Source organism: Nerophis lumbriciformis, linkage group LG12 (assembly GCF_033978685.3).
Source record: "Nerophis lumbriciformis linkage group LG12, RoL_Nlum_v2.1, whole genome shotgun sequence".
Lineage (NCBI taxonomy): Eukaryota > Metazoa > Chordata > Actinopteri > Syngnathiformes > Syngnathidae > Nerophis > Nerophis lumbriciformis.
The window spans coordinates 890,001-960,000 of NC_084559.2; the positions used below are offsets into that span (position 1 = coordinate 890,001).

General features: G+C 38.7%; 3 protein-coding genes across 5 annotated transcripts in view; 2 read left to right on the plus strand and 1 right to left on the minus strand.

The window, feature by feature from the left end:
- The window catches only part of LOC133623010 (ankyrin repeat and LEM domain-containing protein 2), a 57,113-nt gene extending 47,424 nt beyond the window's left edge, over positions 1-9,689 (plus strand). For both annotated transcript variants that reach the window (XM_061985902.2, XM_061985903.2), the window contains exons 11-13: positions 2,121-2,916; positions 5,062-5,193; positions 9,054-9,689. In XM_061985902.2, coding sequence (XP_061841886.1) covers positions 2,121-2,916; positions 5,062-5,193; positions 9,054-9,276 — 1,151 coding nt within the window. In that variant the 3' untranslated portion in view covers positions 9,277-9,689. The remainder of the gene's footprint in view (positions 1-2,120; positions 2,917-5,061; positions 5,194-9,053) is intronic.
- Positions 9,690-21,554: 11,865 nt separating this feature from the next.
- Positions 21,555-43,992, minus strand: LOC133623015 (serine/threonine-protein phosphatase PGAM5, mitochondrial-like). 2 transcript variants are annotated; one of them, XM_061985911.2, is made up of 6 exons: positions 43,510-43,992; positions 34,702-34,874; positions 33,218-33,343; positions 32,517-32,605; positions 29,778-29,908; positions 21,555-21,934 (listed from the first exon to the last, which is right to left on the minus strand). In XM_061985911.2, the coding sequence occupies exons 1-6, from the start codon at positions 43,725-43,727 to the stop codon at positions 21,784-21,786; spliced, it is 888 nt and encodes a 295-aa protein (XP_061841895.1). In that variant the 5' UTR covers positions 43,728-43,992; the 3' UTR covers positions 21,555-21,783. The 2 variants fall into 2 exon arrangements, with proteins under 2 accessions (XP_061841895.1, XP_061841894.1); XM_061985910.2 differs by having other exon boundaries at positions 29,778-29,911.
- Positions 43,993-55,046: 11,054 nt separating this feature from the next.
- Positions 55,047-70,000, plus strand: part of LOC140679235 (palmitoyltransferase ZDHHC8B-like) — a 196,926-nt gene continuing 181,972 nt past the window's right edge. Inside the window, exon 1 of the mRNA XM_072914231.1 lies at positions 55,047-55,380. Coding sequence (XP_072770332.1) covers positions 55,277-55,380 — 104 coding nt within the window. The 5' untranslated portion in view covers positions 55,047-55,276. The remainder of the gene's footprint in view (positions 55,381-70,000) is intronic.

Here is a 70,000-nt window from a genome sequence, read left to right on the forward strand (position 1 = left end):
AGCCAACATTCACCAGGAGATGGCAACAGACAAACATAGATCACTATTACATTACTACCCTTTTAGAAATGTATAGAAGTTACTCAAAATAAATAAACAACCCAACCAAAAAATGCAGCAGCTCAATTAAAAAACTGTACTTAAGCCACATTCTTTTCTTTTTTTTTTTTAGTACTGAACTCTTAACCCTCATTTGTAAAAAAATAACATGCTTATTATACAAACAGTATTTGTACACCTTTAACACAGATTTTTATACTGTCTTCAGAGATTCCGTTTTTTTGGTGGTACTCGAAACCTTTCTGGGTACCTGCGAAAGGGTGTTCAGCATGGTTAGAAAAATAGTGACAGAGAATAGAACAAGGATGGACAATTCAACCCTTAACTCAACAATGAGTAGATGAGTGTTGTGTGTGTGTATATGTGTAAATAAATGAACACTGAAATTCAAGTATTTATTTTATATATATATATATGTATTTATATATATATATATATATATATATATAATAAAATAAATATATATATATAGCTAGAATTCACCAAAAGTCAAGTATTTCTTATATATATATATATATATATTAGAGATGCGCGGTTTGCGGGCACAACCGCGGAATCGGGCGGATGAAATTTAAAAAAATTAGATTTTATCCGCGGGTCGGGTCGGGTCGGGTGGTTAAAAAAAAATTAGATTTTAAATAGATTCAGGCGGGTGGCAGTTAAACCAATTCGGAAATATATATACATAGTTAAATGTTGTTACCCACATACGAAAAACGAGCAGGCACCTGCAGCATATGCCACAACAGAAGAAGAAAAAAAAAGAGATGGACACTTTTACGGAGCGGAGAAGGGACGCCTCGCCGGGGTCCGGGACCGAGGCCCTTTCCCCCGAGAGGGCCCCACCGGGAGCCGTAGCTGAGGCGATCCGCGAGAAGGGCCCGACGCACGTCCAGGGTCACCACCGCGCCCACCGCACCGACACCCCGCCTCGTCCGCCTTCGCCGCGGCCGGCGTCACGCGCAGCAGGTAAGCAGCTTACCTGCCCGCCACCCCCGTGGCCGGGGGCTCGTAACAGGGGTCACTCCGCACGCTCCGCCCGCGCAGCTTACCTGCCCGCAACCCCTGTTGCCGGGGGCGCGTAACAGGGGTCACTCCGCGCGCAGTGCGCTCACGAAAGGGGTGGGGCTCACCCTGGTTGATATAGACAGCAGCTAGGACGGTGGCCATGGAAGTTGGAACCCGCTAAGGAGTGTGTAACAACCCACCTGCCGAATCAACTAGCCCTGAAAATGGATGGCGCTGGAGCGTCGGGCCCATACCCGGCCGTCGCCGGCAGCGAGACGCGCTTGGAGGTGCGCTCAGCGCGGCTCCCATATGATTGCGCACTGGTGTGCGTCTGGGTCGTGACAGCGTGGCACGCGAATGTCTGTGCTGCATTGGATCAGTCTCCTTTCTTTAACAGGCAAAAGCTTTATAACCTCACTAATGCCTTGCATCGTCTATATTAGATATATAACAACGAGCGGGTGCGGGCGGGTGCGGTTCTGATCAAATGTTAGATCGGGTGGATTGCGGATGGTTGACGACTTTCTGATGCGGTTGCGAATGAAATAATTGCCTATCCGCGCATCTCTAATATATATATATATATATATATATATATATATATATATATATATATGAAATACTTGACTTGGTGAATTCTACCTGTAAATATACTCCCCCCCCCTCTTAGCCCCGCCCCCAACCACGCCCCCGCCCCACCCCCCACCTCCCGAAATCGGAGGTCTCAAGGTTGGCAAGTATGGCATTTACTTCATTTAAGAATATTTTTCAACATATTGAGCAAAAATGTCTCTTTTTTTTAATTTTCTACCAAGAAAAGTGCACTTGTTATTAGTGAGAATATACTTATTTTAAGGTATTTTTGGGTTCATTGAGGTTAGCTAATTTTACTTGTTTTGGAAAGTCTTGACAAGCCAAATTTTCTTGTTCTATTGACAGATAATTTTGCTTAGTTCAAGTAAAATACCCCTCATTTTTTTCCTTGTTTTCGAACACTGACGTTTTGCAGTGAAGTGACGACCTTGCATGATTTTTTAAATCCCTGGTTGCAGGCAAGCCCAAGAAGTTCTGCAACTCCATCTCCGTCGGTGCCTTCCTGGATGAAGGCGAGGACATCAGCCTTGAGGAAATCAAGAACCGGCAGAACGCGGCGCTCACCAGCATCACCTCCTCCGCCGCCTCCAACGACAGCCTTTTGGGAGCGGCGGGAGGTCACGACTTCCGCATCATGCCCATGGCGCTGCAGTACCGGGGGGCCGACCTGATCGAGACCGCGGCCGAGCGGGACCCGCTGTGCTGCTGCGACCACGGCCTCCTGTCTCCCGGCGTCGTCTGCCAAAACGAGGTGTGCGCCTCCTCGAGAGAGCGGACGTTCAACGGCGAAGAGATGTTTCCTCAAAGCTCCCAGTCTTCCTGCGGCCTGCTGTCGCCCGTCTCCAACCTCATGATGGAGTTCGAGCGCATGTCGCTGCAAGAACCCTCGGACCACACCGACGCCGCCTTCAGCGCCGACCTGAGCTGTGGTCTGAAGGGGCTGTCTCTTGGTCACGGCAGCCCCAGCAGGGAGGTCCTGGAGGGAGGAGGAGGTGCGGAGGAGCGGCACAGCAGCAGCAGCAGCTCAGAGGAGTTCTTCCAGGCGGAGGACGGAAGCTCGGATACAATGAGCAGGACAAGGGGGGCCACTTCAGGGGTGCGGAACGTCTGCGCCAGATCGAAATCGTGGGACCACGGGGGGAGGGACCTGAGCAGCTCGGGGTCTTCGACGTCTTCTTACAAGTCCTTGGACAACTCCCATGAGTTCCTGCCGAGGACCCCGCCTCACGTCCGGAAAGGACTCTTCATCATGGGGTGAGTACCACGCTTGTCAATTTGGTTTTGTCGTCAGAGAGACTAATTCTGTCTTGCCTCTGGTGAGGGCAGTCGCATTTTTTTCCGCTCCCTTCTTCTCCCTGCTTGCAGTGTTTCCCACAGGACAGGCATCTATTTGTGGTGGTGTGGTCGGGGGGTGGCGGCGGCAGCGGCGATGACAAAGAAGAACGCGGAGTTGGAATATAATTACAACATTTTATGTACATATTTATATACAGATTTGAACAATTAGTGATTCACTGAAATATATTTATTAATTGTGGTTCTTACAAAAAATATATCTTATAAAATATAAAAGCTAAAATGTCTCTTAAAGCTCTGCCCCTTTAATTAGTGAATACTAAATAATTTAACTTTAGCCTACTACTACAACCATATTATTTACCAGCAACATGAAGTGAAACAGAGGCAGAGGTGTCCTGCCACAGTCAGTCAACCTCCTCCTCCTCCTCCTGCTGCTGCTGAACAGGTCGCACCTGTGGTCCGGACTGTAGGCCTACCTCCTCTCCAAGTCGAGCCCTTTTCGGCCGTTGAAAATAATTTTCTATACTCATCTGTGTGAAGGAGTGAACATCCAACATTAGAATTTATTACTAACGAGCAGAAGCGCTCTATGTACAGTGCCGTCTAACCTTAAGCGGCAGCAGCTCAACACATGCAGGGTTCCACGTTAAGGTTTTTTTTCTACTTGCCTGACTTCTCAAATCTACTTGCCCCAATATTTTTACTTGTCCTGCCTAGGTTTTTTTCTGGCTGTGTAGTGCTCATGGCTTATATCTTACTAAAATCCTTCCCATTGACTATTTACAACACTACACAGTATTTATTATTATTATTATTATTATTATTATTATTATCTATAATTACATTTAAATGGCATTGCATACATGTAAAATTAAATGCTATTTCACATTATTTGACCAGTAGCAGTTACACCCATCTGAACAGGTCAGCCACCTGTTTAAAGCCCGATCACAGTTGAAATCTTGAAATGAAGGGCCTTTAATGGCCAAAACATTAACCTGGACAACATTTTAACAGCTGGTTGGCTCACATTTTATTATTTTCATTGCATTCACATGCTGCAGTGGACAGTGGACATTTTAGCTTGAGTATTAATGTAGTATCTGAAGCATCGTCTCCACGTGTGTTTATTGACAACAGGGTTATAACCTGGACACGTTAGCTCGTCGGTATGAAAACACGTGACTGTTACTACGTGCGTCTGCCCCGGCCCCCGAGTCAAACAGCGGCGGTGTTAATGAAGCAGCGTCAGGCTGCTCACCGTCAGTGAAACGCTCGGTGAAATCGCGGATTAACGTTAAATATATGACGAGCCGCGAGCGATGCAGCTATAACCTATCTACCTATATTACCCTCGTATTTTGATCCCGTCCGTCCGTCCCTCTTCTTCTTTTTCTTCTTCTTCTTCTGGCCCACCAGGTGAATGAAGTGCTATTGGCGGAGTTACAATGCATAGTAGGCTACCGCCACCACTGCACCGGAGTTGTAACTACAAGGTACATTCACAGACAGAGTCCCATTGCTTTTATGAGCAGTCGAGCGAGTCAAAAGCTGAAAAATCCATTTGTGGCGGACGTAATTCTTTCGTGGCGGGCCGCCACAAATAAATGAATGTGTGGGAAACACTGGCTTGCTCTTTTTGTTTTGTTTTGTCTTGTCTGCACTTTTTTGAAGTCTCTTTCTTTGCGCTGTCCTCCCCCACCCCACGCTTTCACCACCGCTTAATTCCCCTCGGGGTGATGGACGGCTGGCAGCGCTTCATAGCAGCAGTCGACCTCCAGGGCCCCAACTCCCCTCCCCCCTATGTTGCGAGTTGTCGTGATTAAATGTAACATGTTTATGTGTGCATGGCATGGAGGTTTTTTCCCACTCCAGACTAGGCCCCCTTAGGAGCCCAGTCTAGATTGTATTTTTTTTACTCCTCTTCTTCCCCAGCGTTTTACCTTTTTTCCCACCTTTTACGGGGCCAGCGTTCCTGTTCTGTAACCCTGTACACTGTTTGTTTGTCTAATCTTGAACATGTTTGTGCTGAAAACAGTTTTGTTGTACTTGTGCAATGACAATAAAGTCCAATCCTACCCTATTTTGGAATTCCCACAGAGCGTCTCCGAGCAAGTTGGACAGGCAGGTGTTGTCGGCCATGGAAGGTGTGGAGGTGGAGTCTCAAACATATCCCAGCATTCACAAGTGGATGAGCACAATAAAGTCCTTCTCTGCCTCAGACATGCAAAGGTCAGTATGTTTGCCTTCTACAAACCCCGTTTCCATATAAGTTGGGAAATTGTGCTAGATGTAAATATAAACGGAATACAATGATTTTTTTCAACCCATATTCAGTTGAATATGCTACAAAGACAACATATTTGATGTTCAAACTCATAAACTTTATTTTTTTTTGCAAATAATCATTAACTTAGAATTTCATGGCTGCAACACGTGCCAAAGTAGTTGGGAAAGGGCATGTTCACCACTGTGTTACATGGCCTTTCCTTTTAACAACACTCAGTAAAGGTTTGGGAACTGAGGAGACACATTTTTGAAGCTTCTCAGGTGGAATTCTTTCCCATTCTTGCTTGATGTACAGCTTAAGTTGTTCAACAGTCCGGGGGTCTCCGTTGTGCTATTTTAGGCTTCATAATGCGCCACACATTTTCAATGGGAGACAGGTCTGGACTGCAGGCGGGCCAGTCTAGTACCCGCACTCTTTTACTATGAAGCCACGTTGATGTAACACGTGGCTTGGCATTGTCTTGCTGAAATAAGCAGGGGCGTCCATGGTAACGTTGCTTGGATGGCAACAAAACCTGTATGTACCTTTCAGCATTAATGGTGCCTTCTCAGATGTGTAAGTTACCCATGTCTTGGGCACTAATACACCCCCATACCATCACACATGCTGGCTTTTCCACTTTGCGCCTATAACAATCCGGATGGTTCTTTTCCTCTTTGGTCCGGAGGACACGACGTCCACAGTTTCCAAAAACAATTTGAAATGTGGACTCGTCAGACCACAGAACCCTTTTCCACTTTGTATCAGTCCATCTTAGATGAGCTCAGGCCCAGCGAAGCCGACGGCGTTTCTGGGTGTTGTTGATTTTTCACTTTGCATAGGAGAGTTTTAACTTGCACTTACAGATGTAGCGACCAACTGTAGTTACTGACAGTGGGTTTCTGAAGTGTTCCTGAGCCCATGTGGTGATATCCTTTACACACTGATGTCGCTTGTTGATGCAGTACAGCCTGAGGGATCGAAGGTCACGGGCTTAGCTGCTTACGTGCAGTGATTTCTCCACATTCTCTGAACCCTTTGATGATATTACGGAGCGTAGATGGTGAAATCCCTAAATTCCTTGCAATAGCTGGTTGAGAAAGGTTTTTCTTAAACTGTTCAACAATTTGCTCACGCATTTGTTGACAAAGTGGCGACCTTCGCCCCATCCTTGTTTGTGAATGACTGAGCATTTCATGGAATCTACTTTTATACCCAATCATGGCACCCACCTGTTCCCAATTAGCCTGCACACCTGTGGGATGTTCCAAATAAGTGTTTGATGAGCATTCCTCAACTTTATCAGCATTTATTGCCACCTTTCCCCAACTTCTTTGTCACGTGTTGCTGGCTTCAAATTCTAAAGTTAATGATTATTTGCAAAAAAAAATTTTTTTATGAGTTTGAACATCAAATATGTTGTCTTTGTAGCATATTCAACTGAATATGGGTTGAAAATGATTTGCAAATCATTGTATTCCGTTTATATTTACACAATTTCCCAACTCATGGAAACGGGGTTTGTATTTACTGACTTTATAAACATAATATAAAGACTGGGTACTTTTTAGAGGCGGTATAGTTCCGAATATGAATCATTAGTATCGCGGTAATATACTAATACGGTACAACCCTAGTAGTCACAAGGTCCTGCCACAAATAACGCTCTTTTGTTGGGTCTCAGGATGTTGAAAATTGGAGGGTAAATACAAAAAATACCATATTTTTCGGACTATAAGTCGCAGTTTTTTTCATAGTTTACTCAGGAGCGACTTATGCGTGAAATTATTACCACATTAGCGTAAAATATCAAATAATATTATTGATCTCATTCACGTAAGAGACTAGACGTATAAGATTTCATGGGATTTAGCGATTAGGAGTGACAGATTGTTTGGTAAACGTATAGCATGTTCTATATCCATCCATCCATTTTCTACCGCTTATTCCCTTTGGGGTCGCGGGGGGCGCTGGAGCCTATCTCAGCTACAATCGGGCGGAAGGCGGGGTACATGTTCTATATGTTATAGTTATTTGAATGACTCTTACCATAATATGTTACGTTAACATACCAGTTGGTTATTTATGCCTCATATAACGTACACTTATTCAGCCAGTTGTTCACTATTCTTGATTTATTAGGGCCCGCATGGCCCATTGCATAAGGACTCCCAAAGGGAGTCCTTATGCAATGGGACATAAGGACCTATTGAATTTGTAAGGTTTTATTCTTTATTCTTCTGCCGCCACTTTAAACTGTGATTTGACCCACTTAACATGCTTCAAAACTCACCATATTTGATCCACACATCAGGACCTGCGAAAATTGCCTTTTTAAAAAAAAAACCAAACCACAAAACTCAAAATTGCGCTCTAGCGCCCCCTACGAAAAAAAAAACTAGACTGCCTGTAACTCCCACTAGGAAGGTCGGAGAGACATGGCGTAGTGGGTAGAGCAACCGTGCCAGAAACCTGAGGGTTGCAGGTTCGCTCCCCGCCTCTTACCATCCAAAAAATCGCTGCCGTTGTGTCCTTGGGCGGGACACTTCACCCTTTGCCCCCGGTGCCACTCACACCGGTGAATTGAATGATGAATGACAGGTGGTGGTCGGAGGGGCCGTTGGCGCAAATTGCAGCCACGCTTCTGTCAGTCTACCCCAGGGCAGCTGTGCTATGAAAGTAGCTTACCACCACCAGGTGTGAATGATTGATGGGTTCTAGATGTAAAGCGACTTTGGGTACTTAGAAAAGCGCTATATAAATTTGTTATTATTATTATTATTATTATGAAACAAAAACCTCTATGTAGGTCTGACTCAGACCTAACTTTCATAATGGTACATTCTCGGGCTAAAATCAACAGGAAGTTGGCAATTCCCCCTTCAAGACAAAAAAGTACTAAAAACAGTCACTTTTGCCTATTTGAGATGTAATTTGACCCCCTTAACATGCTTCAAAACTCACCGAACTGAACGCACACATCAGGACTGGCAAAAATTGTGATCTAACAAAAAAAACTAACCCCAAATCTCAAAATTGTGCTCTAGCGCAATTTTTTTATGAAACGCACAAAAAACTGCTCCTCGGATGAAAAAACTGACAAAACTGCCTGTGACTCTCCCTGGGAAGGTCGGAGAGACATGAAACAAAAACCTCTATGTAGGTCTCACTTAGACCTACATTTCATAAATTGACAACCCCCAGCAAAAATCAACAGGAAGTTTGCTATTCCCCCGTCAAAACAAATTTTTTGTAAAAACCGGTCACCTTCCTTCAAAAACGAACTCCTCTGAGCGCGTTTGTCGTTTCGCCTTCAAACTAACACAGGAGAGAGATTGAACCCTTGTGATTACAATGACAGAAGCGCTTTTTTTTCCTAACTGCTCCGGTTTTGATTTTATGACCCTTCAAAGACCCGCTGCGCTGCTGTTTTTTTAAGATGGCTGCTTAAAAGCAGGAAGCACCAACGTGCCCACACAATGCAGACAAGGTAGGTACACTAGACAAAAGTCTTGGGACACTTCAGACTAAAAAGTAGACAAAAGTATTGGGACACTTAGGACTAGCACCTGCCAAATACACGGGCCCGACCAATGCTGCTTGCAGCTTTAATTTTAAATTGCCTTTCAAATGTCTATTCTTGCTGTTGGCTTTTATCAAATACATTTCCCCCAAAAATGCGACTTATACTCCAGTGCGACTTATATATGTTTTTTTCCTTCTTTATTATGCATTTTCGGCCGGTGCGACTTATACTCCGGAAAATACAGTAACCGAGAGAAAATGTAATTTGTGAACTGTCTTGATGTTGACGTGTGTCCAGCTGGCCGAGCCCCGCGGTGGGAAGACCGGGCCTGGCGATGCAACATCAGACTCCGGGCTCCTCCTCGGCGGCGGCGAGCGGCCCCCCCATGTCTCCCTCGGCCCGCTTCGGTCCCGCCTGCCACTCGGCCTCGCCGGACTTCAGCCCGAGCCGCTTCAGCCCCGCCAACGCCAGCTACCTGCAACGTATCCTCCTCAAGCACTTGAACGAGCCCTCCATCTGACTTCAATAAGTCCACTACCAAGCCTGACTTTACAGACTGGAATAATACGGATTCAAAATAAAAAATCAGCATATGTAAATGTGTGTAGTTAACTGGTGCGGATTTAAGGTGATGTTATTTGTGACGAGTGTGTATCATAACCCAAGTCAACATGTTTGGATATTCACACTTGACAGAAATGTTTCAGTGTGACTTCAACATATCCTTAAAATTTATTTTTTTGTATGTTGGTCAGTAGCACAAATGTTTGTTTTTTTAAATCAAAAAGGTGTTAAACCGACTGCCATTTCCTGCATTTCCTCAGTTCAGAATTTGCCTTAATTTTCCTGAACTGAAGGATTATTTTGGTCACACTAAAAAAAAAAACATCTGAAGACTAACGTTGAATTTTACGGAGCCCCTAAAGGGACATGGGGGGAATATTTTTTTAATAATTTTTTTTTAATTAAAAAAAAAAAAAAATTTAGACATGTATCTTGTGCGCACCAGAAACTTTTAATGAATTATAAAATTTTTTTTTTTTTTTAGACATGTATCTCGTGCGCAAGAAAAACTCTCATGTCTAAAAAAAAAAAAAAAGATTACATTTTTTTTGGCTAAAAAAAACCTATTTTCTTTTTTTTTAAATATATCTTTGTAAAAATGTTCTCGTGCGCACGAGAAACTTTATAAAGTTATAAAAAAATGTAAATTTTTTTTTTAATTTTTAATTTATTTTTTAGACATGTATCTTGTGCGCACCAGAAACTTTTAATGAATTATAATTTTTTTTTTTTTAGACATGTATCTCGTGCGCAAGAAAAACTCTCATGTCTAAAAAAAAAAAAAAGATTACATTTTTGTTTGTCTAAAAAAAAACCTATGTTCTTTTTAAAAAAATGTATAACTTTGTAAAAATGTTCTCGTGCGCACGAGAAACTTTATAAAGTTATAAAAAAAAATGTATTTTTTTTTTTTAATTTTTAATTTATTTTTTAGACATGTATCTTGTGCGCACCAGAAACTTTTAATGAATTATAAAAATACTTTTTTTTTTAGACATGTATCTCGTGCGCAAGAAAAACTCTCATGTCTAAAAAAAAAATTTAAAAAAAGTATTACATTTTTTTTTGTCTAAAAAAAACCTATTTTCTTTTAAAAAAAAAAGTATAACTTTGTAAAAACTTTCTCGTGCGCACGAGAAACTTTATAAAGTTATAAAAAAAATGTAAATTTTTTGTTTTATTTTTAATTTATTTTTTAGACATGTATCTTGTGCGCACCAGAAACTTTTAATGAATTATACTTTTTTTTTTTTTTTTCAGACATGTATCTCGTGCGCAAGAAAAACTCTCAAAAAACATTTACATTTTTTTTTGGCTAAAAAAAACCTATTTTCTTTTAAAAAAAATGTATAACTTTGTAAAAACTTTCTCGTGCGCACGAGAAACTTTTTAAAGTTATAAAAAAATTAAAAAAATTTTTTTAAATTTTTTATTTATTTTTTAGACATGTATCTCGTGCACAGGAGAAACTCGTGCGCACGAGATACATGTCTGAAAAAAAAATTACAAATTAAAATTTTTTTTTTTATAACTTTATAAAAAGTTTCTCGTGCGCACGAGATACATGTCTAAAAAAAAAAATTATAATTATTTTTTTTTATAACTATATAAAAAGTTTCGTGCGCACGAGATACACGTCTAAAAAAAAATTATAATTAAAAAAAAAAATTATAATAAATTTTTTTTTTTTTTATAACTTTATAAAATGTTTCTCGTGCGCACGAGATACATGTCTAAAAAAAAAAAATAATTAAACAATTTTTTTTTTATAACTTTATAAAAAGTTTTTCGTGCGCACGAGATACATGTCTAAAAAAAAATAATAATTAAACAATTTTTTTTTTATAACTTTATGAAAAGTTTCTCGTGCGCACGAGATACATGTCTAAAAAAAAAATTACAAATTTAAAAATTTTTTTTTATAAATTTATTTAAAAAAAATTGTGCGCACGAGATACATGTCTAAAAAAAAATTACAAATTTAAATTTTTTTTTTATAACTTTATAAAAAAGTTTTTCGTGCGCACGAGATACATGTCTAAAAAAAAAATGATAATTAAAAAAAAAAATTATAATAAATTTTTTTTTTTTTTTATAACTTTATAAAATGTTTCTCGTGCGCACGAGATACATGTCTAAAAAAAAAATTACAAATTAAATTTTTTTTTTATAACTTTATAAAAAGTTTTTCGTGCGCACGAGATACATGTCTAAAAAAAAATAATTAAACAATTTTTTTTTTATAACTTTATGAAAAGTTTCTCGTGCGCACGAGATACATGTCTAAAAAAAAAATTACAAATTTAAAAATTTTTTTTTATAAATTTATTAAAAAAAATTTGTGCGCACGAGATACATGTCTAAAAAAAAATTACAAATTTAAATTTTTTTTTTTATAACTTTATAAAAAAGTTTTTCGTGCGCACGAGATACATGTCTAAAAAAAAAAAATTATAATTAAATTTTTTTTTTTTATAACTTTATAAAAAGTTTCGTGCGCACGAGATACATGTCTAAAAAAAAATTTATTACATTTTTTTTTTTTATAACTTTATAAAAAGTTTCTCGTGCGCACGAGATACATGTCTAAAAAAACAATTACAAATTTAAATTTTTTTTTTTTATAACTTTATAAAAAGTTTTTCGTGCGCACGAGATACATGTCTAAAAAATAATTATAATTAAAAAAACATTTTTTCATAACTTTATAAAAAGTTTCTCGTGCGCACGAGATACATGTCTAAAAAAAAAATTATAATTACATTTTTTTATTTTTTTATAACTTTATAAAAAGTTTATTGTGCGCACGAGAAAGTTTCTCATGCGCACGAGATACATGTCTAAAAAAAAAAAATTATAAAAAATGTTTTCCCCCCATGTCCCTTAGGGGCTCTGTAGAATTTTGATGAATTCAACGTTGACGTACTTTTTAGTCGTTCTGAATGTAACTTTTTGGTGAAGCCGACCTTTCTCAGAGAGCACAAACAACTTTGCTGAGATTGTGCCGTCAACGTGTTGGTTGGTTGGTTGGTTGGTTGGTTGGTTGGTTGGTTGGTGTGTGCTCTCAGGTGACAACTCTGCTCACGGGAAATGTTTCTGAATGTGTAAAAACGTTGCAAAAAAATGCACCTGAAACTTACAACCATTGCTTCTTTTTGTCGCATTGATGACCTTTTGATGGTGGGGATTCTCTTCCTGTATGTCAAGAAGTTGTTTGCTTTACAAGTAGTCAATAAAACTTCACTACTTTATTACCTGTCTAAGATCCTTTTGGGCAATTCTTTAGCCTTGGGGGCCAAATTTAGAGGAACAAATGTATATTTTTAGGAACACTAATACAAAATCTCACAATGTCTGAAAGCTAAAAACGCACTCTAAATGTATAGACTATAAAGTTCACAAACATAAAGAGGGATGCTAGTGGGCCAGGTCAATCTTTTCTTTATCTCTAAACTAAAACTGGGGAAATGTGTAGAGTGTTCTGGGCTTCAGACATGATTTTATTTCACAATTCCTTGAGAGAAAAAAACGCCTGGTTAGGCTTTGTGTATGTAGTGTGTGCCTTCCTTGCTTTGTTGTTATTATGCTGTTTGTTACTTATGTATGTTATGTTGCAGCTCTCGCAGAAAACTCCCGGGATTAATATTCGCCGATTTTCACCCTTACAGCTATAATAAGGGCGTGCCATGATGGTACATTTGGCGCTCTCTACAATCTGTATTTACAGCGTGCCAGCCCAACAATTGTTATATAATATACATCTTCTGATTGCACATGTACGTGACAGCAAGGCATACTTGGTCAACAGCCACACAGGTTACACTGACGGTGGTCATGTAAAACAACTTTAACACTCTTACTAATAATGCGCCACACTTTGAACCAAAACCAAACAAGAATGACAAACACGTTTCGGGAGAACATCTGCACCGTAACACAACATAAACACAACAGGACAAATACCCAGAATCCCATGCAGCCCTGACTCTTCCGGGCTACATTATACACTCCTGCTACCACCAAACCCCGCCCCCACCCCCAACCCTGCTCCTTCACACATCAACCCCCCCCCCCCCTTTGAGTTAGGGCTGCATGGGATGCTGGGTATTTGTCCTGTTGTGTTTATGTTGTGTTACGGTGCAGATGTTCTCCCGAAATTTGTTTGTCATTCTTGTTTCGTGTGGGTTCACAGTGTGGCGCATTATTAGTAAGAGTGTTAAAGTTTTTTTTTTTTTATACCGCCACCGTCAGTGTAACCTGTGTGGTTGTTGAGCAAGTATGCCTTGCTGTTGCCTAAGTGAGTAAGCGGAAGCCCCATACAACATGTGGCTGATCAGGCACGCTGATTGTAGTAGGTGCTATGTGTTGTACCATCATGGCACGCATGACGCTGAGAAGCGCCATCCATTTAAAACCCGCGTGCCGCACCAGCTTTCAAATTCCACATAAAGGTGTGGGCAGTGTGTCTGAGACCCCTGGTTAAACATAGCACAAAGCAATAAAAAAACAGTACAGTGTTGTTTCATTTAAGATTTCAAAAATATTGTGTCTTCGTTTTGTCATATTGTGTCTTTGTTTTGTCATATTGTGTCTTCGTTTTGTCATATTGTATTGTCACATTGTATCTTCATTTTGTCATATAGTATTGTCATATTGTGTCTTTGTTTTATCATATTGTATTGCCATATTGTGTCTTCGTTTTGTCATATTGTGTCTTCGTTTTGTCACATTGTATTGTCATATTGTATTGTCATATTGTGTCTTCATTTTGTCATATTGTATTGTCATATTGTGTCTTCATTTTGCCATATTATTTTGTCATATTGTATTGTCATATTGTGTCTTCGTTTTGTCATATTGTATTGTCATATTGTGTCTTTGTTTTGTCACATTGTATTGTCATATTGTGTCTTCGTTTTGTCATATTGTATTGTCATATTGTGTCTTTGTTTTGTCATGTTTTATTGTCATATTGTGTCTTCGTTTTGTCATATTGTATTGTCATATTGTGTCTTCGTTTTGTCATATTGTATTGTCATATTGTGTCTTCATTTTGTCATATTGTATCGTCATATTGTGTCTTCATTTTGTCATATTGTATTGTCATATTGTGTCTTCGTTTTGTCATATTGTGTCTTCGTTTTGTCATATTGTATTATAATATGTCTTCGTTTTGTCATATTGTATTGTCATATTGTGTCTTTGTTTTGTCATATTGTACTGTCATATTGTGTCTTCGTTTTGTTTCATATTGTATTGTCATATTGTGTCTTCGTTTTGTCATATTATGTCTTCGTTTTGTCATATTGTATTGTCATATTGTCTTTGTTTTGTCATATTTTACTGTCATATTGTGTCTTCGTTTTGTTTCATATTGTATTGTCATATTGTGTCTTCGTTTTGTCATATTGTATTGTCATATTGTGTCTTTGTTTTGTCATATTGTATTGTCATATTGTGTCTTCGTTTTGTCATATTGTATCTTCATTTTGTCATATTGTAATGTCATTGTGTCTTCGTTTTGTCATATTGTATTGTCATATTGTATTGTCATATTGTGTCTTTGTTTTGTCATATTGTACTGTCATATTGTCTTCGTTTTTTCATATTGTGTCTTCGTTTTGTTTCATATTTTATTATAATATTATGTCTTCGTTTTGTCATATTGTATTGTCATATTGTGTCTTTGTTTTGTCATATTGTATTGTCATATTGTGTCTTTGTTTTGTCATATTGTATTGTCATATTGTGTCTTTGTTTTGTCATATTGTATTGTCATATTGTGTCTTCGTTTTGTTTCATATTGTATTGTCATATTGTGTCTTCGTTTTGTCATATTGTATTGTCATATTGTATCTTCATTTTGTCATATTGTATTGTCATATTGTGTCTTTGTTTTGTCATATTGTATTGTCATATTGTGTCTTTGTTTTGTCATATTGTATTGTCATATTGTGTCTTCGTTTTGTTTCATATTGTATTGTCATATTGTGTCTTTGTTTTGTCATATTGTATTGTCATATTGTGTCTTCGTTTTGTCACATTGTATTGTCATATTGTGTCTTTGTTTTGTCATATTGTATCTTCATTTTGTCATATTGTATTGTCATATTGTGTCTTTGTTTTGTCATATTGTACTGTCATATTGTCTTCGTTTTTTCATATTGTGTCTTCGTTTTGTTTCATATTTTATTATAATATTATGTCTTCGTTTTGTCATATTGTATTGTCATATTGTGTCTTTGTTTTGTCATATTGTATTGTCATATTGTGTCTTTGTTTTGTCATATTGTATTGTCATATTGTGTCTTTGTTTTGTCATATTGTATTGTCATATTGTGTCTTCGTTTTGTTTCATATTGTATTGTCATATTGTGTCTTCGTTTTGTCATATTGTATTGTCATATTGTATCTTCATTTTGTCATATTGTATTGTCATATTGTGTCTTTGTTTTGTCATATTGTATTGTCATATTGTGTCTTTGTTTTGTCATATTGTATTGTCATATTGTGTCTTCGTTTTGTTTCATATTGTATTGTCATATTGTGTCTTTGTTTTGTCATATTGTATTGTCATATTGTGTCTTCGTTTTGTCACATTGTATTGTCATATTGTGTCTTTGTTTTGTCATATTGTATTGTCATATTGTATCTTCATTTTGTCATATTGTATTGTCATATTGTGTCTTTGTTTTGTCATATTTTACTGTCATATTGTGTCTTCGTTTTGTTTCATATTGTATTGTCATATTGTGTCTTTGTTTTGTCATATTGTATTGTCAGGTTGTGTCTTCGTTTTGTCATATTGTATTGTCATATTGTGTCTTTGTTTTGTCATATTGTATTGTCATATTGTATCTTCATTTTGTCATATAATATTGTCATATTGTGTCCTCATTTTGTCATATTGTATTGTCATATTGTGTCTTCGTTTTGTTTCATATTGTATTGTCATATTGTGTCTTCATTTTGTCATATAGTATTGTCATATTGTGTCTTTGTTTTGTCATGTTGTATTGTCATATTGTGTCTTCATTTTGTCATATTGTATTGTCATATTGTGTCTTCGTTTTGTCATATTGTATTGTCATATTGTGTCTTCATTTTGTCATATTGTATTGTCATATTGTGTCTTCATTTTGTCATATTGTATCGTCATATTGTGTCTTTGTTTTGTCATATTGTATTGTCATATTGTCTTCGTTTTGTCATATTGCATTGTCATATTGTATTGTCATATTGTGTCTTTGTTTTGTCATATTGTGTCTTTGTTTTGTCATATTGTACTGTCATATTGTGTCTTCGTTTTGTTTCATATTGTATTATAATATGTCTTCGTTTTGTCATATTGTATTGTCATATTGTGTCTTTGTTTTGTCATATTGTATTGTGATATTGTGTCTTCGTTTTGTCATATTGTATTGTCATATTGTGTCTTTGTTTTGTCATATTGTATTGTCATATTGTGTCTTCGTTTTGTTTCATATTGTATTGTCATATTGTGTCTTCGTTTTGTCATATTATGTCTTCGTTTTGTCATATTGTATTGTCATATTGTGTCTTCATTTTGTCATATTGTATTGTCATATTGTGTCTTTGTTTTGTCATATTGTATTGTCATATTGTGTCTTCATTTTGTCATATTGTATTGTCATATTGTGTCTTTGTTTTGTCATATTGTATTGTCATATTGTGTCTTCGTTTTGTTTCATATTGTATTGTCATATTGTGTCTTTGTTTTGTCATATTGTATTGTCAGGTTGTGTCTTCGTTTTGTCATATTGTATTGTCATATTGTGTCTTTGTTTTGTCATATTGTATTGTCATATTGTGTCTTTGTTTTGTCATGTTGTATTGTCATATTGTGTCTTCGTTTTGTCATATTGTATTGTCATATTGTATCTTCATTTTGTCATATTGTATTGTCATATTGTGTCTTTGTTTTGTCATATTGTATTGTCATATTGTGTCTTTGTTTTGTCATATTGTATTGTCATATTGTGTCTTCGTTTTGTTTCATATTGTATTGTCATATTGTGTCTTTGTTTTGTCATATTGTATTGTCATATTGTGTCTTCGTTTTGTCACATTGTATTGTCATATTGTGTCTTTGTTTTGTCATATTGTATCTTCATTTTGTCATATTGTATTGTCATATTGTGTCTTTGTTTTGTCATATTGTACTGTCATATTGTCTTCGTTTTTTCATATTGTGTCTTCGTTTTGTTTCATATTTTATTATAATATTATGTCTTCGTTTTGTCATATTGTATTGTCATATTGTGTCTTTGTTTTGTCATATTGTATTGTCATATTGTGTCTTTGTTTTGTCATATTGTATTGTCATATTGTGTCTTTGTTTTGTCATATTGTATTGTCATATTGTGTCTTCGTTTTGTTTCATATTGTATTGTCATATTGTGTCTTCGTTTTGTCATATTGTATTGTCATATTGTATCTTCATTTTGTCATATTGTATTGTCATATTGTGTCTTTGTTTTGTCATATTGTATTGTCATATTGTGTCTTTGTTTTGTCATATTGTATTGTCATATTGTGTCTTCGTTTTGTTTCATATTGTATTGTCATATTGTGTCTTTGTTTTGTCATATTGTATTGTCATATTGTGTCTTCGTTTTGTCACATTGTATTGTCATATTGTGTCTTTGTTTTGTCATATTGTATTGTCATATTGTATCTTCATTTTGTCATATTGTATTGTCATATTGTGTCTTTGTTTTGTCATATTTTACTGTCATATTGTGTCTTCGTTTTGTTTCATATTGTATTGTCATATTGTGTCTTTGTTTTGTCATATTGTATTGTCAGGTTGTGTCTTCGTTTTGTCATATTGTATTGTCATATTGTGTCTTTGTTTTGTCATATTGTATTGTCATATTGTATCTTCATTTTGTCATATAATATTGTCATATTGTGTCCTCATTTTGTCATATTGTATTGTCATATTGTGTCTTCGTTTTGTTTCATATTGTATTGTCATATTGTGTCTTCATTTTGTCATATAGTATTGTCATATTGTGTCTTTGTTTTGTCATGTTGTATTGTCATATTGTGTCTTCATTTTGTCATATTGTATTGTCATATTGTGTCTTCGTTTTGTCATATTGTATTGTCATATTGTGTCTTCATTTTGTCATATTGTATTGTCATATTGTGTCTTCATTTTGTCATATTGTATCGTCATATTGTGTCTTTGTTTTGTCATATTGTATTGTCATATTGTCTTCGTTTTGTCATATTGCATTGTCATATTGTATTGTCATATTGTGTCTTTGTTTTGTCATATTGTGTCTTTGTTTTGTCATATTGTACTGTCATATTGTGTCTTCGTTTTGTTTCATATTGTATTATAATATGTCTTCGTTTTGTCATATTGTATTGTCATATTGTGTCTTTGTTTTGTCATATTGTATTGTGATATTGTGTCTTCGTTTTGTCATATTGTATTGTCATATTGTGTCTTTGTTTTGTCATATTGTATTGTCATATTGTGTCTTCGTTTTGTTTCATATTGTATTGTCATATTGTGTCTTCGTTTTGTCATATTATGTCTTCGTTTTGTCATATTGTATTGTCATATTGTGTCTTCATTTTGTCATATTGTATTGTCATATTGTGTCTTTGTTTTGTCATATTGTATTGTCATATTGTGTCTTCATTTTGTCATATTGTATTGTCATATTGTGTCTTTGTTTTGTCATATTGTATTGTCATATTGTGTCTTCGTTTTGTTTCATATTGTATTGTCATATTGTGTCTTTGTTTTGTCATATTGTATTGTCAGGTTGTGTCTTCGTTTTGTCATATTGTATTGTCATATTGTGTCTTTGTTTTGTCATATTGTATTGTCATATTGTATCTTCATTTTGTCATATAGTATTGTCATATTGTGTCCTCATTTTGTCATATTGTATTGTCATATTGTGTCTTCGTTTTGTTTCATATTGTATTGTCATATTGTGTCTTCATTTTGTCATATAGTATTGTCATATTGTGTCTTTGTTTTGTCATGTTGTATTGTCATATTGTGTCTTCATTTTGTCATATTATATTGTCATATTGTGTCTTCGTTTTGTCATATTGTATTGTCATATTGTGTCTTCATTTTGTCATATTGTATTGTCATATTGTGTCTTCATTTTGTCATATTGTATCGTCATATTGTGTCTTTGTTTTGTCATATTGTATTGTCATATTGTCTTCGTTTTGTCATATTGCATTGTCATATTGTATTGTCATATTGTGTCTTTGTTTTGTCATATTGTGTCTTTGTTTTGTCATATTGTACTGTCATATTGTGTCTTCGTTTTGTTTCATATTGTATTATAATATGTCTTCGTTTTGTCATATTGTATTGTCATATTGTGTCTTTGTTTTGTCATATTGTATTGTGATATTGTGTCTTCGTTTTGTCATATTGTATTGTCATATTGTGTCTTTGTTTTGTCATATTGTATTGTCATATTGTGTCTTCGTTTTGTTTCATATTGTATTGTCATATTGTGTCTTCGTTTTGTCATATTATGTCTTCGTTTTGTCATATTGTATTGTCATATTGTGTCTTCATTTTGTCATATTGTATTGTCATATTGTGTCTTTGTTTTGTCATATTGTATTGTCATATTGTGTCTTCATTTTGTCATATTGTATTGTCATATTGTGTCTTTGTTTTGTCATATTGTATTGTCATATTGTGTCTTTGTTTTGTCATATTGTATCGTCATATTGTGTCTTTGTTTTGTCATATTGTATTGTCATATTGTGTCTTCATTTTGTCATATTGTATCATCATATTGTGTCTTTGTTTTGTCATATTGTGTCTTTGTTTTGTCATATTGTATTGTCATATTGTGTCTTTGTTTTGTCATATTGTATTGTCATATTGTGTCTTCGTTTTGTCATATTGTATTGTCATATTGTGTCTTTGTTTTGTCATATTGTATTGTCATATTGTGTCTTCGTTTTGTCATATTGTATTGTCATATTGTGTCTTCGTTTTGTCATATTGTATTGTCATATTGTGTCTTTGTTTTGTCATATTGTATTGTCATATTGTGTCTTCGTTTTGTCATATTGTATTGTCATATTGTGTCTTCGTTTTGTCATATTGTATCGTCATATTGTGTCTTTGTTTTGTCATATTGTATTGTCATATTGTGTCTTCATTTTGTCATATTGTATCGTCATATTGTGTCTTTGTTTTGTCATATTGTGTCTTTGTTTTGTCATATTGTATTGTCATATTGTGTCTTTGTTTTGTCATATTGTATTGTCATAGTGTCTTCGTTTTGTCATATTGTATTGTCATATTGTGTCTTCGTTTTGTCATATTGTATTGTCATATTGTGTCTTTGTTTTGTCATATTGTATTGTCATATTGTGTCTTCGTTTTGTCATATTGTATTGTCATATTGTGTCTTCGTTTTGTCATATTGTATCGTCATATTGTGTCTTTGTTTTGTCATATTGTATTGTCATATTGTGTCTTCATTTTGTCATATTGTATCGTCATATTGTGTCTTTGTTTTGTCATATTGTGTCTTTGTTTTGTCATATTGTATTGTCATATTGTGTCTTTGTTTTGTCATATTGTATTGTCATATTGTGTCTTCATTTTGGGTGGAAGTTGAAAAAATGTGTTGAAGGATTGGTTTGTTTATGAAGCTTGATGTGGTTTCTGTTACTTTAGGAGAGTTCAATGACAGTCAGACATTATAGTACTCGGTGAAAGGTTTATTTTTAAGGCCAACAACAGATATTCACTTAGTATTACTTTCTTTAAAACATTTATTCAGTATTTTTTAACTTTAGAAAGTTACATGGTTTAACACGATAATGATGCCAAAAAACATTTAAAAAAAAGTCCTCAAAGGCTTATTTTGAAAATGTAATTATGTTTATAAATTATATGCAATCTGTTGTGTTCCCTAATTTTTCAGTGTACATCAGGGGTCCCCACACTTTTTGACTCGGGGGCCGCATTGGGTTAAAGAAATTTGTGAAACTGGTCAAAATGTCTCTTTGACTGGTAAAAGTTGCCGATCCCTGACCTAGTTGAAGACTTACAAAACATGATCGCACATCATAATGGCAGCTACACTTTACATCTTAAACATCTAAAACTATTATGTAGGATTGTCCTGGGGGCCAGATTGAAAATCTTAAGGGGCCTTACTTTGCCCAGATGTGATTTCGAGCATAATAATAAATGACAAAGGTGTGATGATCATTTTATTCACCATTACTGCACCGCACAATCACAGATACAAAAAAACTTGTTTTGGTTTAGAAATGACTCAGTTGTATAAAAATCCTCAAGTTACATTCTGTTGGACGCGAGTACGAAGCCCTGCGACACACCAGGCGGTGGTTCAGGAACACAAGTATGAACACCACGAAGACACTTACGGAGAAAACTGAGCTTGGGGGGGCCGTCGGCGAATCAGGTCCGTGTTAGTTTGTCCGGCGGCATGAATCCTGAGTCTCCCAAAGTTCTTAAGGCCACGCGGCCGCTGGGGCGGATGGTGAGCCAGGTGATGCTGCCGTTGTTCAAGCCCATACGTAACCAGCCCTCAGCTGGGAACTGCAGCGCCCTGGGAGGAAAGGAAAGTGAAATAAGATGCAGTGCAGTTCTTCACAACAACACACTTTATAGAGATGCGCGGTTTGCGGGCACAACCGCGGAGTCCGCGGATCGGGCGGATGAAATTTAAAAAAATTTGATTTTATCCGCGGGTCGGGTCGGGTCGGGCGGTTGAAATAAAAAAAAATTCGATTTTAAATAGATTCAGGCGGGTGGCAGTTAAACCAATTGGGAAATATATATACATAGTTAAATGTTGTTACCCACATACGAAAAACGAGCAGGCACCTGCTGCATATGCCACAACAGAAGAAAAAAAAAAGAAGAGATGGACACTTTTACGGAGCGGAGACGGGACGCCTCGCCGGGGTCCGGGACCGAGGCCCCTTCCCCCGAGAGGGCCCCACCGGGAGCCGTAGCTGAGGCGATCCGCGAGAAGGGCCCGACGCACGTCCAGGGTCACCACCGCGCCCACCGCACCGACACCCCGCCTCGTCCGCCTTCGCCGCGGCCGGCGTCACGCGCAGCAGGTAAGCAGCTTACCTGCCCGCCACCCCTGTTGCCGGGGGCGCGTAACAGGGGTCACTCCGCGCGCAGTGCGCTCACGAAAGGGGTGGGGCTCACCAGGAAATGAACACATGAATACAAGTCCAGAGAGGGAGGATAATATAACAACTGTCAGCATTGTCACAGTGAATACATGAGATGTAGCAGGAGGGTGAATGGATGAGCATATGATCGATACTGGAGTGGTTATGTCGATATTTTTATTTGATAACATTTATTTAAAAGATTTATCAACATAATATTTTGGTTATTTTTGTCGATGCTAAACTCATGAAATAATTCCCTCTACAGACTTTGAGGGCAAGAAGTATTGAAATGAGTGATGGTCGTTTTTGCACTTTTGATTAGTTATTGTGTATCGACTTTGTTTTGATACAACAACTGTATGTCATGAAGAGAATGAGGAACTAAATGCCGTATTTTTCAGACTGTAAGGCGCAATTACCATGAATCGATTAACGTGGACCCCGACTTAAACAAGTTGAAAAACTTATTGGGGTGTTACCATTGAGTGGTCAATTGTACGGAATATGTACTGTACTGTGCAATCTACTAATAAAAGTCTCAATCAATCAATCAATCAAACTTAAAATCCTTTCATTTTCTCCAAAATCGACAGTGCGCCTTATAACCCGGTGCGCCTAATGTACAGATTAATTCTGGTTGTGCTTTCCGACCTTAAAGCTATTTTATTTGGTACATAGTGTAATGATAAGTGTGACCAGTAGATGGCAGCCACACATAAGAGATACGTGTAAACTGCAAGATGACGCCAGTACACAACACCAAAACTTTAAATGTTCTATTAAAAATAAAGAACATTACACACGGCGCTCGAAAATCTGTCAAAATGTTTTTAGTACGACTTTGATGGATTGTCGGCCCGTTACGGCTACCATAGTCAGAGATACGAGTATTATTATGGTGTGTGTGTATAAGGTAAGACACATTATCTGGCGTTTTGTTTCACAATATTATGCAAAACCACATTTTCTTACCTTCTGGTACCTGTTGATGTGTCTTTGGGATCTGCATAAGTCTTGAAAATTTGCGCACGTCCGCCACCATAGTCTGTGCCGATGCCATAGTCTATAATAGGGGTGCTCATTACGTCGATCGCGAGCTACCGGTCGATCTCGGAGGGTGTGTCAGTCGATCACCAGCCAGGCATTAAAAAAATAGTCCTAAAAATGAGCGATCATAAATCTTCACTATGACGTCACTTTCGTCACTTGATTGACATTCACGGCACCCGAGGGTCTTCTGAGATGACGCTGGCTGCTGCCAGCTCATTAAAATTACCGACTGGAAGGCGAGAAACACTTTATTTCAACAGACTCTGGCGCCGTACCTGTCGTCAAAACTCCAAAGACCGACTGCACAGTTGCGCTAACAAAATAAGAGTCTCAGAAAGCTGGCGTGCACAAGCTAGCAAGCTACGGAGTTTGCCGACAATGTATTTCTTGTAAAGTGTATACAAAGGAGTACGGAAGCTGGACAAATAAGATGCCAAAAACCAACCACTTTCATGTGGTATTAGACAGAAAGGAGGACTTTTTTTCTCCTCCATTTGAAAATGCGGACCTTATCAGCACCACTGTCTGATTCCAATCAATGCAAGTCATCAGAATCAGGTAATACACCAACTTATATTCTTGTCTTCATGAAAGAAAGGAATCTATATGTGTTAAACATGCTTGTATTATCATTAAACACCTTTAACTTATTAACAATATTAACTATATGTGTTAAACATGCTTGTATTATCTTTAAACACCTTTAACTTATTAACAATATTAACTATATGTGTTAAACATGCTTGTATTATCTTTAAACACCTTTAACTTGTTAACAATATTAACTATATGTATTAAACATGCTTGTATTATAATTAAACACCTTTAATTTTTTAACAATATTAACTATATGAGTTAAACATGCTTTCATTATCTTTAAACACCTTTAACTTGTTAACAAAAACATATATTTCATAAATAAGTAAATATAAATGATATATATGAATGAGGTAGATCCCCACGACTTGATCAATTGAAAAGTACCTCGCCTGCAGAAAAAGTGTGAGCACCCCTGGTCTATAAGCTTCTTCTTTTTCTCGTATCTTCTTGTTATGTGACATTCATCCTCCGCTGTTGCCATTTCTAATATAAAGTAGTGTAAAGTTCTTACTTATATCTGTCAGTAAACTCGCCATGAAAGCACTAAAACATACCGGTGTAGTGAGTTTACATTATTCACCCAAGGAACTTTAGTTATTAGAGAGTTCCGGTCAGACGGTTTTTCACGGGACACATTTCCGGCCTTGTTGTTGTTTCCGGATGAGGAGATGCTGCTCCGTTATTGATTGAAGTAAAGTCTGAATGTCATTAAAACAGTTAGCGCCATCTTTTGACACTTCTTCCACTCCCGTCCTTGCACGCTACACCGCTACAACAAAGATGACGGGGAGAAGACGCCGTCGAAGGTGAGCCACGTAAATAAGACCGCCCACAAAACGGCGCATGCTGAAGCGACTGTCAGAAAGTGGCTTGCATTTTCAGCAAAGAACCACCATTACATGTTATGTTGACCACAAGGAAGTCTTTTACATTTAGAAAAAAATTATAATAATATGACTCCTTTAATGCGCCTTATAATCCGGTGCGCCTTATATATGAAAAAAGATCGAAAATAGACCATTCATCGGCAGTGCGCCTTATAACCCGGTGCGCCCTATGGTTAAGAAAATTCGGTATATAGTGATGATAGAATTATTTCACAACGGGTTACAAAGGTTCCTAATTTGGCTGCTGACATAAGTGGTAACATATTGCATCATTTTTGTTTGTATTATTTTCCTCAAAATTATTATTAATCCACTTACTAATTTACTGCTGTAACATGTTTCTATCTACACTTCTGTTAAAATCTAATAAGTACTTATTCTTCTGTTGTTTGGATACTTTATATTTGTATTGGGTAGGGACTGGGGATGTCCGATAATGGCTTTTTGCCGATATCCGATATTGTCCAACTCTTTAATTACCTAAACCGATATATACAGTCGTGGAATTAACACATTATTATGCCTAATTTGGACAACCAGGTATGGTGAAGATAAGGTACTTTTTAAAAAAAATTATAAAATAAAATAAGATAAATAAATTAAAAACATTTTTTTGAATAAAAAAGAAAGTAAAACAATATAAAAATAGTTACATAGAACCTAGTAATTAATGAAAATGAGTAAAATTAACTCTTAAAGGTTAGTACTATTAGTCATACTTGCCAACCCTCCCGGATTTTCCGGGAGACTCCCGAAATTCAGCGCTTCTCCCGAAAACCTCCCGGGACAAATTTTCTCCCGAAAATCTCCCGAAATTCAGGCGGACCTGAGTGACGTGTCGACAGCCTGTTTTCACATCCGCTTTCCCACAATGACGTTATAACTGTAGAATGATTGAGGGCGAGTTCTTAGTTTCTTATGTGGGTTTATTGTTAGGCAGTTTCATTAACGTCCTCCCAGCGCCGCAACAACACACAACAACAGCAATCACGTTTCCGTCTGCCGTAAAGCGGTTCGTCTGCCGTAAACAGCAATGTTGTGACACTCTTAAGCAGGGCAATACTGCCATCTACTGTACATGCATATGTGACATTAACTTCTAGGGCTTTTAGAGAGTGCAGTGCACAACTGCGCACACAACAAGGAGACGAAGCAGAATGCATCATCAGAGAGGGTGTTCAGCATGGTTAGAAAAATAGTGACAGAGAATAGCACAAGGATGGACAATTCAACCCTTAACTCAACAATGAGTAGATGAGTGTTATGTGTGTGTATATGTGTAAATAAATGAACACTGAAAGTCAAGTATTTCTTATCTATATATATACATATATGAAATACTTGACTTGGTGAATTCTAGATGTAAATATACTCCTCCTCTCTTAACCACGCCCCCAACCACGCCCCCCCACCCACCCCACCTCCCGAAATCGGAGGTCTCAAGGTTGGCAAGTATGCTATTAGTGGACCAGCAGCACGCACAATCATGTGTGCTTACGGACTGTATCCCTTGCAGACTGTATTGATATATATTGATATATAATGTAGGAACCAGAATATTAATAACAGAAAGAAACAACCCTTTTGTGTTAATGAATGTGAATGAGTGTAAATGGGGGAGGGAGTTTTTTTGGATTGGTGCACTAATTGTACGTGTATCTTGTGTTTTTTATGTTGATTTAATAAAAATAAAAAAAATAAAAAATAAAAAAATAAATAAAACCGATACTGATAATACAAAAACCGATACCGATCATTTCCGATATTACATTTATCGGCCGGACATCTGTAGTAGGGACGGGTACCAAATTCAGTACTTTTACAGGCACCGACCGAATTCTACCGGGTATTGATTTGCATAAAATGAAACGTTGCCATATTTTGATACTTTTGTTGTTCGTGACTTCGTGTCCGGTTGCAGACTAAACACCAGCTCAAGGAAACAATCACTCAAACGCTGCCGAAGGTGAGCCACGTAAATAAGATTTATGTCACAATAAATAATATTTTTGTCACATTTTGACCAAAGAACCACCGTCACATGTTATGTAGACCATAAGGAAGCGATAATAATAATAATAATAATAATATTAAAGCTGCAAGCAGCATTGGTCGGGCCCGCGTATTTGGCAGGTGCTAGTCCTAAGTGTCCCAATACTTATATCCAGTTTTAGTCCTAAATTTCCCAATACTTTTGTCAAGTTGTAGTCCTAAGTGTCCCAATACTTTTGTCCAGTGTAGGTGTCCCAATACTTTTGTCCAGTTGTATTCCTAAGTGTCCCAATACTTATGTCCAGTTTTTGTCCTAAGTGTCCCAATACTTTTGTCAAGTTATAGTCCCAAGTGTCCCAATACTTTTGTCAAGTTTTAATCCTAAGTGTCCCAATACATTTGTCCAGTGTAGGTGTCCCAATACTTTTTTCCAGTGGTAGTCCTAAGTGTCCCAATACTTTTGTCCAGTTTTAGTCCTAAGTGTCCCAATACTTTTTTAAAGTGGTAGTCCGAAGTGTCCCAATACTTTTGTCCAGTTGTAGTCCTAAGTGTCCCAATACTTTTGTCAAGTTTAGGCGTAAGTGTCCCAATACTTTTGTCCAGTGGTAGTCCTAAGTGTCCCAATACTTTTGTCAAGTTGTAGTCCTAAGTGTCCCAATACTTTTGTCCAGTGTAAGTGTCCCAAAACTTTTGTCCAGTGGTAGTCCTAAGTGTCCAAATACTTTTGTCTACTTTTAGTCCGAAGTGTCCCAATACTTTTGTTCAGTGGTAGTCCTAAGTGTCCCAATACTTTTGTCAATTTGTAGTCCTAAGTGTCCCAATACTTTTGTCCAGTGTAAGTGTCCCAATACTTTTGTCCAGTTGTAGTCCTAAGTGTCCCAATACTTTTGTCAAGTTTAGGCGTAAGTGTCCCAATACTTTTGTCCAGTGTAAGTGTCCCAAGACTTTTGTCCAGTGGTAGTCCTAAGTGTCCCAATACTTTTGTCAAGTTGTAGTCCTAAGTGTCCCAATACTTTTGTCCAGTGTAAGTGTCCCAAAACTTTTGTCCAGTGGTAGTCCTAAGTGTCCAAATACTTTTGTCTACTTTTAGTCCGAAGTGTCCCAATACTTTTGTTCAGTGGTAGTCCTAAGTGTCCCAATACTTTTGTCAAGTTGTAGTCCTAAGTTTCCCAATACTTTTGTCCAGTGTAAGTGTCCCAAAACTTTTGTCCAGTGGTAGTCCTAAGTGTCCAAATACTTTTGTCTACTTTTAGTCCGAAGTGTCCCAATACTTTTGTTCAGTGGTAGTCCTAAGTGTCCCAATACTTTTGTCAATTTGTAGTCCTAAGTGTCCCAATACTTTTGTCCAGTGTAAGTGTCCCAATACTTTTGTCCAGTTTTCGTCCTAAGTGTCCCAATACTTTTGTCAAGTTGTAGTCCTAAGTTTCCCAATACTTTTGTCCAGTGTAAGTGTCCCAATACTTTTGTCAAGTTGTAGTCCTAAGTGTCCCAATACTTTTGTCCAGTGGTAGTCATAAGTGTCCCAATACGTTTGTCAAGTTGTAGTCCCAAGTGTCCCAATACTTTTGTCCAGTTGTAATCTTAAGTGTCCCAATACTTTTGTCCAGTTGTCGTCCTAAGTGTCCCAATACTTTTGTTCAGTGGTAGCCATAAGTGTCCCAATACTTTTGTCAAGTTTTAGTCCCAAGTGTCCCAATATTTTTGTTCAGTGGTATTCCTAAGTGTCCCAATAATTGTTTCCAGTGTAAGTGTCCCAATACTTTTGTTCAGTTTTCGTCATAAGTGTCCCAATACTTTTGTCTACTTTTAGTCCGAATTGTCCCAATACTTTTTGTCTACATAGAGGTTTTTGTTTCATGTCTCTCCGACCTTCCCAGTGGGAGTTACAGGCAGTTTTGTCATTTTTTTTTCTTCCGAGGAGCAGTTTTTTCTGCGTTTTATTCAAAAATTGCGCTAGAGCGCAATTTTTGAGATTTGGGGTTAGGTTTTTTTATTAGATCGCAATTTTTGCCAGTCCTGATGTGTGTGTTCAGTTCGGTGAGTTTTGAAGCATGTTAAGGGGGGTCAAATTACAGCTCAAAGAGGCAAAAGTGACTGTTTTTAGTACATTTTTGTCTTGAAAGGGGAATTGCCAACTTCCTGTTGATTTTTGCCCGAGGAAATTAATTAATGAAAAGTAGGGCTAAGTGAGCCCTACATAGAGGTTTTTGTTTCATGTCTCTACAACATTCGTACTGGAAGTTATAAGCAGTTTTCTTTCTAGGGGGCGCTAGAGCGCAATTCTGAGTTTTGGGGTTCGGTTTCTTTATTAAAAAACAATTTTCGCAGGTCCTGATGTGTGGGTCAAATATGGTGAGTTTGTTAAGTGGGTCAAATTAGTGCTCAAAGAGGCGGCGGAATAATAATAAAACCTTAGAAAAACAATAGGTCCTTATGTCCCATTGCAAAAGGACTCCCGTTGGGATTCCTTTTACAATGGGCCATGCGGGCCCTAATTATGACCTCTTTAAGGCGCCTTTTGTATGAAAAAAGACCTGTCTAGACATGCTCATCTGCAGTGCGCCTTATAATCCAATGTGATCGGTACTAGTATCGGCCCATTTTACACATGGATGATCAAGATGGGAATGGGCAGCACAAAACCTGAATGTATGAGGAAGAGTTCAGAATAAGCATCACAGCCGACAGTAGACATGTGACTGCTAAAGGCGCCAAGAAGCCAATCACAAACCTGCAGACAAAGTATCGGATGACGTTGGCGTGACACACGATGATCTCGTAGCTGTCCTCCTTCTGCTTGGGGTTGGCGCGGTGGATGTAGCGGCGGAAGGCTGCCTCGATGCGTGCTCCGTCTTCATGGTACTGCTGGAGGATGGCACAGAGGATGAATCCAATCCACTTTATTTATATAGCACATTTAAACAACAACAATGTTTCCAAAGTGCTGCACAACAATATTAAAAACAATATTTAAATATTATCCTTAGCTCCACCAATGACTGAATAAAAACAAAAAATAAATAAATATAAAAACAATATAAAAATAAATATGATTAAATCAAATCAAATCAACTTTATTTATAAAGCACATTTAAAATTTACCACAGGGGTAGCCAAAGTGCTGTACAATAGACAGGTTAAAAGATAAAACGAGTACCGAGCAAACAACACAACACAAACAGAACACGATAAAAAAATAAAAAAATAAAAATAGAATAAATAAAAACATAAAAACAGGTTCACAGCAGGTGTATTATGGGGCGCCATTGCAGGATGGATATCACTCAGTGTTAAAAGCCATGGAATAAAAGTATGTTTTTAAGAGAGATTTAAAAACAGGAAGAGAGGAGGCTTGTCTAACACTCAGAGGTAGGGAGCAGCAATGGCGAAAGCTCTGTCACCTCTAAGCTTCAGCCTTGTGTCAGGGACCGTCAACTTATTAAAACAGTAAATAGAAATCACTTTTTTTTTTTAAAACACAGGACAACATAGGACCACACAACTCACGTAGTGTTAAAAGCCAAAGAATAAAATTGGGTCTTAAGACGAGACTTAAAACACTCCATTGTGGGAGCAGTTTGAACATGAAGGGGCAGAGTGTTCCAGAGCTTAGGGCCGACCACAGAGAAGGCCCTGTCTCCCCTGGACTTAAGTCTGGTCTTGGTCGATGGATGAAAGCCCCCGTGACGAGGTGAGGAAGCTGCTCATCAGAGCTGGGCAAATATTTTGACTCGGGGGGGCCACATTGAGAGAAAAAAAATGTGTCTGGGGGGTCAATATGTATGTATGTATAAAAGATATGTACACATTTAGCTGTAAAAATTTGCTGTACAGTATGTGTGCATACCTGCCAACTTTTGAAATCAGAAAAACCTAGTAGCCGGGGTCCAGGGGCCGTAGGCCCCGGTAGGTCCAGGACAAAGTCCTGGTGGGGGGTTCAGGCTTCGCCCCCCGACGCAAAATAATTATTAGCATTCAGACAGGTTAAAATGTTGCTAAAACCATCACTTTTCTATCAGTCACAGTGACTTTTCAAAACAAAAATATTACAGCAAAAATCATATGGGTTGATTGACATGTTTATTCTGTAAGCTAACTTCAATAGTTTGAAATTATTTTGACAGTTACGGTAATGCCAGTTATCCTGTCAACCTTTCACAAGACTTCAATTTGTTAATTGAAAGTATAAACAGTATAAACACTTTTTACAGTAAACAAATGGTAAAACAGTACTAAACAATTCCATTAAAAAAAAAAATTGGTGTCATTATTAACTTTCTGTCTAAACTTGTATAATCTACTGCCTTGTTCAATTGTAAAAAATATTATGTGCCTAAAATTCACATTTCTATCACAATTATCATACTGTAAACATGGTAAGCTAACTTCATTAAAATTAATAGTCCTGTCAATAGCATGGAATTACAATTCAAATGTAGTTTTTTTGTAAGCCTTTCAAAAGAATTCAAAATATGAAAAATTAATGAAAATTAATTTAAGCCATCAGACACTTGAAAAGTGGCACATCAAATCTCTAATGTAATCATTTTAACTTTTCAACAGAAATAGCACTGCAAAAATATTAAGGACATACTTCTTTGGTAGTTATGCTGTCAACATTTAGATTTCTTCAACTTGGACTTGAAAGCATAAATAGTATAAACACTTTTAACAGTATAACAGTACTAAACAATTCCAATAGATAACATTGGTGTCATTACCTTTTTGTGGCTAAAATGCAAATTTATTCTAGTCCATGCTCAATTATTGCCTCTGTAAATAAAACTTCGGCATTTATCACATCCAAAGAATCTGTTTGGGCGACGAAAAACGTTGAAAGTTTTCCACTTGTATCGCTAGCAACGGCATTAGACTTGTGTTTTTTTGTCCCAACATGGTCTTTTACATCGCTAATTCCTCCGTGTCCGATCGAAAAATCTTGTCTGCACAAGGTGCAATTCGCGTAGTTTTCACCCTTTTTGGAACGGATAATTATTCCCAGATAGGCTTCTGAATATTCTTCACGGAATGACTGCAGTTTTCTTTTCGGTTTAAGACTCGTTTGCGATTTTTCTCCGGCTGATTCCATGATCGTTCGCTCGTTTGGAAACTCGTGCTTGGCAGCGGTGCTATAAATAGCCTCCCGCATGGCATTCGGAATGGCTCGATAGGAAGTTACGGGAAGCAGTGTCGATTGTCATTGTTGTCACGCGATTTCGTGAATAAAACTTAAAAAAAATTTTTTTTTTTTAATTAATGAAAAACCGTATTTTTTATCACTGCAACCGTAACCCAGAATAGGTTGATGAAAACCGTACTAATTACGGGAAAACCGGAGTAGTTGGCAGGTATGCCTCTGTTGCAAGTTTTGTTGATTCTATGTAACTTGTTTATATGTGCTTGTTTATGAGGGTTTTTTTTAATCAAATGCGCTGCAAAGATCCGTGTGAGCATGTGCAACTTCTCTCACCACAGCGTCGGGCTTCCAGTGGGTGACGGGCGGAACCGGCTCAATGGGCGCTCCTTCGCGCAGCAAGTCACAGCTCTGCAGCTCCACGTCTGAAGGAACGAGGGAGAAAAGTTAGATTGTGAAACACGACAATTGCTATTAATAGCAGCGCGGGACAAGCAGCATACTTGCCAACCCTCCCGGATTTTCCGGAAGACTCCCGAAATTCAGCGCCTCTCCCGAAAACCTCCCGGGACAAATTTTCTCCCGAAAATCTCCCGAAATTCAGGCGGAGCTGGAGGCCACGCCCCCTCCAGCTCCATGCGGACCTGAGTCCGCTTTCCCACAATATAAAGAACGTCTACAGTAAAGCAGTCCGTCTGCCGTAAACAGCAATGTTGTGACACTCTTAAACAGGACAATACTGCCATCTAGTGCATTTGATGAAAGCACTTTTGTGCGTGCCACACAGCAATGCATCATCAGAGAGGGTGTTCAGCATGGTTAGAAAGATAGTGACAGAGAATAGAACAAGGATGGACAATTCAATCCTTAAATACTTGACTTGGTGAATTCTAGCTGTAAATATACTCCTCCCCTCTTAAACACGCCCCTAACCACGCCCCCGCCCCAACCACGCCCTCCGCACCCACCCCCCCATCTCCCGAAATTGGAGGTCTCAAGGTTGGCAAGTATGACAAGCAGTGAAGTGTCTTTGTTACCTGGAAGGTGTTTGCTGATGATGTGCGCCGTCTCCGTGGCTCTGGCCATGCTGGAGTGGACTAGGACGTCGTATTTCAATCCCAACGCTGCCAATCGAAGGCCTGTCAACTCAGCCTGCTCTCGACCTGTGGGACAAACATGAGGGAAAAATGAGTACTGTTTCCTATACATGCCACTAAATTAGGCACATTTGAACAATCCATTGAGAAAGCAAGTCATATTCGGCTTTTACAAATGTAATCACTGAAATTGGGTATTCATTTTGTAAACGGTTGGTTTTTGATGCCAAATACTACACTGTGCAAAAGTCTTGGGTCACCAGTATATGTTGTAACAGACGTTCACGAAAGCTGAAATTAAAAACACTGCTAGTTTATGTAATACGTAAACTAGGGGTGTAACGGTACGTGTATTTGTATTGAACCGTTTTGGTACGGGGGTTCTGGTTCGGTTCGGAGGTGTACCGAACGAGTTTCCACATGGACATATTAAGTAGCGTAACGCACGTTGTGTAAACAATACACACCGAGGCACAACACACGCCATGCTAGCAGCTAACGGGCTAGGATAGACTGACCATACGTCCTCTTTTCACCGGACATGTCCTCTTTTGCGGAGCTGTCAGGGCGGAGTTTCTTAAATGCCTCAAATGTCCGGCATTTTGAGTTAGGGTTGCGTGTATTTTCAATGTACGTTCAGGGTTAAGAAGGGGTTAAAAACAAAACAAATTGTGCGTGCAGCAGCATTGGTGAGGGAGGGGCAGAGACAGAGAGAGAGAGAGAGAGAGTTATGATAAACGCGCATGCGTCGCCAGGCTCTGCTTTTTATCCATGGATTTATCACATTTAATTTTTTATTATCTATAGCAGGGGTGTCAAAAGTGTTCCATTTGCGGCCCACAGCTAATGTATTAAAGGCCCACGGCACATTCTAAAAATACTATTAAAATAAACAAAAACATAACAAAAGTGAAATAAAAAAGCTTAAAGGTTAAATGTAATTTAGAAAAAGTTGCAATGTTGACTAATAAAACAAAGCTGTTTTTTTTTCTTTCAAACTGTCATTGCTCAAAACATAATATTGAATCAAAATCAATGTCATTATGAATTATTGACTTATCCAAGGTTCACATTACTTCACATCAAATATTCCACTAAGAAAAATATTTTTGGTGGAAGATTTTGCAAATTTGGTAAATAACCCAAAAATTTATATTTTGTTGTTTTCTTACTGTACCGAAAATGAACCGAACCGTGACTTCTAAACCGAGGTACGTACCGAACCGAAATTTTTGAGTACCGTTACACCCCTACAAAACTACTGTATGTTGTGCACCTATTCCAAGCACACTTTACGCTGAAACGAGCTAAACGTGCCGTGCTTTGGGTGTGAAGAGGATCGCTTGACCAAGTACGAGCAAAGATTTGGTAAGTGCATGTCGTTGATGTCTTATGACTCCAAATTAATGTTGGATGAAGCCGACCTAAGGGCGTGAGGATGCGCTCTTTGTCGCTGCTCCCGCTCAGGTTGTACTGAGAGTGTCTGATGAGGAGGATGTTGCGCGTCGCTTTTGATTTGCCGTTGTCCTGCTCTGAGCTGGGGTCTTCAGTGACGCTCTCTTTCTTCTTGCCGTTGGTCAGTGCAGACGGGTCTCTCCTGGAACACAGTGGCGATCACAAGGGATTACAAAGTGGCCTTGTCTCATACAGTTAACTTAAGCCATTGACGAAACTGGGTTGACATCAGTGTTGCCAACTTGGCAAAAGCCAATCTTGGGCGCAATCTGGCGACTTCTCAAATCCTCTTGGCAACTTTTTTTTGTAAACAGCTACGAGCCACAATTTTAGCGACTCCAACCCACTTCTCCAAAGTGGGCTGGCTCAGGGTGGAGGACAGAGTAAAACAACTTGCACTGAGCCTAGTCTATAAAATAAAAGGACTGAAGAGACCACAGATTTTTTTAAAGACTAAATAGACTTAATTAGGCTTTTTACTGATCATGTTAAAGTCTTGTTTTTTTAATTATACTATTTTGTATTGTTTTTCATTTCCATCCATCCATTTACCGTCGCTTATCTGAGTCCGGGTCGCGGGGGCAGCAGTCTAAGCAGAGATGCCTAGACTTCCCTGTCCCCGGCCAACTCCTCTAGTTCTACAAAGGGGATACGGAGGCGTTCCCAGGCCAGCTGTGAGACATAGTCCCTCTAATGTGTCCTCGGTCTGGCCCGAGGTCTCCTCCAGGCTGGACATGCCCGAAACACCTCACCAGGGAGGCGTCCAGGAGGCATCCGTAGTAGATGCCCGAGCTATCTCAGCTGGCTCCTCTCGATGTGAAGGAGCAGCGGCTCTACTGTGAGTCTCTCCCGGATGACCAAGCTCCTCACCCTATCTCTGAGTGTGATTCCAGACAAACTCATTTCTGCCGCTTGTATTCGCGACCTTGTCCTTTCGGTCATTGACCATAGTTCATGACCATAGGTGAGTTTAGGAACATAGACCGACCTGTAAATTGAGACCTTCGCCTTCTGGCTCAGCTCCTCACAACAGACCGGTGCGGTGACAGCATCACTGCAGACGCCGCACCTATCCATCTGTCAAACTCGTGTTTATTCTTACCTCACTCATGAACAAGACCCTGACATACTTGAGGCAGAACTTCACTCCTGACCCGAGTGGTGCAGTCCACCATTTTCCGACTGAGAACCATGGCCTCAGATTTGGAGGTGCTGATCCTCAACCCAATAGCTTCACACTCGGCTGCGAACCGATCCAGTGAACGCTGAAGGTCCCAGCCCGATGAAGACAACAGGACCACATCATCTGCAAAAAGCAGGGATGCGATCCTCTGGCCACAAAACTGGAAACCCTCCACACCCTGACTGCGCCTAGAAATTCTGTCCATAAAGATAATGATCAGGACTGGTGACAAAGGGGCAGCCTTGGCGGAGTCCAACGTCCACTGGGAACATGTCTGACTTATTACCGGCAATGCCAACCAGACTCCTGCTCTGCTTGTACAGGGACCGCATGGCCCGTAACAAAGGACCCTGGACCCCGTACTCCTGGATCACCCCTCACAGGACACGATCGAAGGCCTTTTCCAAATCCACAAAACACATGTGGACTGGTTGAGCAAACTCCCATGCCCACTCCAGTACCCTAGCAAGGGATTTTTTTAATTGATATTACTAATAATATTCTCTCAATGTTATAGTTTTATTGACTTATTGATGCCTTATTTACATTATGTTTTTACATATAATTTATCATGTTTCATACAATTTTGGCTTTGTTAGTTTTTCTCCTGAAAAGGTGCCATTTTTTTCTGAATCCTCACTGCCATGCCATGTTTTGTTATTGAGAATCGTGCTTTTGAATGTATGTTTTCTTCTTGGTTTTTTTTGTGTGTAAAGCACTTTGTGTTTGCCACTTGCCTGTGCATAAAAAGTGTGATATAGGTAAAGTTTGATTAGAGGATCGTGTCCTTTCGGTCATAACCCAAAGCTCATGACCATAGGTGAGGATGGGAACGTAGATTGACCGGTAAATTGAGAGCTTTTCCTTCCGGCTCAGCTCCTTCTTCACCACAACGGGATAATACGGCGTCCGCATTACTGAATACGCCGCACTGATCCGCCTGTCAATCTCACGATCCACTCTTCCCTCACTCGTGAACAAGACCCCGAGGTACTTGAACTCCTCCACTTGGGGCAAGATCTCCTCCCCAACCCGGAGATGGCACTCCACCCTTTCCTGAGCCGGAAGGCAAAGCTCTCAATTTACCGGTCGATCTACGTTTCCGATCTTCACCTATGGTCATGAGCTTTGGGTTATGACCAAGAGGACAAGGTCACGGGTACCAGCGGCCAAAATGAGTTTCCTCCACCGGGTGGTGGGGCTCTCCCTTAGAGATAGGGTGAGAAGCTCTGCCATCCGGGAGGAGCTCAAAGTAAAGCCGCTGCTCCTCCACATGGAGAGGAGCCAGATGAGGTGGTTCGGGCATCTGGTCAGGATGCCATCTGAACGCCTCCCTAGGGAGGTGTTGAGGGCACGTCCGACCGGCAGGAGGCCACGGGGAAGACCCAGGACACGTTGGGAAGATTATGGGCCCCATTCAGCAACCGTTCTTAAGAACAAATTTTGTTCTTAGGCCCACTTACGAAGTTTTTAAGGAGATTTTTGTATTCACCAATGTTTTCTCAGCCGGGATTTGTTCGTAGGTAAGAACAAAATCTACGAGTGGTCCAGAGCACTCTTAGGGTGGCCTATTTGTTCTTAAGTGTGACAAATTCTCTTACTTCTGTTGTCTAATGTTAAATTAATATCATAGATAGATAGAAAGATAGATAGTAGAGATGCGCGGTTGCGGGCACAACCGCGGAGTCCGCGGATTATCCGCGGATCGGGCGGATGAAATTAAAAAAAATTAGATTTTAAATAGATTCAGGCGGGTGGCAGTTAAATCAATTCGGAAATATATATACATAGTTAAATGTTGTTACCCACATACGAAAAACGAGCAGGCCCCTGCTGCATATGCCACAACAGAAGAAAAAAAAGAAAAAGAGATGGACACTTTTACGGAGCGGAGAAGGGACGCCTCGCCGGGGTCCGGGACCGAGGCCCCTTCCCCCGAGAGGGCCCCACCGGGAGCCGTAGCTGAGGCGATCCGCGAGAAGGGTCCGACGCACGTCCAGGGTCACCACCGCGCCCACCGCACCGACACCCCGCCTCGTCCGCCTTCGCCGCGGCCGGCGTCACGCGCAGCAGGTAAGCAGCTTACCTGCCCGCCACCCCCGTGGCCGGGGGCTCGTAACAGGGGTCACTCCGCGCGCTCCGCCTGCGCAGCTTACCTGCCCGCCACCCCTGTTGCCGGGGGCGCGTAACAGGGGTCACTCCGCGCGCAGTGCGGTCACGAAAGGGGTGGGGCTCACCCTGGTTGATATAGACAGCAGGACGGTGGCCATGGAAGTCGGAACCCGCTAAGGAGTGTGTAACAACCCACCTGCCGAATCAACTAGCCCTGAAAATGGATGGCGCTGGAACGTCGGGCCCATACCCAGCCATCGCCGGCAGCGAGACGCGCTTGGAGGTGCGCTCAGCGCGGCTCCCATATGATTGCGCACTGGTGTGCGTCTGGGTCGTGACAGCGTGGCACGCGAATGTCTGTGCTGCATTGGATCAGTCTCCTTTCTTTAACAGGCAAAAGCTTTATAACCTCACTAATGCCTTGCATCGTCTATATTAGATATATAACAACGGTGCGGTTCTGATCAAATGTTAGATCGGTGGATGGCGGATGGTTGACGACTTTCTGATGCGGTTGCGGATGAAATAATTGCCTATCTCTAATAGATAGATAGATAGATAGATAGATAGATAGATAGATAGATAGATAGATAGATAGATAGATGGATAGAGATAAGACAGACAGACAGACAAATAGCAAAATGAGCAATATATTGACATTTCTAAATACCGTGTGTGCGCACACAATGTCAATGCTTTTGCTGCTACTGCAAGATGCCGCAGATTGTGCGCTGGGGAGGGAGCACATATTCCACGACCATGTCGACCTACTTGCCCGAAGTGACGTATATTTACTTGAACGCTTTAGGCTACCGAGAGCTGTCCCCCCTTTCTTAAACTTAAGTTTTGACATTATGTATTTCCCCCGCGGGATAATACGAATCTCTCTTCTGTAATCTGTTTGTGTTTTCTCCATGTGTTTTCTCCTGGCTGGCCTGGAAACGCCTCAGGATCCCCCGGGAGGAGCTGGACAAAGTGCCTGGGGAGAGGGAAGTCTGGGCTTTTCTGCTAAGCTGCTTCCCCCGCGACCCCACCGCGGATAAGCGGAAGAAAATGGATGGATGGATTGATTTGATGACGTCAACTATCCAATAGCTACTTTCCTTACTGAGGAGTAGGCAACACTGGTTAACACCACTAGATAGCTGTAAAAACTTAATTGTGGACATTAAGCTACTCATGCTTTGATTTCTTTGAAATAAGGACACTTATCACGTATACCAGTGTTTTTCAACCTTTTTTGAGCCAAGGCACATTTTTTGCTTTGAAAGAATGCGGAGGCACACAACCAGCAGAAATCATCAAAAAACAAAACTCAGTTGACAGTAAAAAGTCGTCGTCGCAATTGTTGGATATGACTTTAAAGCATAACCAAGCATGCATCACTATAGCTCTTGTCTCAAAGTAGGTGAACTGTCACCACCTGTCACATCACACCCTGACTTATTTGGACTTTTTTGCTGTTTTCCTGTGTGTAGTGTTTTAGTTCTTGTCTTGCGCTCCTATTTTGGTGGCTTTTTCCTCTTATTTTGGTATTTTCCTGTAGCAGTTTCATGTAGGGATGTCCGATAATGGCTTTTTGCCGATATCCGATATTGTCCAACTCTTAATTACCGATACCGATATATACAGTCATGAAATTAACACATTATTATGCCTAATTTGGACAACCAGGTATGGTGAAGATAAGGTCATTTAAAAAAAAAAAAAAAAGAAAGAAATTAAAAAAAAAATTCTTGAATAAAAAATAAAGTAAAACAATATAAAAACAGTTACATAGAAACTAGTAATGAATGAAAATGAGTAAAATTAACTGTTAAAGGTTAGTACTATTAGTGGACCAGCAGCACGCACAATCATGTGTGCTTACGGACTGTATCCCCTGCAGACTGTATTGATATATATAGATATATTGTTATTATTAACTGTATCCCTTGCAGACTGTATTGATATATATTGATGTATAATGTAGGAACCAGAATATTAATAACAGAAAAAAACAACCCTTTTGTGTGAATGAGTGTAAATGGGGGAGGGAGGTTTTTTGGGTTGGTGCACTAATTGTAAGTGTATCTTGTGTTTTTTATGTTGATTTAATAAAAAAATAAAAAATAAAAACGATACCGATAATAAAAAAAAAAACGATACCGATAATTTCCGATATTACATTTTAAGGCATTTAACGTCCGATAATATCGGACATCTCTAGTTTCATGTCTTCCTTTGAGCGATATTTCCCGCATCTACTTTGTTTTAGCAATCAAAAATGTTTCAGTTGTTTTTATCCTTCTTTGAGGGGGACATTGTTGATTGTCATGTTCGGATGTACATTGTGGACACCGTCTTTGCTCCACAGTAAGTCTTTGCTGTCGTCCAGCATTCTGTTTTTGTTTACTTTGAAGCAGAGTTCAGTTTTAGTTTCGTTCTGCATAGCCTTCCCTAAGCTTTTTCTTATGGGCACTTACCTTTTGTTTATTTTTGGTTTAAGCATTAGACACCTTTTTACCTGCACCCTGCCTCCCGCTGTTTCCCACATCTACAAAGCAATTAGCTACCGGCTGCCACCTACTGATATGGAAGAGTATTACACGGTTACTCTGCCGAGCTCTAGACAGCACCGACACTCAACAACAACACATCATTTGCAGACTATAATTACTGCTTTGCAAAACATATTTTTAACCCAAATAGGTGAAATTAGAGAATCTCCCACGGCACACCAGACGGTATCTCACGGCACACTAGTGCATACTTGCCAACCCTCCCGAAATTTCCGGGAGACTCCCGAAATTCAGCGCCTCTCCCGAAAACCTCCCGGGACAAATATTCTCCCGAAAATCTCCCGATTTTCAGCCGGAGCTGGAGGCCACGCCCCCTCCAGCTCCACGCGGACCTGAGTGAGGACAGCCTTTTTTCACGACGGGAGGACAACAGGGTGACAAGAACTAAATCATCCAGACTAGAGATAAATTGTATTATTATGTTTATCTTACCTAAAAATAAATATATTTATTAATTTAAAAACAATAAAAAATACATTTTTACTGTATTTTTCTAAAAACATCAAAATTAATTGTATTTTTATTTTTTCTGACTCCTTATTACATCCAGCCATAGAATTATACATTAAAATAAACATATTTGAAATAATTAATTTTAAATTATCATAATTCATTTAAAAAGACCATATTTAATTATTAAAATAATTGCTTGTTTATCAACAACTTTAGCATTTTATTCATTACATTTTGAAGCTCTCAGAAGCCAAGTTATGTTATATTCCTTAATATTTATTTATGCAAGTTTGAAGTATCAATTATCCAAACACAGTTTTGTTTGCTTATTTTCAGGATGTATATATATATATATATATATATATATATATATATATATATATATATATATACAGTGGGGCAAAAAAGTATTTAGTCAGCCACCAATTGTGCAAGTTCTCCCACTTAAAATGATGACAGAGGTCTGTAATTTTTATCATAGGTACACTTCAACTGTGAGAGACAGAATTTGAAAAAAAAAATCCAGGAATTCACATTGTAGGATTTTTAAAGAATTTATTTGTAAATTATGGTGGAAAATAAGTATTTGGTCAATAACAAAAATTCAACTCAATACTTTGTTACTGCCAACAAAGGTTATATTACAGAGGTCAAACGATTACTATAGGTCTTTACCAGGTTTGCACACACAGTAGCTGGTATTTTGGCCCATTCCTCCATGCAGATCTTCTCGAGAGCAGTGATGTTTTGGGGCTGTCGCCGAGCAACACGGACTTTCAACTCCCTCCACAGATTTTCTATGGGGTTGAGGTCTGGAGACTGGCTAGGCCACTCCAGGACTTTCAAATGCTTCTTACGGAGCCACTCCTTCTTTGCCCGGGCGGTGTGTTTGGGATCATTGTCATGCTGGAAGACCCAGCCACGTTTCATCTTCAAAGCTCTCACTGATGGAAGGAGGTTTTGGCTCAAAATCTCACGATACATGGCCCCGTTCATTCTTTCCTTAACACGGATCAGTCGGCCTGTCCCCTTAGCAGAAAAACAGCCCCAAAGCATGATGTTTCCACCCCCATGCTTCACAGTAGGTATGGTGTTCTTGGGATGCAACTCAGTATTCTTCTTCCTCCAAACACGACGAGTTGAGTTTATACCAAAAAGTTCTATTTTGGTTTCATCTGACCACATGACATTCTCCCAATCCTCTGCTGTATCATCCATGTGCTCTCTGGCAAACTTCAGACGGGCCTGGACATGCACTGGCTTAAGCAGGGGGACACGTCTGGCACTGCAGGATTTGATTCCCTGTCGGCGTAGTGTGTTACTGATGGTAACCTTTGTTACTTTGGTCCCAGCTCTCTGCAGGTCATTCACCAGGTCCCCCCGTGTGGTTCTGGGATTTTTGCTCACCGTTCTCATGATCATTTTGACCCCACGGGATGAGATCTTGCGTGGAGCCCCAGATCGAGGGAGATTATCAGTGGTCTTGTATGTCTTCCATTTTCAGATAATTGCTCCCACAGTTGATTTTTTTCACACCAAGCTGCTTGCCTATTGTAGATTCACTCTTCACAGTCTGGTGCAGGTCTACAATTATTTTCCTAGTGTCCTTTGACAGCTCTTTGGTCTTGGCCATAGTGGAGTTTGGAGTCTGACTGTTTGAGGCTGTGGACAGGTGTCTTTTATACAGATAACGAGTTCAAACAGGTGCCATTAATACAGGTAACGAGTGGAGGACAGAAGAGCTTCTTAAAGAAGAAGTTACAGGTCTGTGAGAGCCAGAGATCTTCCTTGTTTGAAGTGACCAAATACTTATTTTCCACCATGATTTACAATTAAATTCTTTAAAATTCCTATAATGTGAATTCCTGGATTTTTTTTTCACGTTCTGTCTCTCACAGTTGAAGTGTACCTATGATGAAAATTACAGACCTCTGTCTTCATTTTAAGTGGTAGAACTTGCGCAATCGGTGGCTGACTAAATACTTTTTTGCCCCACTGTATATATATATATATATATATATATATATATATATATATATCCATCCATCCATTTTCTACCGCTTATTCCCATTGGGGTCGCGGGGGCGCTGGAGCCTATCTCAGCTACAATCGGGCGGAAGGCGGTGTACACCCTGGACAAGTCGCCACCTCATCGCAGGGCCATATATATATATATATATATATATATATATATATATATATATATATATATGTATGAAATACTTGACTTGGTGAATTCTAGCTGTAAATATACTCCTCCCCTCTTAACCACGCCCCGCTCCACCCCCGACCACGCCCCCACCCCCACCTCCCGAAATCGGAGGTCTCAAGGTTGGCAAGTATGCACTAAGTGTGCCGCGGCACAGTGGTTGAAAAACACTGGAACAAGGACACTTATCACGTATAAGATGAAATGACCCATACATGACTGCTAGGTTAAAAGAGTACAAATGTGTAAACAATCTTACTTGTCCCAGTTAAAGTCCCATGAGTGTCCAGTCTGGACAGGCGCGATGCCCGCTGGTGTCCACGCCGGCTGCGCAGCGTCAAGCACGGACAGTCTCGACCAGCGGCCTCGCCTCTCACCGAAGTAACCTCGGGAATCAGCAACGGCCGCCGCCAGCACCAAGGTGGCAGAACCGCCGGCTAAACCACAAAGAAGTTTGAAACTTTTCCTGTACGACATTTTGTTGTCGCTTAACGGATGCTAGCAAATTAGCTCGAGCGGGCTGGTGTGTCGTCAACGCCTAATGCTGCCTTCTGATGAACCGGAGTTATTACAAAGATAAATTTGTTAATATATAAACTACAAATTTATATCCAGCACGCTGCTAATAGAGACAATGGTGTCTTATAAAAGTAAAAAATAGAGAATAGTCCGCCGTCGACGACATCGATGGCTAATCTAAAAGCAGGTTGCTACGGCAGCTCGTTTGGGTCAAACAAGGGGAAGATGGCCGCCAGGGGGCGCGCTTGTCCAACTAATTACATTTACAAGAAAGTAGTCGCTATCGTTATTTTCAAATTAAAATCATTTATAACTTCTTACCCACGGGGAAAATGTTAAAACTATGGAAAATGACAGAGTCAGATGATTGCCGATTTTGTTGTCAGGAGTCTGAATCCACTCTGCATTTGTTTTGGTATTGTCATATTGTGTCTTCGTTTTGTCATGTTGTATTGTCATATTGTGTCTTCGTTTTGTCATTGTATTGTCATATTGTATCTTCATTTTGTCATATAGTATTGTCATATTGTGTCTTCGTTTTGTCATATTGTATTGTCATATTGTATCTTCATTTTGTCATATAGTATTGTCATATTGTGTCTTCGTTTTGTCATATTGTATTGTCATATTGTGTTTTCGTTTTGTCATATTGTGTCTTCGTTTTGTCATATTGTATTGTCATATTGTGTCTTCGTTTTGTCATATTGTATTGTCATATTGTATCTTCATTTTGTCATATAGTATTGTCATATTGTGTCTTTGTTTTGTCGTATTGTATTGTCATATTGTATCTTCATTTTGTCATATAGTATTGTCATATTGTGTCTTTGTTTTGTCGTATTGTATTGTCATATTGTGTCTCCGTTTTGTCATATTGTATTGTCATTTTGTGTCTTCGTTTTGTCATATTGTATTGTCATATTGTGTCTTCGTTTTGTCATATTGTATTGTCATATTGTGTCTTCGTTTTGTCATATTGTATTGTCATATTGTATCTTCATTTTGTCATATAGTATTGTCATATTGTGTCTTTGTTTTGTCGTATTGTATTGTCATATTGTATCTTCATTTTGTCATATAGTATTGTCATATTGTGTCTTTGTTTTGTCGTATTGTATTGTCATATTGTGTCTCCGTTTTGTCATATTGTATTGTCATATTGTGTCTTCGTTTTGTCACATTGCATTGTCATATTGTGTCTTCGTTTTGTCATATTGTATTGTCATATTGTGTCTTCGTTTTGTCATATTGTATTGTCATATTGTGTCTTTGTTTTGTAATATTGTACTGTCATATTGTGTTTTCGTTTTGTCATATTGTATTGTCATATTGTGTCTTTCATTTGTCATATTGTATTGTCATATTGTGTCTTTGTTTTGTCATATTGTATTGTCATATTGTGTTGTTGTTTTGTCATACTGTATTGTCATATTGCGTCTTCGTTTTGTCATATTGTATTGTCATATTGTGTCTTTGTTTTGTCATATTGTACTGTCATATTGTGTCTTCGTTTTGTTTAATATTGTATTGTCGTATTGTGTCTTCGTTTTGTCATATTGTGTCTTCGTTTTGTCATATTGTATTGTCATATTGTGTCTTCATTTTGTCATATTGTATTGTCATATTGTATCTTTGTTTTGTCATATTGTATTGTCATATTGTCTTCGTTGTGTCATATTGTATTGTCATATTGTGTCTTCATTTTGTCATATTGTATTGTCATATTGTGTCTTCGTTTTGTCATATTGTATTGTCATATTGTGTCTTTGTTTTGTCTTATTGTACTGTCATATTGTGTCTTCGTTTTGTTTCATATTGTATTGTCATATTGTGTCTTCGTTTTGTCATATTGTGTCTGCGTTTTGTCATATTGTATTGTCATATTGTGTCTTCATTTTGGGTGGAAGTTGAAAAAATGTGTTTAAGGATTGGTTTGTTTTTGAAGCTTGATGTGGCTTGGGACTTCCTGTGGGCCGAATTTTGGATAGCTGGGGGGCCGGATCCGGCCCGTGGGCCGTAGTTTGGGGACCCCTGGTTTAAAGGGTTTTTGAAACCAGGTCCAGTCCAGATAATGTCCAAGTCGGGCTCAGCAACACACACCTTCATCCAAGTTTAAACAAATCCAATTTCATTGACAACCTGGTCTGGTGAAGATAAGGTCCTTTTAAAAAAAAAAAAAAAAAATAAGATCGTGTGGACATCGGGGTTGGTACCTCTGGATTGGCAGACCGGGGTGGTGGTTCCTCTCTTTAAGAAGGGGAACCGGAGGGTGTGTTCTAACTATCGTGGGATCACACTCCTCAGCCTTCCCGGTAAGGTCTATTCAGGTGTACTGGAGAGGAGGCTACGCCGGATAGTCGAACCTCGGATTCAGGAGGAACAGTGTGGTTTTCGTCCTGGTCGTGGAACTGTGGACCAGCTCTATACTCTCGGCAGGGTCCTTGAGGGTGCATGGGAGTTTGCCCAACCAGTCTACATGTGTTTTGTGGACTTGGAGAAGGCATTCGACCGTGTACCTCGGGAAGTCCTGTGGGGAGTGCTCAGAGAGTATGGGGTATCGGACTGTCTGATTTTGGTGGTCCGCTCCCTGTATGATCAGTGTCAGAGCTTGGTCCGCATTGCCGGCAGTAAGTCGGACACGTTTCCAGTGAGGGTTGGACTCCGCCAAGGCTGCCCTTTGTCACCCATTCTGTTCATAACCTTTATGGACAGAATTTCTAGGTGCAGTCAAGGCGTTGAGGGGATCTGGTTTGGTGGCTGCAGGATTAGGTCTCTGCTTTTTGCAGATGATGTGGTCCTGATGGCTTCATCTGGCCAGGATCTCCAGCTCTTGCTGGATCGGTTCGCAGCCGAGTGTGAAGCGACTGGGATGAGAATCAGCACCTCCAAGTCCGAGTCCATGGTTCTCGCCCGGAAAAGGGTGGAATGCCATCTTCGGGTTGGGGAGGAGACCCTGCCCCAAGTGGAGGAGTTCAAGTACCTCGGAGTCTTGTTCACGAGTGAGGGAAGAGTGGATCGTGAGATCGACAGGTGGATCGGTGCGGCGTCTTCAGTAATGCGGACGCTGTATCGATCCGTTGTGGTGAAGAAGGAGCTGAGCCGGAAGGCAAAGCTCTCAATTTACCGGTCGATCTACGTTCCCATCCTCACCTGTGGTGATGAGCTTTGGGTTATGACCGAAAGGACAAGATCACGGGTACAAGCGGCCGAAATGAGTTTCCTCCGCCGGGTGGCGGGGCTCTCCCTTAGAGATAGGGTGAGAAGCTCTGTCATCCGGGGGGAGCTCAAAGTAAAGCCGCTGCTCCTCCACATGGAGAGGAGCCAGATGAGGTGGTTCGGGCATCTGGTCAGGATGCCACCCGATCGCCTCCCTCGGGAGGTGTTTAGGGCACGTCCGACCGGTAGGAGGCCACGGGGAAGACCCAGGACACGTTGGGAAGACTATGTCTCCCGGCTGGCCTGGGAACGCCTCGGGATCCCCCGGGAGGAGCTGGACGAAGTGGCTGGGGAGAGGGAAGTCTGGGCTTCCCTGCTTAGGCTGCTGCCCCCGCGACCCGACCTCGGATAAGCGGAAGAAGATGGATGGATGGATGGATTTTGTCATATTGTGTTGTCATATCGTGTCTTCATTTTGTCATATTATTTTGTCATATTGTATTGTCATATTGTGTCTTCATTTTGTCATATTATATTGTCATATTGTGTCTTCGTTTTGTCACATTGCATTGCCATATTGTGTCTTCGTTTTGTCATATTGTATTGTAATATTGTGTCTTCGTTTTGTCATATTGTATTGTCATATTGTGTCTTCATTTTGTCATATTGTGTTGTCATATTGTGTCTTCATTTTGTCATATTATTTTGTCATATTGTATTGTCATATTGTGTCTTCGTTTTGTCATATTATATTGTCATATTGTGTCTTCGTTTTGTCACATTGTATTGTCATATTGTGTCTTTGTTTTGTCATATTGTGTCTTCGTTTTGTCGTATTGTATTGTCATATTGTATCTTCATTTTGTCATATAGTATTGACATATTGTGTCTTTGTTTTGTCGTATTGTATTGTCATATTGTGTCTCCGTTTTGTCATATTGTATTGTCATATTGTGTCTTCGTTTTGTCATATTGTATTGTCATATTGTGTCTTCATTTTGTCATATTGTGTCTTCATTTTGTCATATTATATTGTCATATTGTATTGTCATATTGTGTCTTCGTTTTGTCATATTATATTGTGTCTTCGTTTTGTCACATTGCCTTGCCATATTGTGTCTTCGTTTTGTCATATTGCATTGTCATATTGTGTCTTCGTTTTGTCATATTGTATTGTCATATTGTGTCTTCATTTTGTCATATTGTGTTGTCATATTGTGTCTTCATTTTGTAATATTATTTTGTCATATTGTATTGTCATATTGTGTCTTCGTTTTGTCATATTATATTGTCATATTGTGTCTTCGTTTTGTCACATTGTATTGTCATATTGTGTCTTTGTTTTGTCATATTGTATTGTCATATTGTGTCTTCGTTTTGTCATATTGTATTGTCATATTGTGTCTTTGTTTTGTCATATTGTACTGTCATATTGTGTCTTCGTTTTGTCATATTGTATTGTCATATTGTGTCTTTGTTTTGTCATATTGTATTGTCATATTGTGTCTTTGTTTTGTCATATTGTACTGACATATTGTGTCTTCGTTTTGTTTAATATTGTATTGTCATATTGTGTCTTCGTTTTGTCATATTGTGTCTTCGTTTTGTCATATTGTATTGTCATATTGTGTCTTCATTTTGTCATATTGTATTGTCATATTGTGTCTTTGTTTTGTCATATTGTATTGTCATATTGTGTCTTCGTTTTGTCATATTATATTGTCATATTGTGTCTTCGTTTTGTCATATTGTATTGTCATATTGTGTCTTCGTTTTGTCATACTGTATTGTCATATTGTGTCTTCGTTTTGTCATATTGTGTCTTCGTTTTGTCATATAGTATTGTCATATTGTGTCTTTGTTTTGTCGTATTGTATTGCCATATTGTGTCTTCGTTTTGTCATATTGTATTGTCATATTGTGTCTTCATTTTGCCATATTATTTTGTCATATTGTATTGTCATATTGTGTATCCGTTTTGTCATATTGTATTGTCATTTTGTGTCTTCGTTTTGTCATATTGTATTGTCATATTGTGTCTTCTTTTTGTCATATTGTATTGTCATATTGTGTCTTCATTTTGTCATATTGTGTTGTCATATTGTGTCTTCATTTTGTCATATTATTTTGTCATATTGTATTGTCATATTGTGTCTTCGTTTTGTCATATTATATTGTCATATTGTGTCTTCGTTTTGTCACATTGCATTGCCATATTGTGTCTTCGTTTTGTCATATTGTATTGCCATATTGTGTCTTCGTTTTGTCATATTGTATTGTCATATTGTGTCTTTGTTTTGTCATATTGTACTGTCATATTGTGTCTTCGTTTTGTTTAATATTGTATTGTCATATTGTGTCTTCGTTTTGTCATATTGTGTCTTCGTTTTGTCATATTGTATTGTCATATTGTGTCTTCATTTTGTCATATTGTATTGTCATATTGTGTCTTTGTTTTGTCATATTGTATTGTCATATTGTCTTCGTTGTGTCATTTTGTATTGTCATATTGTGTCTTCATTTTGTCATATTGTATTGTCATATTGTGTCTTCGTTTTGTCATATTGTATTGTCATATTGTGTCTTTGTTTTGTCTTATTGTACTGTCATATTGTGTCTTTGTTTTGTTTCATATTGTATTGTCATATTGTGTCTTCGTTTTGTCATATTGTGTCTTCGTTTTGTCATATTGTATTGTCATATTGTGTCTTTGTTTTGTCTTATTGTACTGTCATATTGTGTCTTCGTTTTGTTTCATATTGTATTGTCATATTGTGTCTTCGTTTTGTCATATTGTGTCTTCGTTTTGTCATATTGTATTGTCATATTGTGTCTTCATTTTGTCATATTGTATTGTCATATTGTGTCTTCGTTTTGTCATATTGTATTGTCATATTGTCTTCGTTGTGTCATATTGTATTGTCATATTGTGTCTTCATTTTGTCATATTGTATTGTCATATTGTGTCTTCGTTTTGTCATATAGTATTGTCATATTGTGTCTTTGTTTTGTCATATTGTATTGTCATATTGTCTTCGTTGTGTCATATTGTATTGTCATATTGTGTCTTCATTTTGTCATACTGTATTGTCATATTGTGTCTTCGTTTTGTCATATTGTGTCTTCGTTTTGTCATATAGTATTGTCATATTGTGTCTTTGTTTTGTCGTATTGTATTGCCATATTGTGTCTTCGTTTTGTCATATTGTATTGTCATATTGTGTCTTCATTTTGCCATATTATTTTGTCATATTGTATTGTCATATTGTGTATCCGTTTTGTCATATTGTATTGTCATTTTGTGTCTTCGTTTTGTCATATTGTATTGTCATATTGTGTCTTCTTTTTGTCATATTGTATTGTCATATTGTGTCTTCATTTTGTCATATTGTGTTGTCATATTGTGTCTTCATTTTGTCATATTATTTTGTCATATTGTATTGTCATATTGTGTCTTCGTTTTGTCATATTATATTGTCATATTGTGTCTTCGTTTTGTCACATTGCATTGCCATATTGTGTCTTCGTTTTGTCATATTGTATTGCCATATTGTGTCTTCGTTTTGTCATATTGTATTGTCATATTGTGTCTTTGTTTTGTCATATTGTACTGTCATATTGTGTCTTCGTTTTGTTTAATATTGTATTGTCATATTGTGTCTTCGTTTTGTCATATTGTGTCTTCGTTTTGTCATATTGTATTGTCATATTGTGTCTTCATTTTGTCATATTGTATTGTCATATTGTGTCTTTGTTTTGTCATATTGTATTGTCATATTGTCTTCGTTGTGTCATTTTGTATTGTCATATTGTGTCTTCATTTTGTCATATTGTATTGTCATATTGTGTCTTCGTTTTGTCATATTGTATTGTCATATTGTGTCTTTGTTTTGTCTTATTGTACTGTCATATTGTGTCTTTGTTTTGTTTCATATTGTATTGTCATATTGTGTCTTCGTTTTGTCATATTGTGTCTTCGTTTTGTCATATTGTATTGTCATATTGTGTCTTTGTTTTGTCTTATTGTACTGTCATATTGTGTCTTCGTTTTGTTTCATATTGTATTGTCATATTGTGTCTTCGTTTTGTCATATTGTGTCTTCGTTTTGTCATATTGTATTGTCATATTGTGTCTTCATTTTGTCATATTGTATTGTCATATTGTGTCTTCGTTTTGTCATATTGTATTGTCATATTGTCTTCGTTGTGTCATATTGTATTGTCATATTGTGTCTTCATTTTGTCATATTGTATTGTCATATTGTGTCTTCGTTTTGTCATATTGTATTGTCATATTGTGTCTTTGTTTTGTCTTATTGTATTGTCATTGTGTCTTCGTTGTGTCATATTGTATTGTCATATTGTGTCTTCGTTTTGTCATATTGTATTGTCATATTGTGTCTTTGTTTTGTCTTATTGTATTGTCATATTGTGTCTTCGTTTTGTCATATTGTATTGTCATATTGTCTTCGTTGTGTCATATTGTATTGTCATATTGTGTCTTCGTTTTGTCATATTGTATTGTCATATTGTGTCTTTGTTTTGTCTTATTGTACTGTCATATTGTGTCTTCGTTTTGTTTCATATTGTATTGTCATATTGTGTCTTCGTTTTGTCATATTGTGTCTGCGTTTTGTCATATTGTATTGTCATATTGTGTCTTTGTTTTGTCATACTGTATTTTCATATTGCGTCTTCGTTTTGTCATATTGTGTTGTCATATTGTGTCTTCATTTTGGGTGGAAGTTGAAAAAATGTGTTTAAGGATTGGTTTGTTTTTGAAGCTTGATGTGGCTTGGGACTTCCTGTGGGCCGGATTTTGGATAGCTGGGCGGGCCGGATCCGGCCCGTGGGCCGTAGTTTGGGGACCCCTGGTTTAAAAGGTTTTTGAAACCAGGTCCAGTCCAGATAATGTCCAAGTCGGGCTCAGCAACACACACCTTCATCCAAGTTTAAACAAATCCAATTTCATTGACAACCTGGTCAGGTGAAGATAAGGTCCTTTTTAAAAAAATAAAATAAAATAAGATCGCGTGGACATCGGGGGCGGTACCTCTGGATTGGCAGACCGGGGTGGTGGTTCCTCTCTTTAAGAAGGGGAACCGGAGGGTGTGTTCTAACTATCGTGGGATCACACTCCTCAGCCTTCCCGGTGAGGTCTATTCAGGTGTACTGGAGAAGAGGCTACGCCGGATAGTCGAACCTCGGATTCAGGAGGAACAGTGTGGTTTTCGTCTTGGTCGTGGAACTGTGGACCAACTCTATACTCTCGGCAGGGTCCTTGAGGGTGCATGGGAGTTTGCCCAACCAGTCTACATGTGTTTTGTGGACTTGGAGAAGGCATTCGACCGTGTCCCTCGGGAAGTCCTGTGGGGAGTGCTCAGAGAGTATGGGGTATCGGACTGTCTGATTTTGGCGGTCCGCTCCCTGTATGATCAGTGTCAGAGCTTGGTCCGCATTGCCGGCAGTAAGTCGGACACGTTTCCAGTGAGGGTTGGACTCCGCCAAGGCTGCCCTTTGTCACCCATTCTGTTCATAACTTTTATGGACAGAATTTCTAGGCGCAGTCAAGGCGTTGAGGGGATCTGGTTTGGTGGCTACAGGATTAGGTCTCTGCTTTTTGCAGATGATGTGGTCCGGATGGCTTCATCTGGCCAGGATCTCCAGCTCTTGCTGGATCGGTTCGCAGCCGAGTGTGAAGCGACTGGGATGAGAATCAGCACCTCCAAGTCCGAGTCCATGGTTCTCGCCCGGAAAAGGGTGGAATGCCATCTTCGGGTTGGGGAGGAGACCCTGCCCCAAGTGGAGGAGTTCAAGTACCTCGGAGTCTTGTTCACGAGTGAGGGAAGAGTGGATCGTGAGATCGACAGGCGGATCGGTGCGGCGTCTTCAGTAATGCGGACGCTGTATCGATCCGTTGTGGTGAAGAAGGAGCTGAGCCGGAAGGCAAAGCTCTCAATTTACCGGTCGATCTACGTTCCCATCCTCACCTATGGTCATGAGCTTTGGGTTATGACCGAAAGGACAAGATCACGGGTACAAGCGGCCGAAATGAGTTTCCTCCGCCGGGTGGCGGGGCTCTCCCTTAGAGATAGGGTGAGAAGCTCTGTCATCCGGGGGGAGCTCAAAGTAAAGCCGCTGCTCCTCCACATCGAGAGGAGCCAGATGAGGTAGTTCGGGCATCTGGTCAGGATGCCACCCGATCGCCTCCCTCGGGAGGTGTTTAGGGCACGTCCGACCGGTAGGAGGCCACGGGGAAGACCCAGGACACGTTGGGAAGACTATGTCTCCCGGCTGGCCTGGGAACGCCTCGGGATCCCCCGGGAGGAGCTGGACGAAGTGGCTGGGGAGAGGAAAGTCTGGGCTTCCCTGCTTAGGCTGCTGCCCCCACGACCCGACCTCGGATAAGCAGAAGAAGATGGATGGATGGATGGATAAATAAATAAAAAACATTTTCTTGGATAAAAAGGGAATAAGCGGTAGAAAATGGATGGATGGATGGAAAAAAGAAAGCAAAACAATATAAAATGTTGTCTATGTTGTGGGAACCAGAATATTGGTAGCAGAAAGAAACAACCCCTTTTGTGTGAGTGGGTGTGGATGAGTGTGAATGGAAAGTGTATCTTGTGTATTTTTTTATTGATTTAATAAAAAATAAAAAAAATTAAAAAAATTAAAAAAAAGTAGTCGTTTTAATTTTCCGTACGTATTACAGTTAACACTATTAAAGTGATCAAATATATGTTTTTGCTGTTTGAAATAAACCGGACTGTATCCCTTGCAGACTGTATTGATATATATTGATATATAATGTAGGAACCAGAATATTAATAACAGAAAGAAACAACCCTTTTGTGTGAATGAGTGTGAATGGGGGAGGGAGGTTTTTTGGGTTGGTGCACAAATTGTAAGTGTATCTTGTGTTTTTTATGTTGATTTAATAAAAAATAAAAAATTAAAAACGATACCGATAATTAAAAAAACAATACCGATAATTTCCGATATTACATTTTAAGGCATTTAACGTCTGATAATATTGGACATCTCTAGTTTCATGTCTTCCTTTGAGCGATATTTCCCGCATCTACTTGGTTTTAGCAATCAAACATTTTTCAGTTGTTTTTATCCTTCTTTGGGGGGACATTGTTGATTGTCATGTTCGGATGTACATTGTGGACACCGTCTTTGCTCCACAGTAAGTCTTTGCTGTCGTCCAGCATTCTGTTTTTGTTTACTTTGAAGCCAGTTCAGTTTTAGTTTCGTTCTGCATAGCCTTCCCTAAGCCTTTTCTTAGGGGCACTTACCTTTTGTTTATTTTTGGTTTAAGCATTAGACACCTTTTTACCTGCACCCTGCCTCCCGCTGTTTTCCCACATCTACAAAGCAAGTAACAAGCGGTAGAAAATGGATTAGAAAGGAAAGATTAAAAAAAAACAAAAAAAAACTTTTTTTTAAACTTGGGACTTCCTGTGGGACGGATTTTGGATAGCTGGGGGGGCCGGATCCGGCCTGTGGGCCGTGGTTTGGGGACCCCTGGTTTAAAAGGTTTTTGAAACCAGGTCCAGTCCAGATAAAGTCCAAGTCTGGCTCAGCAACACACACCTTCATCCAAGTTTAAACAAGTCTAATTTCATTGACAACCTGGTCTGGTGAAGATAAGGTCCTTTTAAAAAAAATAAAATAAAATAACATAAATAAATTAAGAAAGCAAAACAATATAAAATGTTGTCTATGTTGTGGGAACCAGAATATTGGTAGCAGAAAGAAACAACCCCTTTTGTGTGAGTGGGTGTGGATGAGTGTGAATGGAAAGTGTATCTTGTGTTTTTTATATTGATTTAATTAAAAAAAAAAAAATTAAAAAAATTAAAAAAAAGTCGTCGTTTTAATTTTCCGTACGTATTACAGTTAACACTATTAAAGTGATCAAATATATGTTTTTGCTGTTTTGAAATAAGCCGGAATGAGGAATAAACACTCAAACATCCGGTTGAGTCACGTGTTTTTCCTGCACGATTAAACAAGAAACGTGCTAACAATGTCCGCAATGTGACGATCTCTACTAGAAAGTATGCTGGTGGACATAATTAGTGAATTAAAAAAAAAAATTAAAAAAAAATTGCAATTTAGGCTCCACCTTTTCTAGCAGTCCGGTGACCTCACGGATGGGCTGGATTGGAAGGGTGGGATTTCCAGGCTTCCACACAGCAGAGAAGCTCTTCTCTTGCACGGATTGGACTCCAAACATTTTTGCTTCCAAAAAGCCACATCGGATATTCTTTTTTTTTTTTTTTTTCCCTCCATGCAATTCCAAAGCGGGATAAACAATTGAGGAATGTGGACATTACAGAATGCCCACCAGCGCCGGAAAGAGATTTAAACCCAGCAAATACATCCCCGTGTCCACGGCCGCCACACTCCTGGTGGGATCGACCACTTTGTTTTTCGTTTTCACGTAAGTTGCACATTTTTTTTTTTGTCCTCTTCTTGTTCGTGCATGCGGATCAATGCGGCTCCGAGGTGGTTTTTTTTTTTGCAAAAGATCCACCCCCACGGAGCATTTAGTGACCAAGTTGCAAGTTGCTCCATGCTCGGTTAGGCCTTTGCAAACTCACTAAAGCTGCTGGTTTGTTCAAAAGTGTTGTGATAACCAGAGAGTGTGTGGAATATCATATTAAACCTAACCCGAACCATGTTAGATGTGTTTATTCGGAGACTCAGATGAAGCCAACAGGTTCGGAGACCGAATTTTGCAGGATGATGACATCCCAGCATCACCCTTGTTAGTGAGGTACACCCCATTTACACCATCACCCCATCACCCAGTCACCCCCCCATCTGTACACTCCTTTTTGCTCAGGTTGCTTTTGAACATTACAGGTAAAAGCCAGTAAATTAGAATATTTTGAAAAACTTGATTTATTTCAGTAATTGCATTCAAAAGGTGTAACTTGTACATTATATTTATTCATTGCACACAGACTGATGCATTCAAATGTTTATTTCATTTAATTTTGATGATTTGAAGTGGCAACAAATGAAAATCCAAAATTCCGTGTGTCACAAAATTAGAATATTACTTAAGGCTAATACAAAAAAGGGATTTTTAGAAATGTTGGCCAACTGAAAAGTATGAAAATGAAAAATATGATGACATGGCACCCCAAACCATCACCCAACCATGCAAATTTTGCATTTCCTTTGGAAATCGAGGTCCCAGAGTCTGGAGGAAGACAGGAGAGGCACAGGATCCACGTTGCCTGAAGTCTAGTGTAAAGTTTCCACCATCAGTGATGGTTTGGGGTGCCATGTCATCTGCTGGTGTCGGTCCACTCTGTTTCCTGAGATCCAGGGTCAACGCAGCCGTCTACCAGCAAGTTTTACAGCACTTCATGCTTCCTGCTGCTGACCTGCTCTATGGAGATGGAGATTTCAAGTTCCAACAGGACTTGGCGCCTGCACACAGCGCAAAATCAACCCGTGCCTGGTTTACGGACCATGGTATTTCTGTTCTAAATTGGCCCGCCAACTCCCCTGACCTTAGCCCCATAGAAAATCTGTGGGGTATTGTGAAAAGGAAGATGGAGAATGCCAGACCCAAAAACGCAGAAGAGTTGAAGGCCACTATCAGAGCAACCTGGGCTCTCATAACACCTGAGCAGTGCCAGAAACTCATCGACTCCATGCCACGCCGCATTAACGCAGTAATTGAGGCAAAAGGAGCTCCAACCAAGTATTGAGTATTGTACATGCTCATATTTTTCATTTTCATACTTTTCAGTTGGCCAACATTTCTAAAAATCCCTTTTTTGTATTAGCCTTAAGTAATATTCTAATTTTGTGACACACGGAATTTTGGATTTTCATTTGTGGCCACTTCAAATCATCAAAATTAAATGAAATAAACATTTGAATGCATCAGTCTGTGTGCAATGAATAAATATAATGTACAAGTTACACCTTTTGAATGCAATTACTGAAATAAATCAAGTTTTTCAAAATATTCTAATTTACTGGCTTTTACCTGTATGTCTCTAATGGTGGTGCATCATACTAGAGTTTGTTCTCTTACCAATGTAGTAGAACTCATGCTCCTCCTCACTGAAGCCATAGAAGGGATCCACATCATAGACTGCATATGTGTGCCTAAAAAAAAGTGAACCGCTTCCAGTGTGTGGTGCTTCTATTTGAATGTGCTGGATATATTTTTTTCCCCGAGAGTGCGTCAAATCTAAATTCTGATCATCAGTGTGTACTCAAAGACCTAAAGAGTTAGTCGGATGTATAGGAACACACTGAACAAGCACTTTTGTATGTGCTGGATAAATGTTATTCCTTGAAAATGCATCAAATCTAGCGTCTAATATCTAGTGTGTACTTAAACACCTAAAGAGTTAGTTGGATGTATAGGAACACACTAAACAAGCATGCTGTTTTGGCACTTTTGTATGTGCTGGATAAATGTTATTCCTCGAAAATGTGTCGAATCTAGCGTCTAATAATTAGTGTGTACTTTAATACCTAAAGAGTTAGATAGATGTATAGGAACACACTAAACAAGCGTGATATGCCCCCCTGCTGTTTTGGCACTTTTGTATGTGCTGGATAAATGTTATTCCTTGAAAATACATCAAATCTAAAGTCTGGTAATTAGTGTGTACTTTAATACCTAAAGAGTTAGATAGATGTATAGGAACACACTAAACAAGCGTGATATGCCCCCCTGCTGTTTTGGTTCTTTTGTATGTGCTGGTTAAATGTTATTCCTCGAAAATGCGTCAAATCTAAAGTCTAATAATTAGTGTGTTCTTAAACACCTAAAGAGTTAGTTGGATGTACAGTATAACAACACACTAAACAAGCGTGATATGCCCCCCTGCTGTTTTGGCACTTTTGTATGTGCTGGATAAATGTTATTCCTCGAAAATGTGTCAAATCTAGTGTCTAATATCTAGTGTGTACTTAAACACCTAAAGAGTTAGTTGGATGTATAGGAACACACTGAACAAGCATGCTGTTTTGGTTCTTTTGTATGTGCTGGATAAATGTTATTCCTCGAAAATGTGTCGAATCTAGCGTCTAATAATTAGTGTGTACTTAAACACCTAAAGAGTTAGTTGGATGTATAGGAACACACTAAACAAGCATGCTGTATTGGCACTTTTGTATGTGCTGGATAAATGTTATTCCTCGAAAATGCGTCAAATCTAGTGTCTAATAATTAGTGTGTACTTAAACACCTAAAGAGTTAGTTGGATGTATAACAACACACTAAACAAGTGTGATATGCCCCCCTGCTGTTTTGGCACTTTTGTATGTGCTGGATAAATGTTATTCCTTGAAAATGTGTCTAATCTAAAGTCTAATAATTAGTGTGTTCTTAAACACCTAAAGAGTTAGTTAGATGTATAACAACACACTAAACAAGCGTGATATGCCCCCCTGCTGTTTTGGTTCTTTTATATGTGCTGGATAAATGATATTCCTCGAACATGCGTCAAATCTAAAGTCTAGTAATTAGTGTGTACTTAAACACCTAAAGAGTTAGTTGGATGTATAGGAACACACTGAACAAGCATGCTGTTTTGGCACTTTTGTATGTGCTGGATAAATGTTATTCCTCGAAAATGTGTCGAATCTAGCATCTAGTAATTAGTGTGTACTTAAACAGCTAAAGAGTTAGTTGGATGTATAACAACACACTAAACAAGCGTGATATGCCCCCCTGCTGTTTTGGCACTTATGTATGTGCTGGATAAATGTTATTCCTCGAAAATGCGTCGATTCTAAAGTAAAAAAATTAGTGTGTATTTAAACTCCTAAAGAGTTAGTTGGATGTATAGGAACACACTGAACAAGCATGCTGTTTTGGCACTTTTGTATGTGCTGGAGAAATGTTATTCCTCGAAAATGTGTCTAATCTAAAGTCTAGTAATTAGCGTGTACTTAAACACCTAAAGAGTTAGTTGGATGTATAGGAACACACTAAACAAGCATGCTGTTTTGGTTCTTTTGTATGTGCTGGATAAATGTTATTCCTCGAAAATGTGTCGAATCTAGTGTCTAATATCTAGTGTGTACTTAAACACCTAAAGAGTTAGTTGGATGTATAGGAACACACTGAACAAGCATGCTGTTTTGGTTCTTTTGTATGTGCTGGATGAATGTTATTCCTCGAAAATGTGTCGAATCTAGCGTCTAATAATTAGTGTGTACTTAAACACCTAAAGAGTTAGTTGGATGTATAGGAACACACTGAACAAGCATGCTGTTTTGGCACTTATGTATGTGCTGGATAAATGTTATTCCTTGAAAATGCGTCAAATCTAAAGTAAATAAAATAGTGTGTATTTAAAGTCCTAAAGAGTTAGTTGGATGTATAGGAACACACTGAACAAGCATGCTGTTTTGGTTCTTTTGTATGTGCTGAATAAATGTTATTCCTCGGAAATGCGTCAAATCTAAAGTCTAATAATTAGTGTGTACTTAAACACCTAAAGAGTTAGTTGGCTGTATAACAACACACTAAACAAGTGTGATATGCGCCCCTGCTGTTTTGGCACTTATGTATGTGCTGGATAAATGTTATTACTTGAAAATGTGTCTTATCTAAAGTCTAATAATTAGTGTGTACTTAAACACCTAAAGAGTTAGTTGGCTGTATAGGAACACACTAAACAAGCATGCTGTTTTGGCACTTTTGTATGTGCTGGATAAATGTTATTCCTCGAAAATGTGTCGAATCTAGTGTCTAATATCTAGTGTGTACTTAAACACTTAAAGAGTTAGTTGGATGTATAGGAACACACTGAACAAGCATGCTGTTTTGGTTCTTTTGTATGTGCTGGATAAATGTTATTCCTTAAAAATGCATAAAATCTAAAGTCTAGTAATTAGTGTGTACTTAAACACCTAAAGAGTTAGTTGGATGTATAGGAACACACTGAACAAGCATGCTGTTTTGGTTCTTTTGTATGTGCTGGATAAATGTTATTCCTCGAAAATGTGTCGAATCTAGTGTCTAATATCTAGTGTGTACTTAAACACCTAAAGAGTTAGTTGGATGTATAGGAACACACTGAACATGGATGCTGTTTTGGTTATTTTGTATGTGCTGCATAAATGTTATTCCTCGAAAATGTGTCGTATCTAAAGTCTAATAATTAGTGTGTACTTAAACACCTAAAGAGTTAGTTGGATGTGTAGGAACACGCTGAACAAGCCTGATATGCCCCCTTACTGTTTTGGCACTTTTGTATGTGCTGGATAAATGTTATTCCTTGAAAATACATCAAATCTAAAGTCTGGTAATTAGTGTGTACTTTAATACCTAAAGAGTTAGTTGGATGTATAGGAACACACTGAACAAGGATGCTGTTTTGGTTCTTTTGTATGTGCTGGATAAATGTTATTCCTCGAAAATGTGTCGTATCTAAAGTCTAATAATTAGTGTGTTCTTAAACACCTAAAGAGTTAGTTGGATGTATAGGAACACACTAAACAAGCATGCTGTTTTGGCACTTTTGTATGTGCTGGATAAATGTTATTCCTCGAAAATGTGTCAAATCTAGCATCTAATAATTAGTGTGTACTTAAACACCTAAAGAGTTAGTTGGATGTATAGGAACACACTAAACAAGCATGATATGCCCCCCTGCTGTTTTGGCACTTTTGTATTTGCTGGATAAATGTTATTCCTTGAAAATGCGTCGAATCTAAAGTAAAAAAATTAGTGTGTATTTAAACTTCTAAAGAGTTAGTTGGATGTATAGGAACACACTAAACAAGCGTGATATGCCCCCCTGCTGTTTTGGTTCTTTTGTATGTGCTGGATAAATGTTATTCCTCGAAAATGTGTCGTATCTAAAGTAAAATAATTAGAGTGTACTTAAAGACCTAAAGAGTTAGTTGGATGTATAACAACACACTAAACAAGCGTGATATGCCCCCCTGCTGTTTTGGCACTTATGTATGTGCTGGATAAATGTTATTCCTTGAAAATGCGTCGATTCTAAAGTAAAAAAATTAGTGTGTATTTAAACTCCTAAAGAGTTAGTTGGATGTATAGGAACACACTAAACAATCATGCTGTTTTGGCACTTTTGTATGTGCTGGATAAATGTTATTCCTCGAAAATGTGTCGAATCTAATCAGAATCAAAATCAGAATCAGCTTTATTGTCATTACGCAAGGTAACGAGATTGAGGCCATTCCATACAGTGCGATGTGTGCATGCTAGAAAAACAATGTGCAAATATATAAAAATATAAAAAATGTAGAAGTGCAATGAATATGGTGTGAAATGAATATATACATGAAAAAAAACAAAAAAAAAACAGGGTGGTTGGTGGAATGGGTTATTGCACCGAAGAGAAGGCAGTTATGAGGGACAATGGGGCAGTCCGTTCAGGATGGTTATGGCCCTGGGGAAGAAGCTGTTCTTTAGCCTGTTTGTTTTGGTTTTAATGCACCTGTAGCGCTTCCCAGAGGGCAGCAGGTGGAACAGGTCAGAGCCAGGGTGGGTGCTGTCCTTGATGATGGCACTGGCTCTGTTGAGGCAGCGGGAGGTGTAGATGTCCGTCAGAGAGGGGAGAGGGCGGCCGACGATCTTCTGAGCCGTAATGTCTAATATATAGTGTGTACTTAAACACCTAAATAATTAGTTAGATGTATAGGAACACACTAAACAAGCATGCTGTTTTGGCACTTTTGTATGTGCTGGATAAATGTTATTCCTCGAAAATGCGTCCAATCTAAAGTCTAATAATTAGTGTGTACTTAAACACCTAAAGAGTTACTAGTTGGATGTATAGGAACACACTAAACAAGTGTGATATGCCCCCCTGCTGTTTGGGCACTTTTTAAGGTCAACGCTGTAGACTGAAGTCAACATATGGCGTTTGCCGCTCGTGCAGGTAGACTGGATGGCATTTTTCAAAGTCCCTGGCAAAGACAACGTGGCGTCACTTGCAAGCTGACTCGGCAGGAATGTTCCGCCGTTGAAATTTTCATTGAGAATGCAGCATTTTTTTTTGTCGTCTGATAAAAATTGGATCTCACACACGTGCTCACAAAGGTTCATCCCACAGCAGATGGTTCAAGGTTTAAAGATTAGGACTTTACTTGGTTGCTCCTTCATTTTACGGTAAAAAAGGCCAAGAGGATTTGAGCGGAGCATAATGGAACTCCCCGGGGAGCGCGACACCTTCAAACTAGGCCATGTCTCGCTATTGTCAGAAGAGTCCTTTTACTGGCACACCAGACTAGCCACGTCTTTAATGAGTGGCACATTCATCATTCAAGACAATATTTTGGAATCTTGGTTTTCATGAATAATCCAATCCAAAAAGTCAGATTGCGATGGGATTCTTTGTTTTGGCACTGTATTCCACGTTTTTAAAACAGGAGTAAAATGATGGGGAATATTTTCACAAAAACCCAGGTGCTAATGTATAAAATAATACTTTAAGTATATAGAGAATACAAGCATACTGCTAGTTTTCCTTTCTGACCTAGTGGATCTAACATAATAGTGAGAGTCCAGTCCATAGTGGATCTAACATAATAGTGAGAGTCCAGTCCATAGTGGATCTAACATAATAGTGTGAGAGTCCAGTCCATAGTGGATCTAACATATTAGTGTGAGAGTCCAGTCCATAGTGGATCTAACATAATAGTGAGAGTCCAGTCCATAGTGGATCTAACATAATAGTGAGAGTCCAGTCCATAGTGGATCTAACATAATAGTGAGAGTCCAGTCCATAGTGGATCTAACATAATAGTGTGAGAGTCCAGTCCATAGTGGATCTAACATACTAGTGTGAGAGTCCAGTCCATAGTGGATCCAACATAATAGTGTGAGAGTCCAGTCCATAGTGGATCTAACATAATATTATGAGAGTCCAGTCCATAGTGGATCCAACATAATAGTGAGAGTCCAGTCCATAGTGGATCTAACATAATAGTGAGAGTCCAGTCCATAGTGGATCCAACATAATAGTGTGAGAGTCCAGTCCATAGTGGATCTAACATAATAGTGTGAGAGTCCAGTCCATAGTGGATCCAACATAATAGTGTGAGAGTCCAGTCCATAGTGGATCTAACATAATAGTGAGAGTCCAGTCCATAGTGGATCTAACATAATAGTGTGAGAGTCCAGTCCATAGTGGATCTAACATAATAGTGAGAGTCCAGTCCATAGTGGATCTAACATAATAGTGTGAGAGTCCAGTCCATAGTGGATCTAACATAATAGTGAGAGTCCAGTCCATAGTGGATCTAACATAATAGTGAGAGTCCAGTCCATAGTGGATCTAACATAATAGTGAGAGTCCAGTCCATAGTGGATCTAACATAATAGTGTGAGAGTCCAGTCCATAGCGGATCCAACATAATAGTGAGAGTCCAGTCCATAGTGGATCTAACATAATAGTGAGAGTCCAGTCCATAGTGGATCCAACATAATAGTGAGAGTCCAGTCCATAGTGGATCCAACATAATAGTAAGAGTCCAGTCCATAATGGGTTCAGCAGGAAACCATCCCGAGCGGAGAAGGGTCAGCAGCGCAGAGATGTCCCCAACCGATGCACAGGCGAGCGGTCCACCCCGGGTCCCGACTCTGGACAGCCAGCACTTCATCCATGGCCACCGAACCTGTGTGTCTCCCCCTCCACAAGGGATAGGGGGGAGCAGAGGAGAAAAGAAAAGAAACGGCAGATCAACTGGTCTAAAAAAGGGGGGCTATTTAAAGGCTAGAGTATACAAATGAGTTTTAAGATTCTGGTGTAACGTAGCGAATAACTCTTGCTAAAGTTGCTTCTTTCCAGAAGCACTATTATCATATGTCCGCAACGTGGTTAGATGAATGAAAAGCATGAATTCATCACAGAATCACGATTATCTAGGGGTGTAACGGTACGTGTATTTGTATTGAACCGTTTCGGTACGGGGCTTTCGGTTCGGTTCGGAGGTGTACCGAACGAGTTTCCACACGGACATATTAAGTAGCCGCCTCCGCTTCCTTCTGTCTCTGTCAGTCCTCTACACAGCACCCAGCATTGTCCCACCCACACAACCATCTGATTGGTTACAAACAGAGCGGTAACAGCCAATCAGCAGTGCGTATTCAGAGCGCATGTAGTCAGTGCTTAGCGTTTAGCAGGTAAGCATCAGGCAGCGGACTCTCCCCAAATGATAATAAACACCTCCCAGTCAACTACTAGTAACATCACTATGAGCCCGTTGACCTTCTAGAAACCTAAACGGCAGCTCAGCTCGCTCGCAGTCCTGGCTTGAGGTGAAGGCTAATTTGCTTTTAGCGTAATGTTAGCTCATTTTGCGATGTGTGTGTGTGTGTGTGTTATGGACAGCAAAGCCCTGTCTGTCTGTTATTTCACTTTACCTTTTTCTGTGTTGAAGCAGCAAAAAAGGACATTATGTTAAATGAAGAGTTTCTGTCTCTGATAGTCATACTTGCCAACCCTCCCGAATTTTCCGGGAGACTCCCGAAATTCAGCGCCTCTCCCGAAAACCTCCCGGGACAAATATTCCCCCGAAAATCTTCCGATTTTCAGCCGGAGCTGGAGGCCACGCCCCCTCCAGCTCCATGCGGACCTGAGTGAGGACAGCCTTTTTTCACGACGGGAGGACAACAGGGTGACAAGAACTAAATCATCCAGACTAGAGATAAATTGTATTATTATGTTTATCTTACCTAAAAATAAATATATTTATTAATTTAAAAAAAAATATATTTAGCTAAAAACATCAAAATTAATTGTATTTTTATTTTTTATTTTTTCTGACTCCTTATTACATCCAGCCATAGAATTATACATTAAAATAAACATATTTGAAATCATTAATTTTGAATGATATTTAATTATTAGAATAATTGCTTGTTTATCAACAACTTTAGCATTTTATTCATTACATTTTGAAGCTCTCAGAAGCCAAGTTATGTTATATTCCTTAAGATTTATTTATGCAAGTTTGAAGTATCAATTATCCAAACACAGTTTTGTTTGCATATTTTCAGGATGTGTATATATATATATATATATATATATATATATATATATATATATATATATGTATGTATGTATGTATGTATGTATGTATGTATGTATGTATGTATGTATGTATGTATGTATGTATGTATGAAATACTTGACTTGGTGAATTCTAGCTGTCAATATACTCCTCCCCTCTTAACCACGCCCCCAACCACGCCCCGCCCCACCCCCGACCACGCCCCCCCTTCCTGAAATTGGAGGTCTCAAGGTTGGCAAGTATGCTGATAGTTGATATAATAATGTAAGTGCATCATTAAGCCTACATGAACTCCATGGTGTTCAGGGATGAATAGTCTCTCCTATTGCTATTGTACTATTTTTCCAGCTATAGTTACATTAATCATTAGTAATGCAGCAGCCTAGTTTTGAATGGCAGGGTCCCTGCTATCACATGTTGATAAAAAATATAACATTTACATAATAAATCAACTACAGGCTTCCCAAATGCTGTAATAAATTAAGCATGATGAGTTGACTTGAAACTGTTTAATGTTGCACTTTTTATATGTAGAAGAAAAGTTTTGTCATTTTATTTAATCTCAGCAACAATTTGAGGCAGTTTAATGTGGATTAACGTGGGCAGAATTATTATAGTGTTCCCAATGTTAAAAGGATAAAGCCATTGTTTACAAATTTGGTAAATAAATAACCAAAAAAGGTATATTTTGTTGTTTTCTTACTGTACCGAAAATGAACCGAACCGTGACCTCTAAACCGAGGTACGTACCAAACCGAAATTTTTGTGTACCGTTAGACCCCTAGAAAAAAATGCGCCTTGGCTCAAAAAAGGTTGAAAAACACTGGGTTAGATGAATGAAAAGCATGAATTCATCACATGGACAAGACGTCTGTTCAGTGCTTCTCGCAGTGTGGTGATGAATTGTGAGGGCAGTAGTGATTGTTGGCATGAGGTTGCAGTCACAGCCCAGTTCGAGAGCAGAGCTGCATGAGTGCAGCCCTCACAGGAATCTAATCTCCAGCTTCCACATCTGTTTCCTCCTTTTCATCATGCCTCCATTCATTCAGATCCCAGAGAAATTATAGTTTGGCCCTGAAGTTCTGGTAGATTTTTAGTCTTCAGGTGTGCCTGTTATGTCAGTTGGTATATACTAATTGGTAAAAAAAAAATGGTGAGATGATCATTGTATGCCGTCATAGTCATTTTGATAGTAGGCTATTATAGCTAATACATACGGTTTTCATCAACCTATTCCGGGTTACGGTTGCAGTGATAAAAAATACGTTTTTTCATTAATTAAAAAAAAATATTTAAAAAAAAGTTTTATTCACGAAATCGCGTAACAACAATGACAATCGACACTGCTTCCCGTAACTTCCTATCGAGCCATTCCGAATGCCAAGCACGAGGCACCAGTTGCCATTGTTTCCAAACGAGCGAACGATCATGGAATCAGCCGGAGAAAAATCGCATACGGGTCTTAAACCGAAAAGAAAACTGCAGTCATTCCGTGAAGAATATTCAAAAGCCTATCCGAGAATAATTATCCGTTCCAAAAAGGGTGAAAACTACGCGAATTGCACCTTGTGCAGACAAGATTTTTCGATCGGACACGGAGGAATTAGCGATGTAAAAGACCACGTTGGGACAAAAAAACACAAGTCTAATGCCGTTGCTAGCGATACAAGTGGAAAACTTTCAACGTTTTTCGTCGCCCAAACAGATTCTTTGGATCCATTTGGATTTTAGCCACAAAAAGGTAATGACACCAATGTTATCTATTGGAATTGTTTAGTACTGTTATACTGTTAAAAGTGTTTATACTATTTATGCTTTCAAGTCCAAGTTGAAGAAATCTTGTTAAATGTTGACAGCATAACTGCCAAAATACAGAAGTATGTCCTTAATATTTTTGCAGTGCTATTTCTGTTGAAAAGTTCAAATGATTACATTAGAGATGTGATGTGCCACTTTTCAAGTGTCTGATGGCTTAAATTAATTTTCATGAATTTTTCATATTTTGAATTATTTTGAAAGGCTTACAAAAAAACTGCATTTGAATTGTAATTCCATGCTATTGACAGGACTATTAATTTTAATGAAGTTAGCTTACCATGTTTACAGTATGATCATTGTGATAGAAATGTGAATTTTAGGCACAGAATATTTTTTTACAATTGAACAAGGCAGTAGATTATACAAGCTTGGACAGAAAGTTAATAATTTTTTTTAATGGAATTGTTTAGTACTGTTTTAACATTTGTTTACTGTAAAAAGTGTTTATACTGTTTATACTTTCAATTAACAAATTGAAGTCTTGTGAAAGGTTGACAGGATAACTGGCATTAACTGTCAAAATAATTTCAAACTATTGAAGTTAGCTTACAGAATAAACATGTCAATCAACCCATATGATTTTTGCTGTAATATTTTTGTTTTGAAAAGTCACTGTGACTGATAGAAAAGTGATGGTTTTAGCAACATTTTAACCTGTCTGAATGCTAATTAAAGCTGCAAGCAGCGTTGGTCGGGCCCGCGTATTTGGCAGGTGCTAGTCCTAAGTGTCCCAATACTTTTGTCCAGTTTTAGTCCCAAGTGTCCCAATACTTTTGGCAAGTTGTAGTCCTAAGTGTCCCAATACTTTTGTCAAGTTGTAGTCCCAAGTGTCCCAATACTTTTGTCCAGTTTTCGGCCTAAGTGTCCCAACACTTTTGTCCAGTTTTCGGCCTAAGTGTCCCAATACTTTTGTCCGGTGGTAGTCATAAGTGTCCCAAGACTTTTGTCTAGTGTACCTACCTTGTCTGCATTGTGTAGGCACGCTGGTGCTTCCTGCTTTTAAGCAGCCATCTTAAAAAAACAGCAGCGCAGCAGCATCAGCGCAGCGGGTCTTTGAAGGGTCATAAAATCAAAACCGGAGCAGGTATTAAAACGCTGTTCTGGTATTTTATACACAAGGGTTTAATCTCTCTCCTGTGTTAGTTTGAAGCCGAAACGACAAACGCGCTCAGAGGAGATAGTTTTTGAAGGAAGGTGACCGGTTTTTACAAAAAAAATTTGTTTTGAAGGGGGAATAGCAAACTTCCTGTTGATTTTTGCTGGGGGTTGTCAATCTATGAAATGTAGGTCTAAGTGAGACCTACATAGAGGTTTTTGTTTCATGTCTCTCCGACCTTCCCAGTGGGAGTTACAGGCAGTTTTGTCAGTTTTTTCATCCGAGGAGCAGTTTTTTGTGCGTTTTATTAAAAAATTGCGCTAGAGCACAATTTTGAGATTTGGGGTTAGGTTTTTTTTATTAGATCACAATTTTCGCCAGTCCTGATGTGTGCGTTCAGTTTGGTGAGTTTTGAAGCATGTTAAGGGGGTCAAATTACAGCTCAAAGAGGCAAAAGTGACTGTTTTTAGTACTTTTTTGTCTTGAAGGGGGAATTGCCAACTTCCTGTTGATTTTAGCCCGAGAATGTACTATTATGAAATGTAGGTCTAAGTCAGACCTACATAGAGGTTTTTGTTTCATGTCTTTCCGACCTTCCTAGTGGGGGTTACAGGCAGTCTAGTTTGTTTTTTTTCCCTAGGGGGCGCTAGAGCGCAATTTTGAGTTTTGTGGGTTTTTTTTTTAAAAAAAAGGCAATTTTCGCAGGTGCTGATGTGTGGGTCAAATATGGTGAGTTTTGAAGCATGTTAAGTGGGTCAAATTACAGTTTAACGTGGCGGTGGAAGAATAAAGAATAAAACCTTACAAATTCAATAGGTCCTTATGTCCCATTGCCAGGCCCGGCCCTAACCAATCTGGCGCCCTAGGCAAGATTTTAGGTGGCGCCCCCCCACATTGGCAGTGAAGTGTATATACTCACAAGAACCCGAATAGCTTTGTCTTTGACCTTTTTTTTTTTACTTACAACTATACCTAATATATAAAGGGGTGGAAAAGTGACTATTACCTGCAGGGCAAACATTAGCTAACCAGAAGGCAATAACAATGTAAACAAAAAACACCTGCTTAAAAGATCTAATACAAACATTTATATGCACGTACAACACTTAGAACTTTTAGTATATCAGTATGTGGAATTAAATGATGGAATGGATTAAGTAAAGAAGTTAAAAATTGTACTGATATGATCCAGTTTAAGAGGTTGTTCAAAATAATAGTGCTTACAGTGTACAAAGAAGAAGAATTATGAGAAATACTTTCAACCTTATTGAAAATAAGATATTCTTCATCTCAGTATGTTAATAATGACTGAATTAATTAATTAATTACATATTACAAAACTGTTGTATACTAATTCATAGATGTTATTTTATTATATAAAAAGGTCAGTAAATGATTCTATATATTTGTAAACGCTTTGAAGTGGGAAAGGGGTAGGATTAAATAAGCTTTGCTTCTTCCTACTCCTTTTCGGGCATGATGTAAAATGAAATGATATGAATTTGTGTGATGTATTATGATGTAAGTGTGTTCATGTTCCAAATAAACTAAAGAAAGAAAGAAATGTCCCTGAGGAATGTAAGGTGGGAGTACTGTAATTACCTAACGTTACATTATTATTTTCCATAACAATTTAGCCCCCTCCACAATATTAACCCGACGTTAAAACAGAACTAGCTATTTATTGATTAGCAATTGCCGAATCATGTAACATTAGCTTAATGCTAAAAAGCCAGCTACTATCACATTCTGTAACAGACAAATAATTTCATGTAGGCTAACGTTACCTACCTGCTACCTCTGTCTTTTCTCGTTTCTACTCCTCTTCTTTTCTCTTTTTTCTTCCCTGGGCACCTGACAGTTTTGGCCGTTTTGACATCTTGTGTTGATTTTTTGATGTGGTGACGTCCAAAAAGAGTCATGATACGGGAAGGGAGGGGGCGCACCGTGCGGGGGGAGGAGGGGGGGGGCGTAATGTTGTAACAAATTATATTTCTATTAAATAGGCTTTACTTTGCATTTTAATTAACGTGGGATTATTTTTTGTATTTAGAAATAATAGTACCAACATTTTTTTTTTTTTTTTTTTCTCCAACATTTGTGGCACTGGC

Coding starts and splice junctions, on each gene's coding strand:
- LOC133623015 (XM_061985910.2), bottom strand. CDS start 43,727: ATGTCGTACAGGAAAAGTTTCAAACTTCTTTGTGGTTTAGCCGGCGGT. Junction 32,606..33,217: donor CATCAGCAAACACCTTCCAG/GTAACAAAGACA, acceptor TCGTTCCTTCAG/ACGTGGAGCTGCAGAGCTGT. Junction 21,935..29,777: donor ATCCGATACTTTGTCTGCAG/GTTTGTGATTGG, acceptor CTTTCCTCCCAG/GGCGCTGCAGTTCCCAGCTG.